The sequence below is a fragment of the Festucalex cinctus genome, chromosome 5, assembly GCF_051991245.1.
Source record: "Festucalex cinctus isolate MCC-2025b chromosome 5, RoL_Fcin_1.0, whole genome shotgun sequence".
In the NCBI taxonomy this organism is placed as follows: domain Eukaryota; kingdom Metazoa; phylum Chordata; class Actinopteri; order Syngnathiformes; family Syngnathidae; genus Festucalex; species Festucalex cinctus.
In genome coordinates, this window is record NC_135415.1 from 21,550,341 (window position 1) to 21,607,179 (window position 56,839).

Genomic DNA, 56,839 nt, shown 5'->3' on the forward strand with positions numbered 1-56,839 from the left:
CACTGAACTGGAATGTCTGATTTTATGTATTTCTGTTGTTGGTTCTCATTTATTGTATTATCCACAATGGATTTGTTACTGAATTGTCAAATTATATTTTCTCCCCAAAAATGGCAGATTTGTGGAGATGAAAAAGAATTGGGGAGGAGATGCCAAAATATCTAATATCAAAGTGTTAAATTAAACATAAAAAAGATGAGTCTAGAGTCTCGAGTCATGTTTTGGGTGTCCAATTTGCATTCTGACTAAACGCAATACAAAATCACAATGGCTGATTTTCCACTCCCCTTGTTTTTTACATTTTTAGAAAAGAATTTTAACGCCAAGATGAAGATCGGAAGCGTGTCAACAAAATGCCAGAGTAGCAAGCCAGCCCATATCTTGGCCACAAACCAGCAATGCATACATGGCATTCTTTTTGTACATTTCAAAACAAAGTAATACTGGCATGGCGTGTCATTGTGAACACACCTCATAAAGGATTTAACCTGACACGTAAGAGCTTTGAGAACTTTATGATCACATGTAGTGGAGCAGCTGAAAGTCTCCCCTTGAATTTCTCTGCACAAACAGCAGCAGAATGAAGATTTGAAGCTTTGGTTGGTCCAATAATACATGATTTTCTTCATGGGTAGGAAATACTTTTTTTTTCTACCTTGATAAATATTGCTGGATTATACTGCACCATATATCAAAACAGAGGACAGTTGTTAAATTTTATTTACATAATATTGAGCACTTCAAAGAAGGGTTGCATGAACATGTCATGTAAAAGCTTCTAGCATCTTGTGCGGGCAACTTCTGCAACGGGCCCTTTAGCTTTATTCAAATTATTTGATTTTGAGTCTTGTGGCATGATTGTAGCGGTGAAAAAGTAAGACGTGTCAAAGAAATACAACTGAGCAATTTATTATTTAACAGCCCTCTACAACATTATATTTCATTGATACATACAGTAATAACTGCATGCGTTGTTGCCGTATGTGAACAGGCATAAGCGATTTAAATGTTTATAATTACCACAACAGACATGCTAGCTTTGTAAGACTGTTTTTTGCGTTAGCATTAAGTTAGCAGACTTAGTAGTTTGAAGTAATACCTGATGCATGTTTTTAGTTTTTAAATCATCGGTAGTGCTACATAAGAGCTTACAGCAACCACTTCCTCTTTTCAGAAAAAAATATCTGTCAAACTACTAATCATTATGAAGTTCACTGCAACCCTAGCTAGAACTCTAAAGAAACAGGCCTAACCTTGTGTATAAAAGTGTCCCAATCTGCTCAAAATCTACAGTTACCCTGTGAGTGGGTGTTTCTATTTCTTTCTTGGCACCATAGTAATTACGCAGCAGCAAAGAAGAAAACAAATATTTGGCAATCTGGCACAAACTTGTCAAGACAGCACTGACGTAACTATTTTTAAGAAAAGGCATTTTGGGTGCGTGTGTTGCTATCATGACAGGAGCAGAAGACAAATATTCAAATGTTCCAACACTCATCGCACACATGCCAGCAAGTTTGAACACAACGTGACAATCACATCATTTTAAAACAACAAACACATGATAGTCTACAATCAGAAACGATTTGGTGCGGAAAGTAAGGCATGGCACCACTGGTGAAGGAATGTATGGAGTGCAGGGATTTCAAACTAGGATCCGTAAGTAAAACAATCAAAAGCTCAATATGATTGTAACGTATTATAACATAAATCTGACATCACATGATTAAAGTTGTTCTTTTAACTAAAGGTGTATTACAGGAATGGAATATGAATTAACCAGCAAAATCCACCCATTTTGCCCATCTCGGGCAGCCATTTTGCCACTTGCTGTAGACTGAAAGTGTTATCAATGGCGTGACCTCCTCAGTAGGGCACGGAATAGGTAGTACGGTGGACATTCGGACACAGCCGTAATTGCTCAGTTAACAAACTCACCTGTTCTCTGGGTTTGGTCATGTGACATTCACAAGCTGAGCCATTAATCACTGTGATGTCATTGTTAGTCGACATGAAGTGGAAAAATGGCTGCCCCCTGAGATGGATAAAAACATGTGGCTTTTGCTGCTTTCATCTTATTCCACAAATATTAATCAGAATGCCATATTTAGACTAGTGAAGCTACATATAGAACATCTTATTGCAAAGATTTTTCCACCCTGTACATGTGGAGCATATTACTAAAAGAACATGATAAACATTTATGCAAAACAAAAGGTAACCCTTAATTTAATTCGATCAATGTTGTCAAAGGGTGAACTTATTACTTGTTCAGTGGCCAACACTGATGATAAAGACACACATTGGTTAGCTTACAGTATGGTACATTAGCATTTAAGGAAGTGAAGCCTCTGCCGACTGTGTGGAAGACTGCGGCAATGACACGATCGGAGATCGTTTACTACTGTCTGGAAGGCACATGAGAAAAAGATGGAACAATACAATTGATTTCATTCAGTCTTTGGCTGAGATCTGTATGCAGCAGTCCAAAAGGAGCACATTTCATGACATAAGTCATATACAGCAGCCATTACATTCCAGTGATAGTTAAATATCATTCCAAGTCAGTGTTTCACACCTATTAGGATGTGAGAGTGAATGGGGGTGAAATCAGTCAAGATCGGTCACTATAAAGGTTGCAGGAGTCAGTGGCGCACAAAGAGAACTTGCTTCGTTCTGTCAGTCCAATTGTCAGACCGAAACCCCATTGAAAATCCAAACGAAGATGGATGGTCACAAGCCATCAAACAAAGCACTGTCATAAAGTTGCAATTAAAACGTTGTTTAAAATGATTATGAAAAGATGTTCATCTAAGATCTGAATCAACAATGCATTTTTTGTCATTTTCTCCGGATAATATCCTCAATAGTTTTCACGACTAAAACAAATACAGTGGTGCCTTGAGATACAAGCGACGAGGATGAAGGTTTTTCCAAGATACATTTTTTTTTGGACAAATGCTGCAGCAACACATGACAGACAATAAAACATCCATCCATCCAATTTCTTGACCGCTTATTCTTCACAAGGGTCACAGGGGGTGCTGGAGCCTATCTCAGCTGGCTTTGGGCAGTAGGAGGGGGACACCCTGGACTGGTTGCCAGCCAATCGCAGGGCACAGACAATATAACAGTACACAGTCATATGACTATCCTTTGCAAAGCAAAAAATATTAGTACCATACTGATTAGCTGAGAGGAGTTGTCTTATTTCAACAGTACAGCCTTTTATTGCTCCCAGATGGCCAAGGCGGTACACCCAAAAAAAAAAGCATTTCCATTCTTTTCAATGGGAAAAAGATTCTTTGAGACATGTTACGTGTGGTCACAGTACAAATTAAACCTCATATTTCAAGGCACCACTCTATGCTCATTTGACAATAAATAACAAAATAATGGCCTTTTTTTTTTTTTTCAAATCATGAAAAACCAATCAAATACTGATTCCTGTATTTTTCAGATTAAAAGTCCCACGCTTTTCAGAATTTGGCTGGTCCTGCGACTTATACTTAGGTACGATATATATATTAAAATTAGGGCTCATGCTGGCACCCACCATCTCTGTTCCTTGTGTCGACTTTCTATGCATGACTGCCATCGTCCGTGATAAAATAAAAGTACAGTATTTGCCAACCGCCACGACAAGATAAAGATAAAGTAGATTTTGCGCACATCTGAGCAATACTGTTTTTTGTAAATCTCTGCCAAAAATGTGACTTGTACGTCCAGAGTGACTCGTTTTTTTTTCCTTCTTTATGATCCTTTTTTATTTATTTATTTTTGACTGCTGGCACTATACAGTATCATCCGGAGCAATTTATAGTCTAAAGACGGTGTATTACTAATTTTACTTCAGGGTAGAATTGAATGATCTTTTTAACCTAAGGCAGTGGCCAGCCACATCTTTTTTTCTCAAAATATGACTTTGGACATAATTTCAATAAGGTGATAAAATACTAAAACCATCATTTTCCCTCCAAATAAAAACTGCTGCTTTTATTTGGCACGTGTGTTCATGACCACATCTACCTGAAAATAGCGTGATGCGTTCAGTGAACCCATAAAAAGTAGGCAATTTCGTCCAGGTCAACAGGGTAGTCAGTGAGGTACTTGGGGCCCTTAACAAAATGTTCCCCCTTGTAGCTTCTCCACCTCCCTGCAGGCAAGTAGATGTCGCGTTCCTGCTTGCCTGCTTCCAACACGGGCGCCACCATCAGGTCATCCCCAATCAGGAACTGGGAGTCGACCTTATAAGCCGCCTCGTCGTCGTTGGCGATCCACCAGACGGGCCTGATGATGGGATCGCCTGTTTTAAGCACTTCGTTGGCCAACTCGAGAACCCTGGGGGCAACCAGCTCCTCGTGGAGTTTGGTGAACTTCCGCGCTATTTCCACCACCTGCACAGAGAGGCACGATTTGTAGGACAATGACAAAAAGATTTACATGACTCAAAAAAAAAGACATTTATCATAAAATGCAAAAAAAAATAAAAATGGCCCTGAAAATCAACCAAATAATCAATTAATTTGCCCCATTTGATTCAAGATTCAAGAACAAACTGTACAACAAGTACAAGGGGAGTAAATCTAGCAAATAGGTGTGTCAAAATTAGTGCATTAATTTTGAGTTGATTTAAAGTTCCTTTAACGTGCAAATAATGACCGCCCCTTACTTGGGAAGCCTGAACTAGGGGAATTCCAGTCGCAACGCAGCAGACACGTCCACATTAAAATTTAGCAGTAATACATTTAATCATAATGCATATATTTGCGGACACTGGGGTCAAGCTGTATTTTACAATTTAAAAAATGTGCAGAATTTCACAAGTTACTTCATGTTAAAGATTAGACAGCTCTTAATATGAAAAGAAAAATGCACTGAGCTGTCACCAATATCTTACAAATGCAATTATGCCGTCTAGTAGCAGAGAAACTACCTCAACACAAGTCAATATCACACTTGTTTTTTTTACACTACAGTACATCTTTTGAATTTTAACTCCATTTTATTAATTATTATGGAATTACTGTATCAAGGAGTTTCACTCTCCTTTGCGTATATGTAATGGATAAGGACTTACAACTCATACCAAAATATCTGTGCACTTAAGATAAACATGTTTTGTTTATTTTCTATTGTTTAATTTTATGTTAGGAAGAACAACTTATTTGTATATTATTATGATAGAAGTATTAGGGAGTGAGTAGGACTAGATAAGTTTTTGTACTTCCTCCTACTCCTTTTGAACTTCTAAATACTATTGACATTTTTTTTTTTTTTTTACTTCAACTTTTATTTTATACTTGTGATGTGTTTGTTTATATGTTCAATAAACGCAATCAATCAATCAATCAATCAAAGGACTAAAATATGCAGCAATATTTCTATTAGAAAACTGAGAAAAAAAATTAATGTGCATGTTATCATACATTTAGAACATATATAAAATTTGTGATTAATCATGAGTTAACTATTGCAGTCATGCGATTAATTACGATTAAACATTTTAATCGCCTGACACCCCCTAGTAGTAAATCTTATACTCACTTCATCGTCATAGTACCATGGTGGTATAGAAAACTGCATAGCCGGCATGAACGCAGACAGCTCCAACCATCTGATGTACAGCTCCCGGTCAGGCAGGTCATTGCCTAAAATATAACATGAATATGACATCATTTCATATGAAAGGTTCAAAGTTTCATGCAAGGTAGTTAATCGTGGCGATTCACTGTCGTGTGATCCATACCTGCCATGTGGTCAGAGTACGCATTCCCGCCGATCATATCAGGCAGGACAAACTGGTACCCCAGGATGCTGATGGTCAGAACGGTGGGAATGATGGACTTGAGGCCGAGCTCATAACCCCACACCGAGTCCCTGTCAATAATCCTGTAGAAGCAGGAGATTTTCTGACTCTGGTAGCCCACCCTCAGCTCGGCCCGCTCACTAAACGGTTCGGCCATCTCGGTGTAGAGGCGGGTGAAGGTGGAGGGGTCAGCTAGCGGGATTAGCGTGCTAAACTGTCGAGGGAGATAGCTGGTCTCCCCTGCATCAAACTTGAAGGAGGTCACGCCGTAGTGTGCTTTCAGTTTGGTCAGTTGGACCAAATACCAGTTGCGGGCATCTGGGTTGGTAAAGTCCAAAATTCCACCGATGCCGTTCCACCAGCGAACAAGAGCTGGCAGCTCGCCGCCGGGCTCGCGCACAAACAGACCGTCCTGAACGGCGACGCCGAAGTTGATAGAGTCGTAGTTGATGAAGGGGTGAGTCCAGAGCGTCACTTGAAAGCCGTCCTCTCGGAGCGCCTCGAACATACCGCTGGCGTTGGGGAACTTCTGGGGGTCGAAGTCGAACTCGCCGTAGTCGGCGGTGTAGCGGTCGTCCAGCTCCAGGTGAGAGCAGGTGAAGCCATGTTTGGTGATGTCAGCTGCGTACTGCAGCAACTTCTCCTGGGTGACAGACGTCTTGTACAGAGCCCAAGTGGACCACACCGGGTGTTTGAACACCTCAGCAGATGGGACCTTGACAGGCTTTGGGAAATAGCGGCGCACCTGATAAAACAAAAATAAAAATGTACTTAATTTGCGCAACCTCTTTCTTTTTTTTTTTTTCTTTTTTTTTTTTACACATCTTTTTGCTAAAACATTTCTGACATTTTTCTCAATCTTGTGTACATTTTATGGTAATTTTCAGGGTTTTTTTTTTTTTTTTTTTTTTTACATTTTATGGCTATTTTTTTGTCTTTTTTTTTTTTTTTTTTACATTTTTCTGCCTTTTTGCTATAAACTTTCTGACATTTTTTTCAATTTTGTGTACATTTTATGGTAGTTTTCAGGTTTTTGTTTTGGACATTTTATGGCTATTTTTGACATTTTTCTGCCTTTTTGTAATACATTTTCTGACATTTTTGTCAATTTTGTGCACATTTTATTGTAATATTCAAGGTTTTTGTTTTGGGCATGAACAGTCACTTTTAAATGTTTTATTTTCAGCCTATTTTATTTCTTAATTTATTTTTGGCAGTTCCAAAGACGTTTTATGGTAATTTTATGCCTTCTTTGTTTTTGGACATTTTATGGTTATTTTCTGAACGTTTTCTTTTCTGCATTTTTTATTCATTTCTGACATTTTTGGCAATTTCATGGACATTTTATGGTAATGTTCTGCTTTTCTTCTTCCTTTTTGGACATTAGTCATTTTTAAAACTATTTAATCTATCTTTTGTCTCTTTCTGTAAACATAAAAATTTGGTGACATTTTTGGAGGAATATTGAATTATTCTTATTGTATAATTAATAATATTTTATCTAAAAAAATAATAATCAAAAAATATATATATTAATTTCTACTATTTTGTTAGAAATCCACAGGGAGACAAATGAGAGAGACTAAAGAGAACCACAGGCTGGAGGCCACTGACTTAATCTGATAAATATCATTGTCAGACTGTTTGGCGTCAATGCTCACCATGTATTTATGAATTGAGGTGACATCTGAGCCCACACACACTCTGTAGCTGAGTTCTGGTGTGGCCTGCTGTCCCTCTGGTGGTCTGAATGGAGAATCTTGATATCGGGCCTGGAAGTGAAGCGTCATGTCCTTCTCAGACCAGCCCAAATGAAAGGGCACAGAATCATTGATCTTGATGGCCACCGCGTTGGACGAGAGCCAATAGCGTTCGAGAATCCCCCCAAAAGCATTCCGATTTGAGTAAACGTCGCTGGTGATGAAAGGCTGAGGTTCCTGCTCGCCTTCGATGCTGATCGGCCAGTGCTGGATGGCTGACTCTGCCCCTCCATACCAGTGAGAGCCATTACAAGCCATGGCGTGCTCCACTGCGCGCTTATCTTGCAGAGGCTCCCAGCGCACGCGGTAGCACAACACGGTGTCCTTCAGTCGAACCGTGTGGATAAAAAAGTTGATCTTGCCAGCATCTGACTCGGTGCAGCTTAGAAGATTTTCCTCATGAGAGCAGGAGTCTAAATCCAGTGTGGCGGACCTGCAGATCATTCAGGAGGACTGGTTAAGCACTAAATATACATCATGCAAATTGAGCTTTCACATACACGAGTGGTTAGCATGTCTGGCTCACAGTTTGAGTTTTAGCATTTGACCTTCAAATCTCCTTTCTGTGAGCAACTTGCATGTTCTCCCTGTTCTTGTCTAGGTTTTCTACATTCCAGACTTCTAAGTTGTTCATATGTACGAATGCAACTGATGCATTATACACCACTTGCACTTCTGTCCATGAGAGGGACTCTTTGGATTAAGACCATGACTACAGTAGCTGTAAAACTGTGTTCCCCCTCAGGGTCTAATCATTTGTTCAGTCTAGTGTCCATTATCCATTGACCTATTTCAGACACACAAAGAGGACTTGTTTAGTCAATACATTCGGCCGTGTGTTTGTGTGTGTATAGGGGGGTGCGACTTCTACTAATTTGAAAGTAACGCATCCGTGACGTGACACACACACATGCATCAGGGCTGTGCATAATTCAGAATTTCAGAGTTCAATTTCATTCAATTGATGACTTTGAATTGACTCGTCTCCACGGGATGTTAAATAGAATTTGAGGAAGTGGAATTGAATTCAAAGCAGTTCAGACTGTCATCTCATAATATCAGTGAGAATGAACCAAAAAAAAAAGACTTGGCTAAACCAAGGTATTCTGGAAAATGAAGTAGGCAGTCGGCTTTTAATGCTAATTAAAAAAAAATACTACACTTTACTATTTATTTTAAGTATTGTGTACATAAAGTCCTTGCAATATTTGTTTGAAATTCAAGTTGTAAATACGCTTATATAAATAAACTTGAGTTGAGTTGTATACTGTAAAGCTTCATTGCTAAATCGCTTTCAATTTTGCATCATGAATTTGTTTGAATTTCAATTCTACTTCCTGCAATTTGAATTTGAATTGCAACTGTGATTCCTGTTTGCCACTGCCACCTTAATTCAAATTCAAGTATTGAAATTTGGGGACCAGCCTTAGCTAAAACACTGGAGGGAAACTGAACCTTGGAATTATTTTTTATTTATTTTTTTCGTGCAAGGGATGTCAGGACAATGTTATGAGATGATGTGACACCTCAAAGCTCGTTCTCTGTTATGAGGTGGCTTAGTTTGATTTGGATACCTCATTCAAACCAGTGCTCCCTATGCAGAATGTCTTTAGTTACATCTCTACTCTCAAAGATCGTCTCCTACAATGGGAAGAATGGCTTTGGTACACTGTTTTCAACCTTTGTGAATTCAACTGGATGACAGAGAATCCCCACAAGAAGCCTACCTGAAATTCATGGTGAATATAATGTCGCCCGCCTCGTTCCGGATGACAAAACCATCCTTGTTGAGGTCCAGCAGCTCTGTCCTCATGAGCTGGGCTTTGCGCAGAGATGCCGAGTAGTAGCACCAGGCCACCACGGCAGCCAGAACCAACACACAGCCCAGAACGCTTGCAATGACCAGGGGCCGGGCTTCCTGAGTTCCTCGCTTTTTTAGCGGGGATCCCCCAGTCTCTTCGGACAGGGACTGCTCCCCGGGGGCCACTGGGACAATCTGATACATGCTGAACTTTATGTGAGGGAGGAGCTGAAAACAGTGGCCAATGATGATGATGATGATGTTCAGAAGAGAGCTTTCTCCCAGTTGTCGTCATGGAATTGGAAGAAGAACGATGGATGGTCTACCTTCTTGTCCTTGGTAATGTCTCCATTTTGGGTGGTTCCAACCTTGAAGGCAGATGCACGTCAATATGGTAGTAACAATGCAGTTGTCATACAAGTATTACAAAATAATAGAATGTATGCAGCCGTGAATGCGTGCATGGAAGGAATCGGAGCTCACATTGAGACATTTGGATAAGTGCAGTGACTGATACAGCTGAGGACTTTTTTTTTTTTTTTTTTAACTTTGTAAGGCTTTAATCAGCATTATATTTTCTTTTGGTGGTTCGGTCTCTGGCTTTGGGGTCCTCATTTTCTATTTTTGTTGAACAATTTTCATTTTGGTGCTTCACTAGGTGTTTTAAAACTTAAAATGTTTAACTAGAGACCACATCTGCAACAGTGCAACTATAATACTATATTTTTGTTAAATGTACATAATCACAGTGATGTCACGGCATTAAACATTAGTCATAGTAAGAAGCATTATTATCCCAATATTTTAGAATTAAGTACTAATTTTTACACCAATGATACAATATTGCAAACTTTTAAACTGTAACGCACTCCATCCAATTCAAACTCCTCTTGTCATTTTATTGTATCTTAGTGGCTTCAGTTTAAATATAGGCAGTCTAAACACTGTTCGCGTTTGTTTTTCATTTGATTTTTTTTTTTTTTTAAATTACATTATGGCCCATGTTTTTCCATATATGTAGGTTAATTAGTACGACGTTAAGACTGGATGGAACTTCATCAGAAACCGAGAACCCCGGCACAGGCTTATTAGCTAAAGAGGAAGAGAAAACGTTGAGAACAATGTGCACGTAATACTTGACTGATTTATGTCGTTGTGGTAATAGGTTACACATCAGTTCTGGATTATTAGGTGAAACCAGGCGGTTTCATGAACAATCGGTCGACCAGGCCTCATGACCCTTTTTCTTTTCTTTTTTTTTAATAGGCTGTACCATACAATCTCTAGTTCGTCAGTGTACGACGCCCCAGCTGTGAACTGTTGTTACGACTCGAAATTATTCACGCCGGTTGAATGTCCAAATTGACCGTGCGTTCTAACGAAGAAGTAACTCATAACATGGTTCATATGGTTGAAAGAGAAAACAGAAAAATACTTACTTGTCCATAACATCGATTTGCTTCAAGCACACACCCGCGTAGACTTGCGCAGGTGCAGCATTGCAGCTCCGTAAACCCGCCCATTCTAACAACAAACACCACACTGCGACGCTGATTCGTCCAGACGCACGTCAATCCAGTTTTAGAGGATTTGGGGTATTGTAGTTCCGCAGTTCAGTTTTTCCAAACCTGTGTACAGTATGTAACGCACGGTGGCTGATCAGACATGGATGGCGCAGCTGGATAGCAAAAACAAAACAAAACTGAAGAACAACAACGGAACTGGAAGTCCACTGGTTACTTTATTGAATGGAAACAAAAATTGTGGGCTTCTCGGCGCTATCACGCGTACGATGAGTACAGTACACATTTAGGGCGTCAAACACATTGATGGCCAAAACGAAAAAGTGCTTCCTAGGCATAACATAACCAAGCTGGCGCCACCTTGTGGCGCGGTGCCACTGCGGCTTGTTAAACGGATTTTTGAAGTACTCCAAAATTATATTTTTCATCTCAGGAAAGAAATAAAAGAAAAAAAAGTGGGGGGGGAAGCCAAAATATAAAGTTACGCATTGTCAATATTTACACTCACCTGGTAATTATTTACACAAGAATCTGATGATGATCTAAGAGCTGTATTAAAAACATATTGCAGCTGTATTTGAGAGCGAACATCTACCCATCCATTCATTTTCTTGACCACATATTCCTCACAAGGGTCACGGGGGGTGCTGGCGCCTATCTCAGCTGGCTCTGGGCAGTAGGTGGGGGACACCCTGGAACGGTTGCCAACCAATCGCAGGGCACACAGAGACGAACAAGCATCCACACTCAAAAGCACACCTAGGGACAATTCGGAGCGCCCAATTAACCTGCCATGCATGTCTTTGGAATGTGGGAGGAGACCGGAGTACCCGGAGAAGACCCACGCAGGCACGGGGAGAACATGCAAACTCCACCCAGGAAGGCCGGAGCCTGGACTCGATGAGAGCTAACATTTAACATAAAATTATTATTGTAGTTTTTGTCTACAGTGGGTAGTCCAACAAGTCCCAAGTTACTGTGGCAAAAACCCCTGCCAAATTTAATTAATTTAATTTAAAAAAAAAATAATAATAAAAAAACTGGATTGAGAAAAATCAAGTCATTGCCTCCACTCACAATCTGTGGGCATGTCTACTCATTGGTGAAACCACACCTGCTAAAAAATGGATGCTACAACATGTTAGAGCGATGAAAATATATATTTTTTGCCGTGTGGCGTTCCACGCAGCGATGAGAGGAGCTAGCTTAGCTACCAAACTAGCTCTCGCGCTAAACTTCCCGGTCTCCCCTCGACCAGCTAATGGAAGGTGGGCTGAGGCTTGCCTGTTCTGTTCTGTAAATTGTGGCATCCAGGGAAGATGCATTTTCAGGGTGTATAGCTAGATGCCTAATTGCATGCTGTTGTGGTAGAAATGTGCCTATAATAATAACAAGTAACTCACAATTGTGCCGAATAACCATATTGTTATGGTGCTCGAGTTTTTACATAGTAACCTAGGGGAGGGGCAACTCATGCTGGTGGTCCAAGTGCGTCACTGGGCTCCGTTTCAGTCTCGGCCAAAGAAAACATGATAACTGAAATCGTGAAAACAGTTATCGCCACGATTCACTATGACGTCGTTTTCTGTGAAGAATAGCCTCATTTACACAAGACTTTTTTTTTTTTTGCATTTGCTATCCTGTGATCAAGCAGATCTGTGAGTGATACATGAAAAGAAAAAAAAAAGTTGGACTAATGCTGACTGACATTTGCTTGTGCACAGTCACTGTAGGTGGGATGCTGCAATGGTGGACAATGGTGTTGATGCTGTGCTGCAACACTGTAACTGAGGCCTGTCTGCTGTGTGACAAAGAGGTCACCGACATGCTTAACAAAGTAAATCCAAAAATTTCAGCAAAAGATCGTAATGACGCTATTAAGGATGGAGATAAACGATACAAGACAGCAATCCAGAAACTGAATGGCATCATGGGTAAGACCTATTGTACAATATTTGCAACAACATTTGACTATAGTGATTTATATAGCTTTCTATTGATTATTTAATTTTAGTTCTGCAGAATATGAGCTACAGTATTTCATGGTGGCTAATGGCCTATATCGCCCTTCTTAGATCCAACCACCATGTACAGAGCCAAAACTGCGTACAAGAATGTATTTGATAGTAACTCCTTGTTGCGAACAGGTGAGAACTCTCACAAGCAAATTTTTTCTGTGCATTATGATATAGCCAAGTCAGTGGAATGTTTTTTTTTTTTTTTTAATTTCTGATTGAAGGTCGGGCAAACTTTGCGCAGTCACTCCACCAGGGGTGTGTCTACGTCGTGGGCTGCTCTGAGGGGCGTGCCCTTGGAGGACATCTGTTTGGCTGCCTCTTGGTTGTCGCCCTGCACGTTCTCAAGGTTTTTGCAGCTTGGATGTCACCTCTCCTCATCCACGGGACGTGGTTCGGGGTCCTGCGGAGGCCCCGTTGTGAGGTAGACTTTTGCAGGGTCTTCGTGTCATCGCTGGTATTCGGCGTTCCGTGCTGGATTTCGTCCCTCCCGACCGCCAGGTGGCGGTGCTGTAACCAACAGGGAACGTCGAATACCAGCGATGTCACGAAGACCCTGCAAAGTCTACCCCACAACGGGCCCGCCGCAGGACCCCGAACCACGTCCCGTGGATGAGGAGAGGTGACATCATGCTGCAAAAACCATGAGAACGTGCAGGGCAGGGGGTTATTTTAAGTTGTTTTTTTTTTGTTTTTTTGGCGACAAATAAATGAGGATTTTGTGTGTGTGTGGGGGTGTGTGCATGTGCGTGTATGTGTCTTGTGGGAAATAAAAGGGAAAAAAAGATGGCTGACTCCAATAATTGTTTGTTGTTCTGGTTCATGCATGCAGTCGGTACAAATAAGATTGTGGTACGTGAACTAAATTAATGTTGTGATAAATAAAGGTATAAATATATACCAGTGTAAATTATGTTGTCAGGTTGTAGTGTCTTTGTTTTTGTTTTTTTGGGGGGTTTTTTGGTATAGTTAACTATCCTTTTCAATGGGGAGTTAAGCAAGCATAAGAATTTCATTGCACCGTGTGATCTTTGTTTTTTTTCTGTGTAGCTATATGATAATACATTTCCTTGATTAATTAAGTCAAGATCCTTTTTCATTTTTTCTTTGTGATTTGGACCTCCTAGTTAAAAGGCGCATTGATGTGCATTTTTCCAAGGTCGGATGTCATAAAAGTACAACTTGCCACCTTCCTCAAATGCACAATTACTCAAGGCTCAGATAACGAGGAACAACCAATGATGGCTCAGATTCCAAACCAACAGCAAGTGTCAAAATGGCCGCCCCATGAGATGGATGGGAATTTTTTGCGGCGTAATTCAAATTCCACAAACACAATTAATTAGAACACCAAGGTTTTGTGTATTTATTTGAAAATTGAGCAGATATTGACACCAAGTGCTCCTTTTCCACTTACAGATAGCACTGTGATAAATGAGTTCTTGGAAAAGCGGACGGAGCTTTCAGAAAAATACTTGAAAAAGTTCATGGCTGATGGTAAATAGCAACAATATGAGTGAATGCACATCATCATTTAAATGTCTTTGCTGTGAATCAGATGCATGCTTTCTGTTTTCTTTCCCTCAGAATTATGTCACAACAAGTGTGGTGAGTTTTATCTTCTAAAATCCAAGCGCTCACGTTTATATTTGAATGGTGTGTGCCTACTGTGTGGATTGTCAGGTTTCTTCCAAAGACGAGTAATGGATTGCGTAACGTGCAAGTACAAGATCTACAGCTGTCCATCTCCGTCCGGAATTGTGGATTGTGGTGGTATATAGTTACACATTGCCTGTTTCATGTGAATGAAAAAAATAAGTAGTACAATAGCATCCTTCTTTATATCGTCCCCTGCCTCAACCTTTCTGCAGTGAATCAGGTGAAGGCTGACGAGGGAACACAGACATTACTGAACTGTTTCCAACCATGGCATGCTCTTATGTACATGAGACGAGAGTACCGATACACCTGGACCATGGATGTGGAAGGAGACAGAAAGGTCTGCCTTTACATCCTCACATATTCCAAGCCCTTGTCATAAATATGCAAATTCGCATATTGAACTACAGTAGTCAAAGGCAACTTCGTTTTTTTTTTTGTATTAAAGCTCTCATTTGAATAACATGGCTGAATACATTTTTTTTTTTTTTTTTGCATCAAATTACTTTTTTTTTTTTTAAGATTTTTTTCGAAAGGATTTAATCATGTAAATAATTATACAGGGCAGGCACGGGAGTTGACTGGTTAGCACGTCCGCCTCCCAGTTCTGAGGACTCGTGTTCGTGTTCCTGGGTGGAGTTTGCATGTTCTCCCCGTGCCTGCATGGGTCTTCTCCGGGTACTCCGGTCTCCTCCCACATTCCAAAGACATGCATGGCAGGTTAATTGGGTGCTCTGAATTGTCCCTAGGTGTGATTGTGAGTGTGGATGGTTGTTTGTCTCTGTGTGCCCTGCGATTGGCTGGCAACCAGTCCAGGGTGTCGCCCGACTACTGCCCAGAGCCAGCTGAGATAGGCTCCAGCACCCCCCGTGACCCTTGTGAGGAATAAGCGGTTAAGAAAATGGATGGATGAATAATTATACAGTTTTAATTTCTGGAAGATGAGACAGGCATCATATATATATATATATATATTTTTATTTTTATTTTTTTTTTTTTTAATTAATGCAATCAGAACACAATAATGATAAAACAGAATTTCCATAGGAAATAATGGAGGACGCCATGTTGGACTAGTGGTTAACATGCCTGCCTCACGGCTGTTTGTATGTCCTCATATTTGTTTGGATTATTTCCATGTTCAACTGCATTTTTTGTTTCCTGTTTGGATTTCAAAACAAGTTTTCCTTATATTGAAAATGAAATAAATGTTCCATTGTAAAACTTTGATTAACATTATAAGCATCAAATAAAATTGGATATGTACAGTATGTGTGCATGGGATTCCTTGCCTTACTTACACTCTGTTACTTTTTGTGTGTGCAGTGGAACTATACGATGGAGGACTCCGAAATCGTGTTAAATCAGCTCAGCTTGAGCGATCAGGGGATGTACCAGTGTTCACTAGTACGTCAAAATGGGACTGTGGATTACCGAGTTCAATGGAATGTCACTGGTAAAGTGTAATGTCACTCTTCTCAACAGCTGCTTTTTTTTTTTTTTTTTTTTTTAAAAGATCATTAAATTCGAAATATCATGACCTCATTGGACCAAGCGAAAAAAACTATCTTACATATAAAAGTGGATAAATGAGTGAAAAATGACTAGCCTTCATAACTGCTATAGTTTGCATGTGTAAAGTGTCAGTGTTAATTTTGTTAGCACACATTTTTCCACACATTTTTCACCTGACGAAAACTAGATTAAAATCCTCATTAAAAAACTGTAACTGGAGCTAAATCAGTATGCATTTTCGTCGACTAATAATGACGAGATGAAAATGTACTTCACTTAATAAAAACTGCTAAACTAGTTCATGGACAAAGACGAGATGAAAATTACATGATTTTGTAAAATTCTGTCTCTGCTAATCTGTCCTAGTCTGTGACACTCGTGTGGCACACAGTTTTTGTTTGTTTGTTTATTTTTTTTGTAAATTATAGTTATAATGTAGCATTAATGCAACAGCTATAATATTCCGACAATGTTAATCTGACCACTAACTAATGCTGGCTAACTTACTAGCTCGTAGAATGGAGCCATAGTAGTTGTGCGTGAGTTGTTTTTCATCAAAAAGATCCGAGAATATTTGTGAAATAGTTATAGATCCGAATGTTCAACATTAACTGCTGCCAAAAAAAAAATGTACAGCGGTAAAATGATTGTCATGAACTAGACAAAAACGCTGACAGTTTTTAACTAAAACTAGACGAATAAAATGTTTTCTTGTACTAAAATAGACTAACATGCTAGATTTATAGTCGACTAAAAACGGACTAAATAAAAACGGGATATGGTTGAATATAATTTTTAAAAAAACAACTAACAAGCGTGATTAAAAGTGAACTAAATCTGAGTCAATTTACACTAGTCAGTCAAAAAAGACATTATGCGTAAAGTTGCTTGGAAGTGAGACCAAACACTTGGCTGTAATTTACATTTTAAAATAAGACTAATTTGAAAATGGGTTCGTTAAACTTCCCATAAAGGGAAAATGAATGTCTTGTAAATTTGACACATAACAAAGAGTGTTGTTAACAATCAGAGCCGTGAAAAAATATCCTCTTAAAGCCACTGGTGGCTGGAATTTATCTCACAGAGCTCCATGTTGTGACGAGCTAGCCACCAGTTAGCTCGCAAGCTAACGGACACGCCGCTTGTCCACAAAGTACAAAGTAATCTCATTTGGTGGTGTTGTCAGTGTGTGGGTCCTCATAACAGACACACTAGTATGCCTTTCGCCGGAAACCAGTTGTGATAGGCTCCATATTCTCGTAACCTTTAACATGATATACGGCAGAGCCCGACTGAACACTCGTGTTGTTTGCTGGGTTCAACAACCCCTTTCATGAGTGGTTGATCACTTGGCCACTGGTTTTAAACCAGATTCTAAGATAGCCCTGTCCAAAATATCAAAACCTCATTGTCAGAAATGATCACATCAGTAAAGCTGTACTTAATCGTCCTTCACAGTCACTCCAGTGCCGACCACAACGCACCCACCTATAGTAACACTGCCTGCAGAGACTCTTGACGATGACTCACTTTTTCACCGCGCTGTGCATGCGCTGGTTCCACTCATGGCTGTAGTCACCGCTCTAAGTCTGGCGGGGAGCCTCGTCTTCATTGCTGTAATTGGGTAAGCAAGAGCAGTGTGTTATGGCTCACACTTTTTGGCAGCCTTTATAACAGCAGCAGCTTATACAATGGTCAGAAGATGCTATACTGTTGATGTTTGAGTGTAAATGTGACTTCCGCCCACAGAAAGATGATGATTCAGCGAAGAAAAACATTGGCCAAGCAGAGGGTGGAGGAAGAAAATGGCACATTCAGCTCTTTGTGGGCCAGATGGCGTGCACAGTAAATGATTCGTGTATGTACTTGATGTTTGTTTTCTTGCCATGTTGTCATACTGGTTCTCCACACTCTACTTTGGTTTCACCGTCTACAAATTCCACCTGTTTGATGTGAACCCTATGTGACAAAGGAGACTACTTGTGTCTTTTTTTTTCCAACTATGGCTTTCTTCTTGCCTTGTATATGATTTTTTTCCTGCTTTGTTTGTGTTGGCCTATCACAAAAATCTCAACAAAATTCTATGCATTTGTTTGTGATTATAAGGTCATAAAATCTGAAAATTTTATTTCTTTATTGTATGTGTCCACAACAGAGTACTACATACTTGAAACTTGCACACATTTTTGTCGTAATCTTTAAACATGTGCAATGAATGTATTTAAAAAGTAGAAAAATTTCCGCAGAAATTTTGGATGTGACTGCTGACTCTTGCAAGGTGCACTGAACAGTTTGCCAAAATGTTTGTGCACTTTACCTCTCAATCAGTCAGCAAGCTAGCATTAGCATGCTAAGCTAATGTAACATTAGCATTAGCATGATAGCTTAGCATTAGCATCCTAACCTAGCATTAGCATGTTAACTTAGCATTGGCATTAACATGCCAAGTTAGCATTAGCATTAACATGCTAACTTAGTGTTAGTGTGCTAATTTAGCATTGACTTGCTAAGATAGCATTAGCATGCTAAGCTAGCGTGAGCATGCTAAATGGGAAAAATTGCAACAAATGAGCTAAAATTCATATCGGTCGGTTAATGTATGTGCGCACAGCGTGGCTTGGAAAAAGGTGCTTAATTTGTGGCTCTTTTCCCCCCCTTCTCCATTCATTCCTATGGGACTTTTTGGCGGGGGTTTTGGGGAGTTGCGTCGCCATGGTAACTCGGAATTCCGAAAAAAAAAAGGTTCCCCGCTGAGTCAGATCGAGCCGCATCTTTTGATCCCTCATTTGTTCCGGTACGTTCAACGGTTTGGACCGCATTTTTTCTGAAAAATTCCGCTATAATAAACGCCGGGGGCCATTTTCTAGGATAGTAATATGTACCTGCTTTGCTTTGCAGCAGTCACATAATAAATCTCCAAATTCACTTTACATGGTTTTTAAGGGATACTTGAGCCATTTTCAGCAGTAAAAAGTTAATATTGTGTCCAGAATGAATTTTTTTGGCACACCCCTATTGACCAATCTAAAGTGTTGAAAATAGATTGCTCTCTTTGTTAATGTAATGTTAATATGGTTGAACAAACGTGTCATTTTAGGCATCTCTTGAAAATTGCCGATTTTGGCCCGACCCCAGCGATACACTGTTCAATTTTTCAGTTTGTTAAGCAATGCTAAGCATATAACGGTAAGTATAGCGAACCCCTTCCTCTTCCCGCAGAGACAAGTGTTCCAACTGTCATACCATCAAGTTATGTCTCTTAGTACTTATTCCCATACAAACACCCATGTTAAGTGAAGATGTGTGATTCACTGTGAATCAAACCACACACAGAGACACACATGCACACTTTGGTACCCATGTGCATATGAAATCCCCAAGACACAGCTCAGCTTTCCAGAAAATAAACCGCCAGCCGTATCAGAGCCGAGTGGGCGGCCTGGTCACATGGTAAGAATCAGATGAGGTCAGCATCTGGATTGCAGTGTTTTCCTGAGATTAATAATCCCGACCATGCAAATAATCCCCCTGTGGGAAGGCGGAGTTATCGAGTGTATATCTACTCACATGCATTCAGAAAGGGATTCCATTATTTTCTTCTTTCATCCTGTAAATTCGAGACACCTTTAGAAAAAAAAATAGCACTTTTACTTAGAAGTTACACGGTCATTCAAACCCAAAAACACATAAATGTTTTTTGTTTTTTTTTAAATATTTTGTCCTTCACACCCCAAAACGTGTGTATATATATATATATATATATATATATATATATATATATATGCTAGCTGGAGCATAAAGAAGACTTTGATGCAGCTTCTGACCTGAAGAGGTCGCTTAAAGCAATTGGGTGGCAGAAGAGTATAAGATGTCGGCCAGGGCCATGTTGCAACAAGCTCTTTTCCCAGTGTTTGCAACAGGTTTGTGAATAATGATGATATTTAACTATATTATGCTAATTGCTGCAAAACTCAAACACATACAAATATCTTTCTTTTGGTACGTTCTGTGTTTTTATAGCAATAGAACAGAATATTCCTTGCAAAATCAGTCAAAATCCAGTAAAACAGCCGGGAGGGTGGAGGGCTGCTTCACTGAAAATGGCTGGGAGTGAATGAGTTCATATCCAAAATCCACTGGACTGTACAGTGCCCAAGGGATCTAAAAACGACAGACATGGCTCACCTGTTTCCTGGGTTTGGTCATGTGACGTTCACAACCTGAGCCCTTGGGCACTATGATGTCATATTCAGAAAATATTTCCATCCATTATTAACATGTGGTAACCGTTGCTCACTTGTTCAGGGCATGTGGAAGGTTAGTCACTCCTGCTCGGTAATCCATTAACTGTGTAATTGGGAGAACAAAGCGGGTGATAAGTCTACGTGGGCGGAGGAGATGATGAGGTGGTGATGGCAGGATGTACAGTAGGTGTGGTGCTATTTCATTTCCTGTTTGGGCTGCTAAGATTGTTTTTGTTTTGTTTTTGGCATATGAGCATTGATGCAGAGGTTGCCGCAAATGCATGCTCAGCTCAGCTGACAGAGTGGGAGAATATAGTAACGCTGAGGAGCTGCCAGCCAGGGGGGAAAGACGAGGAGGCGGAAGGAAGGAAGTGGGAACATGATGAAGGCAGTGGGAGTCACTTGTGTGGCTTTTGAAGGAGAGGACCAGACATCACAAAAGGAGTGCTGTGTTACAAGCAAATAAGTTTTCATGTGCGTAACATGGGAAATGAGATCATGACCATTAATATAGTTACAACAATAACATTAACACTGCACTCAAATATTGAAAAACAATTATGTGAATAGTGATCTAATTCAAATGTCAATGTCAACTGATAGGATTGTATCATTTTGTTGTGATAAGTGTTTGCAGCTAACTTACCATGGCTAATTGAAATTCAATGGACAGGGCCAAAGTGATGTCTAACACTATATTGTATATATATTTTCATTACCACTTTACCAGAGATTACCTCAATACAATCGTTTTTGCTGTGGAGCCAAAGGTAGCCATGCTGTTGATGTCATAATTCAGAAAATAAATTGATCATAAAGGCCTTTAGTGCTTGAGTGAATGGAATGTGTAACTATGTTTTCATTGTAATTGTGACTTAATGCTGTTTAAAAAGTACATTTTGCATAAAAAAAATGTGACAATTTTGATTTTTGTTGGAAAATGTAGTTTAAATGACTTACAGCCTTCAGCCAAACGTCATTCAACCTCAAACGGGCTCGGTTAAAAACAAGAGGACGTCAATGTCCAAATAAGGAGTGACAGGTAAACCCATATATGGAAGTTCCGACTGCAAGTGCGGCTCATTGACGGAAAACAAGGCGGGGTTTTGACTTTTTTATCAACAAGCAAGTGAACTTGTTTGAAGTCATTCACTGTAACTCAGGGAACAAACTTGACTACCTTTATTCCCCAAGGAAGACTTTTCAACAACAATAAAAACATCAATTGACTATTTACCTTTCCGACCATGACGACAGTCGGCGAGCCTTTGGAAATAAACAGCCACGAGTTGGTTCACCTCCTTAGGGAGCGCACCTCACCCGGATGCGTGGTCCTTGACTGCAGACCCTTTCTGGACTTCTCCCTGGCGCACGTCAGCGAGTCCCGGAACGTCAACTGGAACTCGGTACTGCGCCGCAGGTCTAAGGGCGCCGAGGTGGCCCTGGATTGGCTCATCCCGGACAAGGCGCTGTTGGGCCGGCTGCGACCGCCGCGCGGGGAGTTCAGCCGAACGCAGCTGCCGGTGGTCGTGGTGCTGGATGAGGACAGCCGCCGCGTGGACGAGCTCAAGACGGAGAGCGTGGCCAAAATGTTGCTCGCGGCCCTGAGAAACGAAGTCAGCACGCAAATTTGCTTCCTCCGAGGTAACGAGAATATTATGATGTGTGATTTAGTAGCAGTTCTCAGACGGGGGTTCATGGCGCAACTATTTTCACTAAATTATTATGAGATAATAATTTGACGCTCACATAAATCATATCGTTTTATACTTTGTTAAAATAGACTAAATAATTATTCCATTAAAATGTACTGCACAAGAAAGTCAAATAGATTTGTTTTAACCTGAATTTAAAACAGTTAGAAAAGATTACATGTAATTTGTGCATGTGTTACAATTAAAAGGTGAATACAACTGAACTGTACTTAAATGTATTTTAAAGGTTAAAAAAAGGAAAAGGGGAAAAAATGGAAAAGTTTTAACTACAAAATAAAGGAAAACAAAACTATTTAACTAATAAAAACGGTCAAACATTACATTAGATTACATTGAAATGTTTTGTTAGCCAAAAGTTAAAACAGCTGAACTGCATGTGGCAAACAAATACTGTGCTAGACTGGGAAAAATAAAAGAAGTTTCAGCCGCTACCATTACGTACTGAACATTTAATCAGGGAGTCTTTCACTTGCCACTTGGGGGAGTAGCTACCACACTTCGAGAAGAATCACGGAAATTCCTTAAAAAAATTCCTTAAATATAAAAAGTCCTATTAAAGGCATTTTTAATGCAGATTCAAATCCTTGATTTACATAATGTTTTTTTTTCCTCTAAAAAAAAAAATACAAATTTGTTACATGATTTTTATTTAAACAGGCAACTTTTTTTTTTCCATTCCTCTGGCATTTCGTGCCACACATTGTATGTTTACTTATGTGTGATTTATCCCATCCTTGGAAAAAATGTTCTTCCATAAGTGGCCCCTGGATGCAAAAATGTTGCGAACCATAATGTATGTTTACAATGATTACATTTTATGTAGGATGTGTTCTGGAGGATTTAACTGTGACCTCCTTTTTAGGTGGATTTGAAGGATTTTCAGAGGCTTACCCAGAACTCTGCTACAACAAAACGCTCACTGAAGTGGAACCAGAGCCACCAGCAAGCTTGGGCTGGAGGACCCCCGGATTCGATCAGGTAGAATAAGATAAAAAAAAAAAAAAAAGTATTATCCACCCAAGTTATGAACGCATTTCCATTTTTTAATCGCAGGACGGCCCCGTCGAGCTGTTGCCCTTCCTGTTTTTGGGCAGCGCCGTCCACTCGTCACGCCGGGAGACCCTCACGTCGGCCGGCATCACAGCCGTGCTCAACGTGTCTTCTTCATGCCCCAACTTCTTCGAGGGGGAGTTTCAGTACCTGCGTCTCACCGTGGAGGACAACCTGGCCGCGGACATCCGAGCTTGCTTCTCGACAGCCATCGCCTTTATTGGTAAGGAGGGGCCCCGGGGGCATTCCTTTTTTGCAAATCCACTCATCTAGTTTGGTCAACATTTGCTTACTGTATTGTGAGCTCAAATCAAAACAGATTAGTGTGTTAGATAAACAAGCACTGAGGACTTTGAACCTTAACGCTGCACTTGAATATAAGAAAATAAAAATAAAAACTGATGCTTCAATTGAGATGTATTGCAAATGAATGAATGAAAACTTGGCATAAATAGATATTGCAAACAAGCAGTTCTAAACGATTAAATGCAAATCAGAATCAGAATGAACTTTGTTGGCCAAGTATGATAAAAGCGTATGGAAAATGTATTTAATAGTTGAATACAACTCGTATTTAACCCCTTCGGTCCCAGACGACTGGAGTGGACATGACATATTTTCATGTCCAAACCAATAAAAATGCATAATTTGGATGACATCAACACTTCTGGTTCTTGATTGAATCCTAGCTAACCAATCACAATTGCAAGTTGATTTGCATGATGTTCATGTTAAAAATGTTACATATATAAGCTTGGTAAGTTTACAACACGTTACAGTCATCCCAGCCTGGCGTCCACTATACCAAATAAAAACACGAGATAACCCCAACTTTTTTCCCAGTTGTTCTTATGTGGGAAAAAAAGAGTCAAAATCAGTTAAAAAAAAAAAAAATGCGGGTCTGAAGGGGTTAAACTATGTGCTGTTCTGGATTTCAGAGGAAAAAAAAATGTTTAAGCCATTTTAACATTATGTATAGACCACGAGAAAGATCACTGATTTAGGTAACACGTGTATAAAGTTACCATAGTCCTGTCAACAACAAAAAAGAAAAAAGAAAAAAAAAAGACAAGTCTACTTTACTACTCCACATCAACGTTTAAAGCTTGAAGTCGACTAATTGCTAATCACGTTTTTTGGCATCTTGTATTCCAATTAACCAATTTAATGAGGAATTTGAACCTCTCGACTGTGGTCGCCTGACAGTTTTCATACGTCTTTGCGGGTCAGAGTACAAAAATAGGCAGGTTGTAGATGGTAACTAATAGCGTTTAGCTTAGCTAGCATCCGCTATTCCAGTCACTGATAGCCTTAAATTATTCATTCCAGCGTGACGATGTGACTGGTGGCAAGGAAGGGAAACTGTGCAAATTGAACCTCCTTTTCACTGCCAAAATGTTTCATCTAAAAAATAATAATAAAAAAAATAGCAGTAACAAAGAAATAGGTCACGTCATTGTCATGTGCTCATATTGGCTCAGCATAAGTATAAAGTATAACCACCACAGTGCCCAAAGCGTTCCTACTAAAATTAAACTGCACTAATAAACTTCATCACCAGAGGGTGCTAGAACTGCACAATTTATTTTTAACGGATGTGCTCCTTTTACTATAGTGGCATGTCGATGACGATATCGCGATATTGCAGTTATCGTTACATCTTTTGTGTCGGTAGCTGTCTTGTTGCTGTTTTACAATCAGGAGCTACAAATGAGTATTTAGAAGAATAGAAAATTGTGATTAATTTAATGAAATCTTAAGGGAAAATACATTAGAATATGTAGGTCTTTGTTTCAAATTATGTTATTGTAGTAAAAGAAAAGCTATTCATAAGTTTCTCTTTCCTGTAGAATTTCAATGGGAAAAAAAAAATCATTTCATCTGTATGCTCGCCCCCACAGATGCTGTGAAGCAGAGCGGTGGTCGGGTGCTGGTGCACTGCCAAGCGGGGATCTCTCGCTCGGCCACCATCTGCCTGGCCTACCTCATGCACACCCGGCGGGTTCGTCTTGACGAGGCCTTTGACTTTGTGAAGCAGCGGCGACAGATCATCTCCCCCAACCTGGCTTTCATGGGACAGCTGCTGCAGTTTGAGACGGACGTGCTGTGTCAGGGCTGACGTCATACGAGTCAGTTAGGAGTTAGAATATGAAATGTTTTCATAGCAGTCCTGAAACCTTCCTGACCCACATCATATATATTTTGGTACGCAGTGGTGCTGGCATCATTGTGTAATCTTAGGAGACAACACTGTGCTTGCAAAGAATCATGTACATAAACATTTTCATTTATTTCTACTGTATATAATAAGACAGTTTGTTGACATGCCTGTCAGTTAATGCACTTTATACATGCAGAAAAATGACTGCGAATCTTTTCTTCTTTTTTTTTTTCCACAAATAAAAAGCGGTGCCGAAGAACATGTTTAGTCTTGTTTTTATTTGATACATATAGCTAGACTGTTATGGTTTGAGTCCAGGATAAAAACAAAAAACAAAAAAAACAAAAAAAAACAAAAACAAACATAATATGGACAGTGGTATGAGGAAACAAATTACAAATATATATATATATATATATTTTTTTTTTACTGTACTTAAGTGGATGTTTCAGGTATTTACTTGAGTATATATTTTTTTACATTTTAAAACAGCTATCCATACTTTATCCTTTATCAAAATTAGAGTGGTTACTTTATTTTATTTTTTTATTAATTTTTTAAAATTTACAGATGTTCACAGAACCTAAAAAATATTAAAAAATAGAGGAAGGTAAAGTCAAGTGAAATTGGTTTCTTGATTGAGATCTTGGGAGAAGCTTGTCTCCCTCCATGGCCTTATATAGAAATATCTGCTAAAGCAATGATTTAATTTCACTCAGTTCAGTATTTTCCACATAAGTTGCACATGATAACCAAATATGAGTCGCTTATTAAATTGATTCTCATCAAAGGCAAGGAGGGCATCGCATGCAACGTCGACCACATATTCACGTACAATACGAAGTACTGTATTGGTTTAAAGCTAAGTAGCGACCCCTCGTGATTGCAATTTTAAAATCCTCCATATACACCAGCAGATGTCACCAACACACTGTTTATTATGACACATGGCGCCTACTTGAAATAAAAACAGGGAAATGACATGTTAATGGATCCAAAAATTAAGGCAACCACATTGCCCATCTGCACATCCGAATGACTTGTGGAGCAATTTCACGTTACCCTTCATAAGGTCATGCTTTCCTCCCTTTTCATTTGAGGCTGCATTAAATTTCTTTAGGTCGGCCAGACTTAATAATAATAATAATAATAACAGCAATAATAACAAGAATAATAATAATAGTTTATTTAAAGTAGATAATGGTAAGTATCCTGCAAGTGATTTACATTATTATTATTATTATTATTATAATTATTATTATTATTGCAAGCGTGAAAAGGAAGGTCGCGAAATGATGACGGGCGAGCGAGGCGACGGGGGGGAGAAGAAAAAGAGTTTTGGAGGGAGTTGTAAAATAAACGGGGCAGTCAGCATTTGCTCCCCAAAAGCAGTTCTGCTAACCGGCTAGCCGAGTAGAAAGTTCGATAGATTCCCGGAGAGAAAAGGTTCCACAAAAAAATTATTCTTCCAGGAAACACACAAGATCCCACCGCTGCCACCAATACCAATGCAGCGTGTCTTGTGTCGCGTTCCGGAACACTCTCCGTGGGGGGGAAAAAACACAAGAACGTGTACTGCTTTTGGGGAGCAAACGCTGACTGCCCCGTTTATTTTACAACTCCCTCCAAAACTCTTTTCTCCTCCCCCCGTCGCCTCGCTCTTCCGTCATCATTTCGCGACATTCCTTTTAACGCTTACATTATTATTGTTTTCCTTGGGGTTGGTCAACACCACATTTTTTCAGATGCTAGTACAAGTTTCCACTCTTGATTGCTCACCGATATGATAACAAGTACCAATCCGTACATAAAATTTAAATTCACAATGACAATTGTAAACAAAGACCAGTCTTTCTAACGCACGATGATGATTCACCAATGTGTCAAACGGCCGCAGTGTAGCACCAACTACTATAAGTCTCACAAGACAGTGTGCCACTGTGCATTCTTCTATAAAGTCCAAATACTCAGAGCACCTCCACAATGGGGTGCCCCTTCCCCCAAATAAACGCCAATATTGACCAGTTTACGCTTTTACGTGATAGACATTTCAGCAATGCCACCCCACATAGTTGCACAGGAGCTGCCGCTGCACACAGCTCCAAAGAGTGCAAATGATTTTTGCTTTCCACGCCGCATCCCCATGGTCAAACTCTTTGTACTGTCAACTTCAAGGGCATGATGCTGCACACCGAATCAAAGTAACAATTCAAAAAAGATCCCAACCGATTGTGCTGGATGTGCGCCACATTTGCCCTTCAGTGTGTTGGGATGAAAATGGACAACTACCAAGGAACTTGCACTTTTTTTTTTTTTTTTTTTTTTTTTTTTTAATATAGCTACTTTTCCATCACTGTGTACAAACTTTCCATGAAGGGAGTTCATACATTTGGGGCCTTGAACAGCATTGTTTTGCGCACTGCTGTGTGACGCTGGCGTCAGCGGCACACCTTTCTCTTTCTGCCCCTCTGTGCAAAACACATTTTTCTACTGAATCCGCCCATGAGAAACAGACACACTACTTGATTGGAGAGCACTCCAGCGCTTAAAAGCTTTATTTTGTTTCCTTTCATATTTAGAATATGTAGCGGGGATGGGGTGCGAAATGTATCACCATTATGGGTGCCTACTTCAAGCCCGCAAGCTGTAATTCCACAGGAGGACTCCTCTTTAATTAAATGAATAATGTGCGCGCGGTGGGCGCATTACCAAACAAACAGGACCTCCTACCCACGGACCATTCATGGGGGCCATGTGTTTGGATGCGTAGGCTGACGAGTGTTTATGTCACGGAGGCCACCTACCCACTCTGGAACAGCACAACACGAACCCCGGCGCCGTTTCGTTTTAGGGGCATGACGCAAGCAGACTGTGCAATCAGGTACTTGACCTCGGCAAGAGCAGCATGCCACGAGGGGAGGGCGTAAGGGTTCTTTTTTTTTTTTTTTTTACATGGGGAGGGACGTGCTGCAGGGTGCATAATGCAGAGGGATTTAAGCGGAAGTCAAGTCACAATGAAAATGCATGAGCACAGAGAGCTACAAGGGCCTTCTGTGCGGCAGCGTTTTGCGGTGATAAAAGGTTGGAGGTAACACTGCTCAATTACATACAGATTGTTCTGCACTGAAATGGGGGAGTCCATTCATGCACCTTTCGTTCAGTCGGCACTAAAAATCCCCCATAGGGTTAATTATTCAATTCCAAGATATAACTCACTTTTTTTCAAGTGTCAAAAGGGCAATGGTATGTTACAGCTGGAAAAAAAGTCAAGTACATTTGAGGGTACCACTGCACTGATAACTGTTGCAAATGGGGGTTGTCTATAATACATTTATGGGAAAAAAAGTATGACAAATTGGTTGTTAGAGCAGCATGGTGGAATAGCAGTTAGCACGTCTGCCTCACAGTTTGGAGGTTGTGCTCAAATGTTCGCTCCTGCCTTCTTGTGAGGAGTGTGCATGTTCTTGTCGTGCTTGCACGAGTTTTCTGCAGGTACTTTGGCTTTCACCACATGTCAAAATCATACTCACGAATTCACCTATTTGACTGATATCCAAGGTCACGCATTCTGACAGCTGAATTGTTTAATTGAACTCAATTTTGGAATCCATGGTCACACATTCTGACAGCTGATTTTTTTTTTAAACTCAACTTTGGATCTGCTGTTAAAAAAAAAAAAAAAATCAGACCCTCTTGGAAAGCCAAACCCTATTTTGGAACCCAACTTTGAAACCCTGAATGGTTGAAAATGTGTCGTCACACATTCTGACAGCTGAAATTTGCAATTCAACTTTAGAAACACTGCTAAAAATCGATACCCTTCTTGGAACACCTTTTGAAAGCTAGAATTTGAAACTCCAACTGTTTTGTAACACATGGTAACACAGCTGATTTGTTTAAACTAAATTATCAAACCTTTGTTAGAAATTGGGACTAATCTTGCAATGCCAACCCCGCCTTTCAAACCCTGACTGCTTTTAAACCCATGGTGACACATTCTGACAGCAGAAATTTTGGCCAGGGTTATGTTCGGGTCATGACCGTACGTTCAAGTGTCTGTTTCATCTAGTTTCAACTGGTAATATGCTATGTGATGTCAGAACCTATGTGATGTCAGGATGCAAAGGTTATGTTTGGGTCATGCAAGGGTTATGTTTGGGTCATGACCGTGTGGTAAAGTGTCTGTTTTGAACTGATGTAACACCATCTAGTTTCAACTGGTAATACGCTATGTGATGTCATAAGCTATGTGATGTTAAGAATCTTTAATCTCTTTATTTAGTCAACAGCCAATCAGATATTTCCATGTCAGTCCTGTTACCCACATGTCGAGCCAAAACCAATCAGATCGATTCACTGTCTATATAAGCTGTCTGAGAAGTGTTTTTTGTCGGATTATTACTTCTGTACCTCTGTTCCTCTGTACGACTGTCATTGTTTCTCATTTAGTCAAGTTTGTTCCACACCTCTCGATGTGAATAAATAGTTAAAATCTTATTTGTGTCTGCGTTTTTGGGATCCAACCCAAGAACTCAACAAAAATCTTGCCACATAGAGTAAGGATAAGGTGAAAGAGCATCTTAAAAGTACAGGAACGGGAATTTGAGAATGATCTGAAGGCAATTTCGACATCAGTCACCAAGAAAAACACTACGCCACAATGTAGCGCCCACAAGGTCCCCTGCTCAATATGTAAGTTTGCTAGTGAAAATCTAAACGACTGAGTGAAAGCTTCAGAAAAAGTGCTGTGGGTAGATGAAACCATACGGAAATATTTTTGCATCAACTCGAGCCTCTGTGTTTGGTGGATGAAAAAAAAATCTGAGTATGACCCAAAGAACACCATCCCCACTGTCAAGCATGGAAGTGGAAACATCACGTTTTGAGGCTCTTCTGGGAGACTTCCCTGCATTGAGGCGGCAATGAATGAAGTTTTGTACTGTAAAATCTTTGAATGAAAACCTCATTTCCTCAGCCAGCTCACCAAAGATGGGTTGTGGATGGGTCTTCCAGTTGCTGAAACCAAATAGAACTTTTCGGTACAAACTCAATTCGTTGCGTTTGGAGGAAGACGAATGTGGTGTTGCGTCCCAAGAACACCATAGCTAATGTGAAGCATGGGGGTGGAAACATCATCCTTTGGGGATGCGTTTCTGCGAACGGGACAGGACGACTGATCCGTGTAAAGGAAAGAATGAATGGGGCCGTGTATCAGTTTAGACACTTTTCCATTCACCCAGTTCCACACTGAGACGGATCGCTTGGCCCCGGATGTTCGCCTTTTCATCAGTTTGCAAAGAATTTCAAGCAATGTTATGAAAGAAATTATATTAAATGGAGAGAGATGAAGCTTGTGTCTTATTTTGAGGTCTAGGTTATGACGTTAGCCAAGTAACTGATGCTGCATTCGAGGATGGTGGGAAGTCGGGCTTTTCCGACTTCATACCAAAGTATGCATGTGAACGCATGAATGAATGAAAAAGGGATCCCGACTTCACCAACCGGTTTAAAGCTGATGTCACTCAACAATGGCGGCCAGTTGTAGAGACACCGACAGTGAATGGCAAAACATAATTTACAAGATTTGAAACAATATTTTTATAGTAGTTATTTGACATTGGTTCTCGTAACACACTTGATTTGAAATAACTGTGTTAACCAGAACAACAAACAATTTATCGGAATCAGCCATCTTTGCTGTTTACATTCACATCGAACCCTTTGTGGTCAAAACTGGGAGAAAATATATCCGACTTTCCACCTTCCCCGAATGCAGCATTTAGCACTAAGTAATGTACTTAATGCAGTTTAATTTTATAGTAGCTAGGCTGGTAGTTGATTGGAAAGTAATTTAAAACACAAGAATAGGGACAGTTTAATATTTGGCCTCAAACAATATTGAGGTCGAGCAAGACTGCTTGTCATCTATTTTTGCTCATTGTTCACTAAATATTTATCATGACATTATTTAAACTCTATATTTGTCTCGTAATAAATATGTTCTACATTCATTCAAGCTGCTTGTACAATTTTTTTTCTCACGTTATCATTGCTAAACAGGACGCTTTTCTGGACCACTTTAAAAAAAAAAAAATACAAATAAAATAAAAAAAATAATAAATTGAAAGTTGAGAGCATACCCACAATTTCTGACAGTTGAAGTGTACCTATGATGGGATAACTTGCACAATCGGTGGCTGACTAAATACTTTTTTGCTCCACTGTACAGTTATCAGTCTTTGCACCATAGTTCTCAGTCTTTTCACATTTTCATGAGTTACACCGTCAAATGTGTATCGGGGAAAAAAAAAGAGTTTCTGAATTCACTTTATAGGGCCTATAAGAAATCACAACAGAAAAAAAGGGGCAGCTAGTGCAACAATAATCACACGTTTCAGTTCAGGTCACTCTAGAATTCTGCCACCTGAAAGTAGCCCAGCTGGCACCTAATTTTTTCCAAACATGATGAAAAGGTCAATTAGTTTTTTGCTATAATACCAATTACACTGATCAGCAAGTATACACCATTCTTATCACTTGCATAAACTTACTTTATATTCGCCAGGGTCAGCAGCATCCATTAACGGCTAATTGGCTAAAATGCCCCTTTGAATGGTCTCTGTGTGAGTTGATCCAGAGTCCAGAGAGGAGATGGGAGGGAGGGAGGGAGGGAGGGAGTGTGGAGCTGGGGGGAGCGAGTCAGGATCCCGTGACGCTCACATCTCCGCGGTGACGTCAGCGAGTCAAAAAAGACGCGCAAGAGGGAGAGAGAGAGATGGGAGGCAACCGGGCTCAGGTCCACTTCTCCATTCAGTGAAGATGCGCCTCAGAAAGTGACGATGCGCGCCACAGGAGCCGCTCCACCGTGGCGTGAACTCGCGTGGGATGTGGGTGGAAAAAGAAGAGGAGAGACGAGAAGCAATTGATGTGACCATTTTGTGGGATTTCACCAGTGATAATTGCGCATTTTGAGGCTCCGGACGCACGACTAGAAATCAAGTTAGTGGACTACATGGAGACTTCTCATTTCATTCTCTGCTTTTATTGACGTGAACGGGTGTAAATAGTGTAATGTATCAGCTTTATTACTTTTTATTAACTATTGTTCTCCCAAATGAGGCGTGTCTGCAAGCAAGGACGCACGGAGAGAATGTGACAATACTTCTTTTTTTTTTCTCCTCAGAGTTGACTACCGGTACATATTTAATTAACCGAGTTAAATATTTTATGAGCTGGAGAAGTGTTAGTTGCATGATAGGGGGAAAACAGTCAAATGTGGCAGAGAGAAAATCGTTGTTTTATGGAGTCAGGGCTTTTTTTTTTTTTTTCTTTTTTTTTTTAATTAAACGGCTTTGATCCGTGCCCTGACGCAACAAGACCCACGCATGTTTTGTGATCTTACAATGGACTCGGAAGCTCCGTCGTGGAGGATGCAAGGGAGCTAACATTTGGAGAAAAACACCAGACGACAAGAACAGAGGTAAATAATCACAGATTGCAATTGAAAGTGTGCGTCAGCGAGACAGAAAGTGCTTTCGTCCCATGAAAAGCATTCATCTCCAAGTGTTGTGCAGGTTGCCTTTCCTTGAGAAGCAAATCAAAGTTAATTGGAGACAGCTATGGACGGTTTCCACACATCTCCTAATGCTATTTTAATAAACATTCCAATCATTAGCCGATTTCTGGTAACATTTAGTAAAAATATGAAGGCATTTGTAAAGAAAAACAGTCAAAGTTACATTAAAAAATTGTATTTCCAACACATTTCAAGCCACATTTTCATTGCACAGCAGTTATAGCCCAAAATAGTCATCTTATATTCAAAGGGGCTCTGTATTTTTCTCCATAGACGCCGAGAGAAGAGACCAAAGCATGGCCTCTGCTCCGGAGGGCGGCTGCTCCTTGGAGTTTAGCAACTGGAACACGAGTGGCGCCTCCGTCCCCTGCAACCAGAGTGTCCTCAAGCTGGCGCCATACTCCCCCGAAGCCACGGCGGCCTTCGCCACCGCCATAACCCTGATGGTGGTCTTCACCATTGTGGGCAACATCATGGTGATCATCGCCGTGCTGACCAGCCACTCCCTGCGAGGGCCGCAGAACCTCTTCTTAGTGTCGCTGGCCGCGGCGGACATCTTGGTGGCCACGCTCATTATCCCTTTCTCTCTGGCCAATGAACTTCTGGGCTACTGGTACTTCAAGTCGCTGTGGTGCGAGATCTACCTGGCCCTGGATGTGCTCTTCTGCACCTCCTCCATCGTGCACCTGTGCGCTATCTCTCTGGACCGCTACCTGTCCATTTCCAGGGTCACCTACGGCCGCCAGCGGACTCCCAAACGTATCAAAGCCGCCATCGTGGTTGTGTGGCTAATTTCCTCCATCATCTCCTTTCCACCCCTGCTGTCCCTCAACAAAACGGAGGTGGGTGACCTCGCGAGCGAGAGGGGACCCCAGTGCCAGCTCAACGACGAGCGCTGGTACATTCTTTACTCCACCATCGGCTCCTTCTTCGCTCCGTGCCTCATCATGATCTTGGTCTACGTAAGAATCTACCAAATCGCCAAACAGAGAACACGGTGCCCTCCAGGGGAGCCCCGCAAGGAAGGAGCCGGCGCCGCCACGCCGAGTCAGCCCAAGCGGCAACTACAAGCCAATGGTAGGGATGATGATGATGAAAAAACGTCTTCCCCGAAGAAAACATCCAATGCCAGACCCCCAACCCTCGCCATTACCCCGTCTCTTTCAGGAGGGCAGGAGGAACCCTCCCAGGATCCCGACCCTAACAATCTTCAACCTCCAGCTACGAGCCCAGTCACCAGCTCCGTAGACACGTCTCTGCGTGTACCCCAAACGGCCCCAACCAAGACTAAAGCGGGCGGCAAGAAGTTCAAGCGGCAAAAACAAAGCAAATCCGACAATAACAACGGCGACAGCTCCAGCACAGACAGCGAGGCCAGCAACGGAGGGGACCGGGGAAGCGCCAGCGTGCCGGGGTCTCCGGCAGGAGGGGGCATCCACTCCCCGGGTTCCATCAAGCGCTACAGGAACATGATCGCCACTTCAAAGGGGTCGCGGCTGGTGCCGGGGAGGAAGTCCAAAATCGATAACAACCCCGGCGCGGCGAGGCGCAAAGCCATGGTCAACCGAGAGAAACGCTTCACCTTTGTCCTGGCCGTGGTCATCGGCGTCTTTGTGGTGTGCTGGTTCCCGTTCTTCTTCTCCTACTCCCTTCAGGCGGTGTGCCCCGAAACCTGCGCCATCCCCGACCCGCTGTTTAAGTTCTTCTTCTGGATTGGTTACTGCAACTCCTCCCTCAACCCGGTCATTTACACCATCTTCAACAAAGACTTTCGGAAGGCGTTCAAAAAGATTCTGTGCAGAAGTACCAAGGGTACTTTCTTTTAACCGCATTTGGAACCAACGAGGCATACAGTATAACACTGATATCTTTCAAAGGGCTGTATTATTAATATTATGAGCCATGGACGTAAAATTCCAAATTTCTTCAACACAGCCATAGAATACATTACTTGACATTTTAGACTATGACATCCTGATTTGTAGACAATAGGGGTCTTTGACAGGAAAGGTCAAGTTCAGGCATGACTATACTGACGACACCGATAACATTGAGGACCAATGCGAGACAAATGTACCATGTTACATTTCTGACTGAATTCTGGGCACAAATCAGGGAGGACACAGCAGATATATATATATATATATATATATATATATATATATATATATATATATATATATATATATATATATATATATATATATATATATAAGCACACACATGCACACATAGAGTATGTACATCTTCAGAAGTGTAAGGCAGGTTATTGAGGAAGGACAACAGGCAAACATGAGAAAGACTGACCTTAGATCCAAACAAGCCCGGGGCCTTTTGTTTATCAGCAGAGAGCACAAGGAGCACACAAGGTTAGTGGTGATTTCTTGCAGTCTTAATCTGTCCAGCTGCAGGGCAAACATGTGTTCCCTGATTCCTATCCAAAAGAGCAACAACAAGAGGCATCTGAGGATCGAAAATGCGATAACACGAGTGGAAGGGTCCTTTTCAAAGGAAAAGGAACAGCGAGACGTTTGCGTCAAACGTGTCAGATGCCGCGGCTCTCATCTGCCTGCGGGTCATAGTGGCCACTCAGGTTGTGTGTATTGTTGTTCTTCTTTTTTTTATTAATGAAGTTTTTAGCAGTTCCACAGGAGTCATGAGAGAAGTGATCAAACACTAAAGCAATGATCTTCTCTGCTTTTAATGGACAGGGTGGAGCAATCTTGTTAACAATAAAGCCTCGCTAATGAGGTTATTCACACCATGTCAGGGGAGGTTCATCTGCTGATTTATGCGCATTTTTACAGCTTCTGCAGACCATCGGTGAGAAGTGAGAAGGTTAGAACAAATGATTAAAGAGGACAGACATAAAATGCAGTGTATAACATCACATCACAATTGCGACTGCTTGGATTATTCCAAAGCACATATTCCTGAGTCACTTAAATGTTCCATCTGCTGTGGACTTTTTTTTTTGTTTGTTTGTTTTTTTTAAATCTCTCGCTCACTCTCATTTTTGCTACCTGCCAAAAGACGGAGGTTTTGCTTTTTCCTTGACAAAACGTGTGTTTTATAGAGCACACGGGCTTATTGACTCAATGGGACAAGGGCTGTCAGCGACACATTGTTGAATTCTGCTGACCTGTGTGCGTGCGTGCGTGCGTGCGTGCGTGTGAATGTATTCTCTATAGATCTACAATAGCGAAGCACAGAGACACTGCCTGTCATGTGACTGCTTCTTCTACATTTGTGAATATCAGAGTCATGTCAGTGTATTGAGAGAGCCATTTGAAAGTGTGCGTTTGATTGCATTTTGAGAAGGCACCTTTTCTTCTGACCACCCCGAAGGGATCTCGGTCTGTCGCATTGATATATGGCTCCCATGTTGTTTTGCTGAAGTCATATTTGCTGTGTGTGTGTGATGGGAGGTAACGATACAAGACTGTACTATTTATTTCAAACTACTGAGTGTTTTCTCTCTATTTATTGTTCCATTGCAGTGCTTTTATTACGAGGATCAAACAATATCATGATGGCTCCGAGGGTAAAAATATTGTATTACCTTCTAATGAGCGAGAGCCTTATTGATTTTAAACATTAAACAGTGGCTTTTGTGTGATGCTGTTACAATACATGGAAACAACTATGGACTTCCACATGCATAAAACACCCCATACATGAGCATCGATCATCATTTTGAATAGATAAGCACATTTGTCAGAATTAGCTGGAGAAAAAAAAGCAGCAAGAGCAACATCAGGTGTTGCTTTATGAACATTTTTAATCCAAAAACGTTGATGAAAATGACCCAGAAGAAGAGCTGTGTTCAATTAAACATCTGTGAGTTGTATTCCTTTCCAGAATCCAAATAACTCTCGAGGTCATGCCTTCAAGACTGCTTTTGTATAAAAAATGAGTTGTTGCGTACTACCCACCCCATTCTTCGCTTTTTGTGGTGAAGTTGCTGCTTCTCTTAGTTTAAAAAAAAGAAAAAGAAAGAAAAAAGTAAGGATAATAGCTTGAGGGCGACAGGTGCACTAATCCGGATCTTTTCGCTGGAAAGCACCTGTTGTGTCTCCCCCCCCTGCTGTGTTCGGACCAACATGCACGGTCGGCGCTTCGGAGTTGTCAGTCCTCCGTCTGTGATCATCCTCACCCACCCTCAAGTTTAAAAATAAAGTTATTTGGAAAAGCACAATGCATTCTCTGCTGTTTTTTATATCACTATTTTGGACATGGTAGCATTTTTTTTAAATTGGTTGTCAGGCATTACATAAAAACTACCCAGTGACTATAACATTGTACTGTATGTTTGTTTATATATATATATATATATATATATATATATATATATATATATATATATATATATATATATATATATATATATATATATATATATATATATATATTTATAGGCGAAGTCAACCCGGAAATTTTCCTCACAATATGCTACATATGCACCTTCTAGTTTAAACACAACATTCTGATTAGTATTGCGTTTGTGGAACATGAATTAAGAAGCAAAATCCACCCGCTTTTATCCATCTCAGGTGGCGGCCATTTTGTCATTTGCTGTCGACCGAAAATGACATCACGGTTGCTCAGGTAACGATCAATCAAGGCACAGCTCCAGAAAACAGGTGAGCTTCGATTGGTCATTATCTGAGCCACTAGCAACTGTGATGTCATTTTAGGTCGAAAATTGGCAAAATGGCCGCCCACTGAGATAGTTAACTTATTTTCCACAAACGCAGTATTAATCAGACTGGATGCATACAGGATAATATTGTGTAGAAAATTTTTGGGTTGACTTCTTCTGTAAAGCATGCATTCTAGATGACAAAATGGCGGGTATACCCTGAACTGGTCTCCAGTCATTCACAGGGCACATACAGGCAAATAACCATTCCCATTCATATCCACATCTATGGGCAATCGAGAGCCTTCGAAGGACCTAAGATACCTGGTTTCAGAATGTAGGAGGAAACTGGAGTACCGTCGAAAACCCAAACAAAGCACAAGGAAGAAAATGCACCTCACAGGAAAGCCCGTGCCGAAATTCAAACCCAGCACCTCAGAACTGTAGGCCAGATGTTTTAACCACTAATACATGCCACCCAAATGAATAATGCATTGTTTATTAACTTGGTGAGATAAGGACTTTTTATTGACATTTTCGTCACTTTGAGTAAATAATACATGAATCTTAATGACAAAATTCATGCATATGCAGAAAACAGCTCTGCGTGCTGATCCAAATGAGGATTGTTCGGCTTTTGCGGAGGTCTGCGCTCCACTGAGCATCATTAACCCGCAGCTCATAAACCCGGGTTCATTTCACTTTCTCACTTTGTTACCTACTGTATATTAAAACAACATTAAGGATTGTTTTTAAGATTAAAACGATGACGTTGCTGTAGTTACATTATTGCACTTTTTTGGCAATACAAATGGTATTTATCTTGCAGATATCTAAAACCATATCTTAAAAAAAAAGAAAAAAAAAAGAAGATAATTCGCACTCATATTCACACCTACAATTTAGAGAAAACGTCCCTAATTAGTGGCCAAATCAGGTCCGTGACTACAAACCACCCGTGTCTAAAAATAAAAGGCAATTTGATACGTATTTTGATACAGTTTAAAGTGGAATTATTCGATTACTTTTAGTCAATGAACTCACAAATTTTAAATCAAAAGGTCGCTGTGTCAAATCCTGAAAGCCATTTTAACATTATTTTCTGGATATGTTACTGCTTCATTTATTTGTACTTTTTGCCGAGGTGTACACCGGTTAACAATTAGCATCAATGCAACCGACATTGGTATGCCCAAATATTTCAGAAAAGTTATCTTTGCCTAAGGACATGATTTTTTTTTCCCCTGTTGTTCACCACTTGGTGAAGTTCTTTTGTTTTATTGATCAAACTGGTCATATTCCGTTGATCAAAGTATTCTTTGAGGGCGTTAAAAAATAAATTGATGTTGGACTTACTTTCTTTTAACTGTGTATTTCTTTTCTTGCCCATCGCTCAACACAGGCTATGACTATATCTCCTACTACAAAAAAAAAACAAAAAAAAAAAACACTAGTACTCCTAATCATAACAATAATACTACACATAAAACATTATCTACTGGTGCAAAGAAAGAAAAAGCCACACAATTTGGCCCGCAACCTTGACCTAATTGGGGAACCCCAACATACAGTATACCGTGAATACATATGAGGAAGAAACCAAAAGATGGATGGATATGGCAGGGTACTGCCACGTCGATTTCCACCCTCTCGAAAAATACGTCTCAGAAAGAAAAAAACTACACAAAAACGTGGCTATCCAAAGTCACATGAGGCCTCAGAAAATCTCATGAGACTTCAGCTAAGTTAGCATCTAAAAGCAGACATTCCATGTGGAGCATGCTCTCGGTATATGAAAGAGTACCAACTGAATGTCTCGTGTGTGTGTGTTTGTGTCACAGTGGGACATAACAAGTAGGCCGCCGTAGCATATCTCAGCCAACACTTGTATGACTGAGCCAAAGTACTGTACATGGAATCGAAGCTCATTGGCTTTTTTTTTTCCCTCTCTCTGTAGCAGATCCACCTTTACACACACAGATGCACACACCATCGCAGGTCCTGTGACAGCTTGTTATATTTCAGGTCAGTGGCCCTAGATAGACAGTAGATATATGAAGTCTACACACCCTTTCACAAATGCCACATTACTGCGATAAAAAAAAAAAAAAAAAAAGTGAAAAGATAATCATTTTACAACCCCATTGAAAAAAAAAATCTGAGAACATAAGTTTAAAAAAAAAAAGGAAAAAAGAAGAGATTTCGTTTTTGTTGTGTGCACATCCTCTTAAAGCCGAGCTGTATGCTACAGTTCCTCACCACCATACAGCACAAGCTTATATGGTCCTCAGAGACCTTTCACAGCATCAGAAGAATCTCATTGTTCAAATGTATCAGTCAGGCAATAGGGTACAAAAGAATTTCTAAGGCATTAAATATACCATGGAAAACAGTTAAGACAGTCATCATCAAGTGGACTTGGCACAATTCTGTCATTACCTGTCATGTTTTGGTTCTGTGGGGGTGTGTTGTTTTTGTTTTCTTTTGGTGTTTTGGGGTGTTTCATGTATTCCGTGTTTCTCCCCTTGTCTCGTTATGTCCAACCACGTCCACCTGAGTGTGTCTTTCCTTCCCAGTGTGTTGACCAATCAGCTCCCCAAGCCTCTTGTGTCTTGCCCAGGTGTCTCTTGTTGTCTTATTACCACGTGTACCTGTTTGTAGTTCCCCTGCTTTCTTTCAGTTCTTCTTGAGTCATTGTTGCAGTCCGTGTCCCGTTTCCCTCCTGTTGCGGTTTCCCCCCATGCCATGTCTTGTTGCCCTCGTGTTGCTTTAGTTTGTTTTTTGGCCCTTGTTAATTTAGTTATTTTTACCAAGTACCTTGTTTACTATTTTTTTTTTACAAAAAAAATCATGAATGACTGACACTGAAAACCCACACAAAAATAAGGGGCAATCGTGTAATAATAAAATAAAATAATAAAAAAATAAAATAACTTGTGAATGCCAAAATGCAAATATATTTTTTACAAATAATTCTTATTAAATATAAATGACTACAAATACAATAATAAATTATTTATAAAAAATATAATAAATAATGTAAAATAATTATATATTATAGTCATAGACATAACATTAAATTTATTATATTAATTTACTTATAAAAAATATCTTTATAATGCAAATTTATTTATTGAAAAATAAAATTGCATATCAAATCAATGTCAGAAGTCAAAATACGAATCAAATCTTAACTTGTCTGTCAAACGTGTCATGGATCGACAAAGCCAAAGTTGAACTTCATGATCAGAATTTCAAAAGGCGTGTTTGGTGCAACCACGACAATGCTCATCTCAAGAAGATGACCAATTGATCAGATCTACGGCGAAGTATGGGTAGTGGCAGCATCGTGCTTTTGGGTTATTCTTCTTCAGCAAGAACTATGGAGTTTGACAATGTGGAGGGAATTATGAACAGTTCCAAATTGTAGCCAGTGTTAGCAGAAAAAACGTCAGGCAAGCAAATTGTGAGGAAAAGCCAACTAGAACAGTTGATGACAGGCACTTCAAATGGTGGCCGGTGTGTGCTGACACCTCTTTAACATGAGTTTAAATGTGATTGGGTCATTTTGCACACAACCAAATGGCCAGCTATGAGAGGTTGTGCACTATCTCAGTTATTATTTTTCTTGAAAAACAGGCATTTTAACAGGGGTGTGTACACTTTTTATATTCAATGTATGTAATGATGGACAGTTTGGGGATTTGCCATTCTACCGTCATACAGAATCAAATCTGTCCTGCATCCCCTCCCAAACCCGCCTACACACAAAACCATGTATTGGCAGTCTTCACCTTCATTTCCATAATCACGGCTGTGGTGTGACTCAAGGATAAGAACACATAAGTTATCTGAGACAAGTTGGTGTGTGTATGTTTACAGTGTTGTATATTCATACGGACGCTGTGTCCCTAAGCTGCTTACTCTCTTGCCAGCATTGGAATGAATATAAAACAGGGCAGGTGTATGGCAGCGGAGCCTCTGGAGAGGATGGAGGGAACCCAGCATGCACGACACACAGTCATTAGATTTCTTATGCACACACGAGATTCTGTTGTAGATTCCGCCAGAAGAGCAAGTCGATAGGCGATAAATACCGGAAAAACGTCCCGCAACAAAAACAAATGTTTCACAGATAGCATATCAAATATCAAATATCTCGTCCACGTTTTAACGTTGGCTACTAGATTTCGTTACACATTCTCTGCCTGTTATAAATGAGAAACAAAAAGGAGGTCCTGCTCTGTATGGAAGATGTTTAAAATCACTTGGGCTTTGTAAAATTTGATAAAAAAAAATTTTTTAATTGTTTTTTTTTTTTTTAGAAGGCAGTGCAATTATGTTTACAATTGCTCTATGGTCTCATTGGTTGTGTGTGGAGGACATAAACACTTGTTTATTGTAAATGCCAGTGTTGGTATCTTACTCGCCATCGGCAACAATTGTTCTCGCTTGGGTTATTATCTCAAAAGCTCATATGCTGTAAGTTTACAATACAACATTTGGATGCAGCAATGCATGTTGGAACCCCTGAAGGCTCAGCAAATCTTTATACTTTGACTCTACAAGTCATTCACCACCTTTGTCCTATTATCAGTGTGCACGTTCTTCTTTCAACCTATAGCTAAAGCATTTACCTTTCTTATATATTCATATATGTACTGTCTGTAGAACACAGTTTGTGATGCTTATTGACTTTCAAGTTGTTCTAAATTGAAAGCATTCACACATTGTTCCTATTCCGTATTATTTTTACCTTCCCACTCTTTTGTTCTGCAAACACTTTTACATAATACACCTGATTCACAACAATACAATTTCAACATGTTCTAAAGATTCACGCTATGCGGGCTACTATTTTTCTTATTTTATTATTTATTATTTATATATTATTTATTTATTTATTTTTTATTTGAAGTAATCCTACAATTTTATATTTTTCATCAAAACTTTCCCATTCAATTTCAATGGGACAGACACATGTTTCACTACCAATCAACATCATTTCCCGTTTTTTTTGTTTTTTTTTTTTGGGGGGGGGGGGTTACGGGGCGGCGGTCATGGTCACCCAGAGTGGATTGTCATATGATCAAGAGTTTTGTGGTTCGAGTCCCAGTTCTGACTATCTGCTGTATATGAGTCCTTGGTCAAGACACTAAGTGTATTTGTACCTATATATCATTTCATAAAATTCATTATATTTATACTTTCAATATCATGCAATAGCAGGCCACAAGATTACATGATTTTCAACATACGCTGTGGATTAGTGGGTAGAGTAGGTTGCCCAATGATAAAAAACAAACTGTTTCAGGATTTTTATTTTCTTGAACATGGATTCTTCAACTACAGGTGTATTATTAAAAATAAATAAATCCACAACATTCAACATAGTTCCATAACTTTTCATTCAGCATTCACACACAATTTCCTCAGAATTGTAAATTTCTAGTTTCAAAAAGTTTTCCCCATTGGAGACCATGTACAGTGGCAGCATGGTGAACTAGAGGTTAGACCATCTACCTCAGTATAAAAGGTTCTGCATTCCTATTTTTGCTCTGACTTTTTAAGTTCAATGAAGATTCTAAATTGTTTCAAAGGTGTGAATCCGAGTGTGAACGGTCATTATGTACCCAGTGATTCACTCGAGAAAAAACGTAGACTATAAAGTCTGGACAAACACAACACACAAAAGGCCAAAGAAAAGTAAAACACACTTTTTTTTTTTTTTTAAAGTAAAACACACTTGTGTCGGAGATAATCCATTAGATGCTCACTGAGCTGAAGGACTTCTGCAGTGATGTGATGATGAACTCCTGGCCCGTCTGTCTTGATGATGAGGCCTGTCACACCAGCACAGCATTAGATGGAGACGACGAAGAAGAAGCTCATTTGCATAGAGGAAAACTCATTTGACAGTCGAAATAAGTTTTTGCTCGATACTTGACAGCTTTGAAAATTTGCGAAGAATACCATAATTGCCTGACTGTGGGTGTCTCCTTCCATCATTTTACAGAATCTAATCATATCTGTGGGAGGTGAGCCGCAGCATAATGCCACACTTGTGCTGAAAGGTAAAGAATCCAACAGGAGCTAATTCACGATCTGTCTCCCATTCCTCACAAAAAAAGACAACAATTGAGTTATGTTAATCAAATAGGCCATCTGTTATATACAACTTTAAACCGGAGTACCATTGCAAACACTGAAATAAATGCAACACTGACGTGCAGTACATTTTGTTCCCTGATAATAAACTGATTCTATGTCTATCGTTTCCAAAAAATGATCTAAACATTCTAAAATCATGCAGTTCTATGTCACAATTAACATTGAAGATTTCAAATGGGACTCCCATTCCATCATTGAATTAGCTTTAAAAACAAAAATAGTAATATTGAATAAGATTAGGGAAAACAATGTGGCAATTAAATTTATAGCCACTTATACTCACCACATTTTTATTTTCTACGTTCTACCGTGCCCCTCGGGGAGTCCTGTGGGGGGTGCTTCGGGAGTACGGGGTACTGAGCCCCCTGATATGAGCTGTTCGGTCCCTGTACGACCGGTGTCAGAGTTTGGTCTGTATTCCTGGCAGTAAGTCGGATTTGTTTCCAGTGAGGGTTGGACTCCGCCAGGACTGCCATTTGTCACCGATTCTGTTCATAACCTTTATGGACAGAATTTCTAGGCGCAGTCGAGGCGTCGAGGGAGTCCGGTTTGGTGGACTCAGCATTGTATCTCTGCTCTTTGCAGATGATGTGGTGCTGTTGGCTTCATCAAGCCGTGACCTCCAACTCTTACTGGAGCGGTTCGCAGCCGAGTGTGAAGCGGCTGGGATAAGGATCAGCACCTCCAAATCCGAGACTATAGTCCTCACTCAGTCGGAAAAGGGTGGAGTTCTGTCTTCGGGTCGGGGATAGATCCTGCCCCAAGTGGAGGAGTTCAAGTATGTTGGGGTTCTTGTTCACGAGTAAGGGCAGGATGGAGCGGGAGATCGACAGGCGGATCGGTGCAGCGTCTGCAGTGGTGAAGAAAGATCTACGTTCCCACCCTCCCTATTGCCATGAGCTGTGGGTCGTGGCTGAAAGAGCAAGATTCCGGATACAAGCGTCCGAAATGAGTTTCCAGGCTCCCCCTTAGGCTGAGAAGCTCGGTCATCCGGGAGGGACTCAGAGTCGAGCCGCTGCTCCTCCGCGTCGAGAGGAACCAGTTGAGGTGGCTCGGGCATCTGGTTCGGATGCCTCCTGGACGCCTCCCTGGGGAGGTGTTCCGGGCATGTCCCCCCAGGGCCCCGGGGACAACCTATGACACGCTGGAGAGACTATGTCTCTCGGCTAGCTTGAGAACACCTTGGGATACCGCCGGAGGAGCTGGTTGAAGTGGCTGGGGAGAGGGCTTTCCTGCTAAAGATGCTGCCCCCGCGACCCGACTCCAGATAAGCGGTAGCTGATGGATGGATGGATGGATGGATGGATGGATGGATGGATGGATGGATGGATGGATGGATGGATGGATGTATGGATGGATGGATGGATGGTCCTGCAATGGGCAACTGCTTTGCTGTTGCATAGTCAACATACTTCACTGTTAATTATAAAAACACTTTGTCACGACGAGGAGAGGTAGGACCCAGACGCAGGATAAAGGTTGGCCACAAAGGCAACAGGTTTATTGCCGGTCAGCAGCTGTCTCCTCTCAAACCGAGAGGAGAAAGGGGAATCAAAAAGTGGAGAACTAAAAACGCTCCACTGGGGAGGAAAAAACAGGCAAAAGGTACAGGGGACAACAAAAGGTAGTGATGGCAAAATGAAGCCCCGTAAAGCAATGAAGCCCTGCAGTGAAATGCTTCACACACACGTAGGGGCTTCAAGATGATTCATTTCCTCGACTACGCCATCATGTGGACAGAAAAATGTATAACATGCTTGGTGCATGCAATAAAATGGTGGGGTGTAAATCATGCTCTAAATACAAAAGAATATATATTTGAAGTGTGTTTTAACATGAATTGTTCTGTTACTTTGTCTATGTTTGTGCTTATGCAACAAGTGAAAATGTGAAATAAGGAGGTAAATAAAGTGCTTATTCATTTTTATTTAAAAACAATATTTTTTCCGAAGTTTTTGGACTCAGGCGGTTTGTTTGTTTTTGCAGAGAATTTCACCTGCTTTGGAAAAAAAAACTCTTTCACATGTTACTGATGAAGCAGGGGTGCATCGATATGAGATAGCAAGTTTGTATAGAATTGGACGCGTATATTTCTGTGATTCCCAGTACTGAAGGGGACTTTCAACTGTGAACAGAAAAATGTAAATTTTATGTGTTGTCACATTTTATTTTATTTTATTATTGGAATCTGTTAAAATAGTACCGTAATTACAGTGCATTACCTTCTAAGGTGAGATCTGCTCAAAGTGCTACAGTCCCAAACAAGGGAAAATCTCTTTCTTGCTGGTTCCATCGCAAAAATAAGCTCGTCAAATCGAATGCCAAAAGCAAAAAAAGTAGCGCAATAAGGGACCGGAAAACAGAAAAAGTGAAGGGGAACCCATAGCGTTTCTTTGCCGCTTTCATTTCGAACTACACTCAAACCTAGCGAATCATTTCCTGAATCAGTCACGTGGTACACCTGCTTCGTGGGGCTTCAAACGTCACCACGTACGTCATCAACACACACACTGACACGCCGTTCATGAACCACTCATCTACATTACTCGGCACACGCTTCAGGGATTCGACCCAAGAAGCACATCACTAACAAAAGGCGCTCCGCTAGGGATGAAAAAGCCTCAAGGCAAAAGGGGTAACTAAAGGCGCTCCGCTGGGGAGGACAAGGCACAAAAGCAAGGCAAGACAACAAGGCACCGGGAACAAGGACTCGAGGACTGTGGGACGCTTCCATGCACTGACTGTGTGTGACACTTCGGCACTGAGGGGAAAGTGCAGGTGGCTTTTATTGTCTTGGTTGATTGGTGGCAGGTGGACATGATCATGGGCGGGGACCAGTAATTAGTGAACTGCAGGAAGAGCAAGTGACCTGGGGTGAGAGGAGAGTTAGAACTTTCAAAATAAAACCGGAAACATGACTATGAAAATAAAAGCATGGGCCGTCACGCCGGTGGCGGCGTGACACACTTCTGATTTGATCAAAAATGTGATGCAACTCCAAATCATCTGATGGAAAGAACACAATTATGAAATAAACATGAAAACCACAGTTGACGTATTTGTTGATCAACACAAAGTGATTAAAAAAAAAAAAAAAAAAGGCGGGTGATTTGTTGTGCAGTTGTGTGAGAGACTTCCAAGAAAGGCAGAGGCTTTATTTAGCCGAGCCATCATTGAAAGGTCAAACACCCCCACACAAGCAGAGAGGAAACATTAACACGCAATCAATGCACAACAAAATAGATAAAGAGATGACTGACACTCAGCTGCATTAACACACGCACACTTATGTACAGTAGAGCAGCACACATCAATACTGTACGTGTGACCAGAGGCAGTCATGTGCACAAGTTGACCAAAAAAAAAAAGCATTAATCCAAGTATCTCATGATTTTTCTAGCACAGATTGCCATTCTCAGCATTAGTCATGCTCTGCTCATCAGTTGATCCACAGCAATCAGCGCAACATCACTCGCCTCGAACCTTTTAATAACATTTTCTCAAGTGAGCTCTCCATGTGTTTGTTGGAGTGTGAGGCTGATTAAAAGAAGGAAAGAGAACCACGATGGGATTGCAAAAGGTTGTTTGTTGTTCATACAAATATGAGTTTCCACGCCGTGTGTATGTCCGTGGGCGCGCTTGTGTGCGAGGCACAATTTTTGGCACATGGAGGGGAACAGGAAGTGGAGCACAGGAGGCCAGGGCATGGACATGACACTGTGCGCACACTTCCACAAATGAATCCTCTGGAAATAAGCGCACAAATATGTCTCATTTCATGCAGAATTGAGGATCTCTTTTATGCATAATGCAACAGCCTGCTTTGACTTTTGCCATGTAAAAGCACTCGTCTGAAAAATCACCTTCCATCTCTTGCCTCGTTGGCAGACGAATCGTTTTTGACATGCACGTCACCAACCGACCCCCCTTCCAAAATTCCATTGATTTCGGAAATGTGATTATGCACTTATTAGTTGATTTATGCGTATAGTGTGTTAATTATGAAGGTCAAGTCAGGGGGCAGAGCTGACCATCACTCAGAATACAGATAATAAGCAGCATGACACTCGCTGTCGGTTCCCTATTAAATTAATTCCCATTAAACTGTTTTATGATTTGGAAAATAAAGCGTGAATATGATATAAAGCCTAGTTAAACTAAATCAGCAGTCCAGAATAATGAAAGCAAAATATTACAGAATAATTGTTTAGTTTTGTTTTTTTTCCCCTTGCAGAGCTCCCCTACAGTTTTGAAGAGTAATGTAGTTTTTTAAAGCCATACTGGGAAACAACGGTAAACACTGCATTCATTAGTGGAAGAAGATTGATGGCATGTGTGAAGACAAAGCACATTCGTAGGCGGTAATTGCCCGTTTCTTTGCTTAATTACCTCTCCCAAGCCAAAAAAAAAACAAAAAAAACATGCCAGGCGAGAGATCATGTTTTCATCACAGGTGTTGCTTGGTTCGGCTTATTAAAAACAAACAAACAAAAAAAAAAAACTACAGAACCGGTTTCTGTAAAATGTAGTACAGGAATGCTATTACAATCAGCTTGCATTGGGGCCAAGTAGGGGTCAGTGACCCACCAGAATCAACAGAACAACAGTGAAAATAAATTGCTGTGTGGCAGTCGGCTCCTACTTAGAAATATAGATGGTAATAATAGATTATTAATATGGTCGCATGAGTGTTATAGTAACAGACCGTTATTACGAACAAGTTATGCTACTGATGTAGCAGTTGTGGCTAACGTCTGCTCATTACAGTGCTAATGTTAGCTTAATATTACTAGCGCTGTTTTACTGCAGAAGCTGGTGTGACTATTGCAACTATGCCCTTTCGAAATCACATGCCATTATGAAAGGTCATGTTTGAGAATCATGTTCATGAATGTAGAAGAGGGGAGGGAATTTGGTCAGCGACTTGAGGGGAAGGCGGGGTTAGTGAAGTGAGGCTTCATTCAAATTTTACTAGTGGTTTTGACATTGCAGACTCACCCTTTAAGAATGCGTGAAAAAATTTATTTATTGTGAATAATGTGTAAAATTCAAAATATGTTACTGAATCAAATCGTGAAAATTTTGGTTTAAATGTGCCGTGTTGACGCATGGAGAAGAATACTCATTCAACATTACATCAGTCCTCAAATAGGGAAACACTATGAGATGTTTTTTTTTTTTTTTTTTTGCACTCCCAGAATAAAGTGTAATTGCACATCCACTACAGTAGGTGGCAGGGGCGATTTTATTGCAGAGGTGCCCTTACAACAAATGACACTTTTAATAGACACGTGGGAGAGTTGGGGAGGAGCTGCAAATTCTTTTCTTGTAGGGGACGTAACAAAAAAAAAAAAATTACTGCGAAGCGCTAAATTACATTCAAAAGTTAAACTCACTCTTTTAAGTGTGCAACATATTAGTATATTGGCTGTTTTATAGCAGGGGTATTGATATCAGATGCCTGTATATTGATAATGGTCAGACAACTTTTCCGGGCAGCATAATTCTCCAAGATACAGCACTAGTATTGAAATAGAAGTCCAGGACATTCAGAGAGATGCTCGACCATCCTACTGGAAAAAAAAAAATGAACAATTTATCGATCACTAATTTTCTCCAGTCGATAAAGGAAGTTTCGTAAAATAACCCACCACTTACAGAACTGGAGTGCCCGGCAATTCATTGGTTTTGGCAGAGTGCCACTCTCGCAAATATATTCATGATCATAGATAATATCTAATCAATTTAAGATGAGAACATTTGGAACTATATGAAACAAAGACCAGTTTTATTTAATATACAATGATTGCAGTTACATGAAATCTGATTTAGGTAAGCCTTCTGATGATGGCGGTAGAAAATAATTATCTGATTGTACTGCCATCTCCAAGCCACTGATGGCCTTATAGTTTTTTGGCACTCTCTTCTGAGCTTTTATGCCCCCACAGTAATGGATTCAGTGGTTTCGCCTCTCATCATCAGTGTGGATGAGGACCACCATGTGACTAACAGGCGACTATCATACTGCAAAGCAAATAGAAAGAAGCTTTTATTACTAATAACACTGTTAACAGTCCACCATTGTTGAGGCCTGTACCAGTCATATCGCTGAGCGTTTCAAAGTGTTTATGTGATTTGTTTTCAAATCGTTCTTTAAATGAGGTTGAGAAAACAACAATCTTCTCCATGCAAAAATAACCCTACTTGTACATAATAAACTGTTATATGCAGCATCACTTTTTTTCCTTACTACTATCCAGCTTTTGTGCAAAGACAGAGCATCTCCATATATCATGCATTTATAGTAGGATGGGGTGCTTGTGATAGATATTTCCTGTATAGCAAGTATAGAATGCTGCCTATATCATATTCCAAAACTGGCCGAGCCTATTTCTTCGGAGTGCATATTCAGCATTCCGATGTCAGGCTTCTAATAATGCTGAATGAAGCAGAAAACATTAAATCCATTTTAAAGAGATGATTTTTGCTAATAGAGAGCATTTCTTATACCTCTTCAAATAAATGTTATGCATGACTTCGGTTCACTTGGGTAATTGGGAGACATAAAGTAATCATTGCACCCGGTTATAATTGATTACTCTAAATAGGAATAAACAGCGCATTGTTTTAAACCCCCCGAATCTGCTCATTACTTTTATGGGCAACAGTGTATTTATAGTTAGACAAAAATTCAGTGGAATTTTGCAGCCACATCTAGCCTGTAAAGCTGTAGCACATGAAAGTGTGATTTAATATGGTCAAGTGAATAAGTTATGAAATTGCTTTACGTAAGTACTGATATTTAGTAGCATAGCAAAACAAATTGCTTTTATTACTAATACTTTTGTACTTTAGTTTATGAATAACATTTCTGTTCTGTTGGATAAAGGCAATGTTCGACGCACACACTATTTCTGTGTTTACAGTCCAGCAGCATCCCACTCTTTAACGTATACTCCCTGACTGCTGGAATTATGTTAAGTTACCGTAAATTACGTACTATCTAATTGCTAAGGTATCCACCTCATTCACAGTTTCACATTTTATATGCATGTAATACAGTATATAGAAAGTATTTATTGTTACTATATTGTGCAGTTACAACAAAAGAGAACCAATAATAAATAAATCATCACCGTTATGTGAAAAACAGTTATGTCCATTATTCTTTTTCTTTTTCTACATTATTATATTTTTGGGGATGAAACTGAATGCAGACATCTCAAAACCGTAAAAATTGAAAACAATGTAGTGTTTTTCACATAGCAGCGACAAAATATAAACTATACAGTATGACAAGCTTCATATAGTGTACTACTGCTTGTTGCTACAGCTTTTAGAGTTTCTTGATACCCATGACAGCAGCTTAGTGAATAGAGCAGTCAACGGGAGCGCCTCGCTTGCTGGTTCGGAGCCAAGCGGTGCCAAGCAGTGCCGGGGAGGGAGGGAGGTAGAGGGAGTGAGAGAGAAAGGGGGCGGAGAGAGAGAGAGAGAGAGAGAGAGAGAGAGAGAGAGAGAGAGAGAGAGAGAGAGAGAGAGAGAGAGAGAGAGAGAGAGAGAGAGAGAGAGAGAGAGAGGGAGGGAGGGAGGGAGGGAGGGAGAGAGAGAGAGAGAGAGACAGACAGACAGACAGACAGACAGACAGACAGACAGACAGACAGACAGAGCGAGTGAGCCAATTTCATGTTACAATGGTAAAATATTTGTCTCAACAGATGTATCAACTTTCCATCCCCATTGGAGTAAGTATCGGCTCACTGGCCGAGTTGGATCGCTGAACACAATGGCTGGCACAACAGCTAATTAGGTGGAGCAGCAATCCTTTTGTCTTTAAAAAGTCATGACTTTTGATGACATTTCTATTTTAACGAGCGCCAGCATCTAACTATTGAATATACCGTACACACACCGTTATCACACACGTAAAGAATTAGGTTTTTTTTTTTTTATACAAATGGCTTCCCAGTAGCTTGAAACAAGCAGAGACCTGCAGAAACATACACCCCACTTCACCTTTCCACCGGAAATGCTCAATGGGTTGCCCCACATAAGGTCTTTAGCTGACTTCACATTTGAAGCATTCACACAAAAAAACACATTTCTATTCATTTTTAAAAATCTAATTATTTCCAAACCTGGTGAACATGCAGCTGTCACCGATGTTCACCTCATAATTCTAGGAAGCAATGGCATAATAGGTACCGCATTTTTCGCACTATAAGGCGCACCGCATAATAAGGTGCACCTTCAATGAATGACATATTATAAAACTTTTTCTACATATAAGGCACACCGCATTATAAGGCGCACCTTCAATGAATGACATATTTTAAATATTCTTCTAAAGACAATAAAAATACCGCAGGCTAAACGTAAATTATAACAATGAAGACTCACGAGGAATGTAATGGGGTTGTCTTTAAAACTTTTAGAATTAAAATAGTTTCTTTATAATGCATCAAGAATGAAAGATTTTTTTTCAATGATGTATCGTGTTTTTACGAACGCGCACTATCACGCAGGCATGTAAAGGTATTTTGTTCTAGTGGGGTTGCCGTAATTAGTGATCCAAGATGGCGGGATCTTCTGCGCATGCGAGTCACCGATCGTGCGGGGTCACCGATAGCGTCTTGACAGTGAGACCTGTTGCAGCTCAATATTGATCCATATATAAGGCGTAGTGGATTATAAGGCGCATGGTCAGCTTTTGAAAAAATTGAAGGCTTTTAGGTGCGCCTTATATTACGGAAAATACGGTACTCAAGTATTGTTATGCTTTAGTCAAAGTCGCTCCGTTTATTTGTATGTAGCTTTGTTGATCACTTACAACAAATGCGACATGGCTTTAAATGTTGCGATGGGGTAAAACTGAGGGACAGCCTTATCGCCTTTCTCTTTTCTCAAGGACAAGCCCGGTGTATCCTATACTAAAGGAGATAAGGAAGGATGCAGCGAGTCGCCTTTCCCCAGTGGGGTGACCAGCTTTTATCACGACTGCCCTCAAGCATTCCTGAGCCAAACAACAACTTCTTAAAGTATAAAAGACTATTGAGCCTTTTCTGACACTCAAGGTAGTGACTGTGAAATTGTCCGTCATCTAATTAACACCTCGATTGATATGACTCTTTTTTTTTTTTTTTTTTTTTTTTTAAATACAAGTTCTGGCAAACAATATTAGCATAATACATAAAAGTCAGACCAATGCTAGTCAAAGTGACCTGGACAAAACATTATTATTGTTATTTTTTTATTACAGTACCAAAATGAAACCTACCGGTATATGAAAATAAAGACATTTTACCTAGAGTTAAGAATGTTGGAGGATCCATGATGGCATAGGGATTATTTTTTTTTTTTTTAAATATACAGTGGATGTCTGAAACGTATTAAATATCTCGTGAAATTCGAGGATGTCAAAGGTATTTTAAGGGTGAAATGTGCTCCCCCCTGCAAGACATCTGAGTTTGGGAAGATCATGGGTTCTGACCATAACCAAACAGCCAAAGCACAGAAAAACCCTTGAGAAGGAAAATGTTTACTCTTTTAAATTGGCCAGCAGAGTTCTGATGTCAATTCCTGACAAAAGAATCTGAAATGTGTCATCGCTGAAAGAAATCCTTCAAACGTCAACAAACAGAGAAGAAAGTATGTGGAAAAACACTTAAGTAGTTCACAGATTACTGTAAAAGATGTCTGAACGCAGGCGTCCTTGCTAAAGGGCCAGCAATAAAATATTAAGAGTGGGCGTTTTTATTGCTTTTCGTTCTGTTTCTACTTTATACTTGAAAAAAATTATTTTTCATGTTAAACAGTTTACGATTCCTATTTCTACCTGACTGTAGCTGATGATGCAATTCATTTTGAAACGACTTTGAACAGTTGACTAGTCTACTACTCTGCACTGATCGCTTTATAAAAAAATTATGTCTTTGACATCTCGACTTCCAATCAGCCACATTACAGAAGACTTTAAGTTGATCGTTTGCTTCCGTGACCAGATTATAACGCTCTCTCGAGCAGCGAAATGTCCAGCCAATGAGGCGACTTCATAAATCTGCGCGGGTTTTGAGAGTACAAAAATAAGCTTGCTGTGGATGAGAATAGCGGTTAGCCTCGCTAGCGTTGGCTATTTCAATCACCGCTAGTCTTAAAATATTAATACCAGCAGAACCAAGGGAGTGTTCTTACAGCACGCTATGCAATGAAACACGAGGTGAGAGCTTCTTAGAGAAGACACACACAAGGCTCCCACTAATTCCCACTAACACCAGAAATGGTTAGTTGTATTTTTAATCTTTTGTTTTTGTTTCTACGCTGCCCCGTCAAAATATGACTTCACCTGAGATTGGTCAGTTGGTGTAAAAGTGGTTGGGGACCGCTGTACTTTGCTAAATCAATCGGTCAACTTCGACTTGACTTTCATCACATTGTAATAGTCGACGCAGCTCGTTTACGCAGCTCCACAAGAAGAGCTCAAAAATTTATCGCGCACGGGCGTAGAACCTGCGAAAAGTGAGGGAAGACTGTAGCCTATAGCAGTAGTAGACTAAACAGCAAAAAAACAAAAAAAAAAAGTTCTCTATTGTTTACACCAGTGTCTGAACAAATAAATACAAAGCTCATCTCCCATCTCAGACCGACACAATTTGTATTTGAGTGAGTACATTCTGTTTATGCCCTGTACGATAATGTCACTGTTGTTCCAGAGGGACACACTGTTTGTATATGTTCAGCCGGAAGCAAGGAGATGGAAGACGCCGTGCTCAATTTGGGGCTAGTGATTGACAGCAGTGAAATTTTCTAGATTGTTTATAAAGCAGAGAAGGAGAATGGATGATGGAGTTAACATTAATGAAAGCTGACAAAGGGCTAGCATTAAATTGGCACCTATTGGCACTTAGAGCAGGGAATCACTTCCTCCAACTATCTTTCTGTATGTGTGTGTTTATCTAGCACACATACAGACATATTTGTAAACATAAAACAGATGGTCTTCTGTGGTTTATCACAGCTGAAGACATCTCTTCCTGCATGAACAGTGTGCGCCCAAAAATATTGAGACACATCTAATCTAAAATTAATGTTGCATTCCAGTCTGCTGGTAAGTAGGAAATATCCCACTCAGAATTTACAAAGCATTCCAGTCAAACAACATATCCCATCCCTTCTCGCAGGGTGATTGTGAAGAGTGCACTGAGTGTAAACAATTAAAAGTCAGCTAAGTGAACCACTATAAATGGCTCTCGATTTCTCCCAAATGCATTTTTGGAATACTGTATTTCTCGTATCTGTGAATGACCAACTCCATATTCTCTTCTATTTCACCTTCTATTGGCAATACATTTTTTTTCTTTAAAAAAAACCGCTTTCATGTCATGACATATTTTGATGAACCATCAAACAGCTAATATCCCACAGACAATTTTCTTAACTTCTCAGTGACTAATTTATGAATCTTAATAGATGACAAAATGATAGTGATGGATGGATATATAATACATTTTTTTTCTTTAAAAAAAATGTAGCTCATATTTACACATACACAATATTCCATCCCTGAGGAGCAGTGGGCAGCAATCACACACCAGCAATTATCACTCACTCGCTTTTGAATCTGGGTACTAGCCATCAAAGTCATTTTTAGCACCGTCATAATTATGATAGCGGCATGTTTGTTCAGTTATGCAGTACATCCGAGGCAATTATCCAATGACATATTCTAATACGTCTTGGAATGGCTTGCGGAGATGATCTGTCTGTGTGCCTTATTATCTCAGTAATCTTGTTGATGGAGAGTACAGTAAATACTGTGGGGATGTACTGGAGCATGCATATGATATTCAAAGCATATATACTGGAGTGAGATGAGTTTAATTTATTACTTTATTTAAGGCTGTTAAATTAGTAGAGTGGTTAAACAACTAATTCAGATCAGCATCCATCCATCCATCACTATCATTTTGTCATCTATTAAGATTCATAAATTAGTCACTGAGAAGTTAAGAAAATTGTCTGTGGGATATTAGCTGTTTGATGGTTCATCAAAATATGTCATGACATGAAAGCGGTTCGTGGTGCAAAAAAAAAGTCATCTGATTGTGTTGTCCATAGCAAGTCATATTAATTAATTCTTCAAAGGGGCCATGCGGGAGTTGTTGAGGGCCACGGCAACAAATTCAATTGCGTAAAATATGAATTTAATGTCTTTTTATAAAGCAATACATTCATGTAATATTTTGCGTGGATATGGTATATGTTGTAGGAGAAAAATTCAGCCCAATTATCATTAGATTGTAAACAAAGGTGGAACACTTCACAAGTTTAATGAAGTATATTGACACATGTAAAAGCAATAAATAACAGTATGACAGTTTTGCCAATACACAACCCAATAGTCCAGCCTGGCTCAAATTTTGAGATGAACATGAAGTATGTAGTTGGTTCATCTACAAATTCTCCAGTTACCTTTACACACTTTGATACCCATAAATGCACCTTGAATCTTGTTCAAGCTGAAAGTTTGAGCTTTACTGTGCTAAATGAGCTATGCAGCAAATATTTGACCTTTTCCCATCCGCCGTTTCCACACTTGGCTCATTAAATCGTTTAGTGTTCCTCAACTCTTCCTTTATGGTTCATTGAGATTTTTATCATCGCCACACCCAATGGCTTGTCATGGCTGTGTCACAACCATGCAATATGTTGATTGTGTCTTGAGTTGACTGCAACCAGCTGAACTGCCATTGAGTCAATCTCAAGTATAGTTTACTTTTGCTTTGCTTGTGATCTAACATAATAGTACTCACTTGAGTACACATTTTGGAAACTACTCACCTTGATCTGTTCCATGAGGCCTACTGCAGGTAAGCAGCGACATCATTTGTCATCAGTGATGAACGCAGTATGAATGATTTAACCAAAAGAGCATACATTTGTGTTGAGTGCAGCTCATTTGTCTGGATAGATGTCAGATCAGCTAAAAATCCGTTATGGACACATGATGATCATACAGGAGCTACGGCCGGTTTTTAATCATTAAGCTTCTTTTTTTTTTCTTGTTTGAGTCTAATTATTGTGGTAGATAACGAGTGTTTATAGCTGAATTTATGCCCACCTACTGGACTGGAGCGTAGATCAGTAGAACCATAGAGTAGAACTACACAGCCCTGAGAAAAGTCATTTCGCGCTGACTACGTCA

General features: G+C 40.2%; 4 protein-coding genes across 5 annotated transcripts; 3 read left to right on the forward strand and 1 right to left on the reverse strand.

Annotated features, from left to right (window-relative positions):
- Nucleotides 1-478: 478 nt before the first annotated feature.
- On the forward strand, nucleotides 479-18,210 carry izumo1 (izumo sperm-oocyte fusion 1). The gene is made up of 10 exons (XM_077521613.1): nucleotides 479-631; nucleotides 12,618-12,827; nucleotides 12,969-13,040; nucleotides 14,328-14,405; nucleotides 14,496-14,516; nucleotides 14,592-14,681; nucleotides 14,780-14,907; nucleotides 15,894-16,023; nucleotides 17,541-17,706; nucleotides 17,832-18,210. Exons 1-10 carry the CDS (start codon nucleotides 616-618, stop codon nucleotides 17,929-17,931), a joined length of 1,011 nt encoding a protein of 336 aa, XP_077377739.1. The 5' UTR covers nucleotides 479-615; the 3' UTR covers nucleotides 17,932-18,210.
- LOC144018929 (myogenesis-regulating glycosidase-like) lies at nucleotides 894-11,070 on the reverse strand. The gene is made up of 7 exons (XM_077521612.1): nucleotides 10,810-11,070; nucleotides 9,697-9,738; nucleotides 9,297-9,598; nucleotides 7,471-8,002; nucleotides 5,750-6,554; nucleotides 5,548-5,651; nucleotides 894-4,397 (listed from the first exon to the last, which is right to left on the reverse strand). The coding sequence occupies exons 1-7, from the start codon at nucleotides 10,891-10,893 to the stop codon at nucleotides 4,050-4,052; spliced, it is 2,217 nt and encodes a 738-aa protein (XP_077377738.1). The 5' UTR covers nucleotides 10,894-11,070; the 3' UTR covers nucleotides 894-4,049.
- Nucleotides 18,211-19,955: 1,745 nt separating the features above from the next.
- Nucleotides 19,956-25,511, forward strand: dusp2 (dual specificity phosphatase 2). Its single transcript, XM_077522408.1, has 4 exons — nucleotides 19,956-21,970; nucleotides 22,904-23,019; nucleotides 23,095-23,314; nucleotides 24,993-25,511. The coding sequence occupies exons 1-4, from the start codon at nucleotides 21,574-21,576 to the stop codon at nucleotides 25,208-25,210; spliced, it is 951 nt and encodes a 316-aa protein (XP_077378534.1). The 5' UTR covers nucleotides 19,956-21,573; the 3' UTR covers nucleotides 25,211-25,511.
- Nucleotides 25,512-32,033: 6,522 nt separating this feature from the next.
- Nucleotides 32,034-37,026, forward strand: adra2b (adrenoceptor alpha 2B). 2 transcript variants are annotated; one of them, XM_077522407.1, is made up of 3 exons: nucleotides 32,034-32,732; nucleotides 33,102-33,905; nucleotides 33,996-37,026. In XM_077522407.1, exons 2-3 carry the CDS (start codon nucleotides 33,125-33,127, stop codon nucleotides 34,652-34,654), a joined length of 1,440 nt encoding a protein of 479 aa, XP_077378533.1. In that variant the 5' UTR covers nucleotides 32,034-32,732; nucleotides 33,102-33,124; the 3' UTR covers nucleotides 34,655-37,026. The 2 variants fall into 2 exon arrangements, with proteins under 2 accessions (XP_077378533.1, XP_077378532.1); XM_077522406.1 differs by having other exon boundaries at nucleotides 33,102-37,026.
- The last annotated feature ends 19,813 nt before the right edge of the window (nucleotides 37,027-56,839 follow it).

Bases quoted from the DNA above. Each gene is read 5' to 3' on its own strand.
- dusp2 (XM_077522408.1), top strand. From the start codon at position 21,574: ATGACGACAGTCGGCGAGCCTTTGGAAATAAACAGCCACGAGTTGGTT. The intron at 23,020-23,094 runs GTAGAATAAGAT...TTTTAATCGCAG, and splicing joins GGACCCCCGGATTCGATCAG to GACGGCCCCGTCGAGCTGTT. The intron at 23,315-24,992 runs GTAAGGAGGGGC...TCGCCCCCACAG, and splicing joins GACAGCCATCGCCTTTATTG to ATGCTGTGAAGCAGAGCGGT.
- izumo1 (XM_077521613.1), top strand. The intron at 12,828-12,968 runs GTAAGACCTATT...CGCCCTTCTTAG, and splicing joins GAAACTGAATGGCATCATGG to ATCCAACCACCATGTACAGA. The intron at 13,041-14,327 runs GTGAGAACTCTC...TTCCACTTACAG, and splicing joins TAACTCCTTGTTGCGAACAG to ATAGCACTGTGATAAATGAG.
- adra2b (XM_077522406.1), top strand. From the start codon at position 33,125: ATGGCCTCTGCTCCGGAGGGCGGCTGCTCCTTGGAGTTTAGCAACTGG.
- LOC144018929 (XM_077521612.1), bottom strand. From the start codon at position 10,893: ATGGGCGGGTTTACGGAGCTGCAATGCTGCACCTGCGCAAGTCTACGC. The intron at 8,003-9,296 runs GTAGGCTTCTTG...AATGATCTGCAG, and splicing joins ATATTCACCATGAATTTCAG to GTCCGCCACACTGGATTTAG. The intron at 4,398-5,547 runs GTGAGTATAAGA...CTCTCTGTGCAG, and splicing joins CATGGTACTATGACGATGAA to GTGGTGGAAATAGCGCGGAA.